A 50,940-nucleotide genomic window follows, 5' to 3' on the forward strand; every position below is an offset into this window, starting at 1 on the left:
GCATGAGTGTCTGACGAAATGGCACGTGTTGGCCCACGTGACCGATACGGTCTCTCCGGTACACAAGCCCCCAGCCTTTGAGGAGCGAAGCGACGCGAAAGGTTAATGAAATAAAAACAGGATTTTTCAGTTGGTGTCTTGAAGAAGAAGCTAAGGGTTACAACTGATGGTGGGATATGAAGGGTTGTAACCGTTGGGCATTTGATGGCGTACGCGAGAAGTTATGGTGGGAAGCGAAGGGATATAACCGTTGGTCATTAATGACGCATGCGAAGAGTTGCGCGCCCTAGACCGTTGGATCTAAATGATCCAACGGTAGGCACGAGGGGGTGTCTCTTCAGTTGCCTATTAAGAACGCCTATAAATAGATGTGTAGGAGGAAGGGTTTCCACATGCAAACTTACTAGCTGCTCCGAGCCGAAGATATTTGAGAGCGTTTTGAGTACTCAACAGCAATTGGTCAAGTTCAATCATCAGGTACGTAATGGCTAACCTGGACATTGTTCATGTTGACTCCTCTGGGGACGAAGAGGAATCTAGGTTAAGGACGACGCCGAACCAGGAGGTAGCGTCGGCTTCAGCTTCGAATGGGGGCGATTCTGCAGAGTCGGCTTCGGGGTCCGATCGGTCACAAAGCGGGAATGATTCGGCATCGGCTGTGGGTTCTGAAGATCAACCGAGTCGGGGTGGGGAATCGTCAAGAATTTTTCCTCCCGTATCGACTCCCGGGTATTCGTGGGTACATGGTGAAGTTGGTAGTGTATACTCTCGGTATACGAGCAAGAAGTCTCTTGTGGACTTCGTATCAACCATAAAGTTTTTAAACTTTCCCGAAGATGAAGAACCTTCTGCTGTCTTTTTCCAACCGTGTCGAGGTGACGGGGCTTCGAATCCAGACTTCGTTTATTTGAATCAAGGATCGTCCAAATACCCATTCTTTTACGTGTATGATTATATGTTCCGGGATCTGAAGATATCCCTCCCTTTTGACGATTATTTCATGAGTATACTTCGGCTTCTTAATGTGGCGCCGAGCCAACTTCACCCGAACACCTGGGCCGCTATGCAAGGGTTTAGGCATTTGTGTCTAGCCCTCGGTCTCCAACCCACTCCACATCTATTCCTGCACTTCTATACGTCTCGGCCGACGAAAAAGGCTAAGTGGCTGTCGTTGATTCGTCACAATGATTGCTTGCTGCAACCTTTTACCACCTCGTACAAAAAATTTAAAGTGGGATTTATGAAGGTGATGATTCGGCCAGAACCAGGAAAAAAGTATTTCTTTGATGCCGAAGGGAATCCCCTATTTCCCTTGTATTGGACCCGGAAGTCGCGCAAGTACGACACGGTTTCCAAATCACGCATGTCCCCGGAGGAGAGAATGAGTCTAAGTTTTTTAGACAAACTACCTCGGCCTCTACCATGTCATCCTCTGATCCGGTTGTTTGAATCGGCCGATGTAGTCGAGGAACTAATTGGTATAGTACCTTTCTTATTTAATTAAATTTGTGTGTTATCATTGATTTTGACTAATAATGTGCAGGTATAATGGCTGCCCATGGAGATGACGATCTAGACATCCGTAACCTGATCCGGAATCAATTGGCGGCGACTACTGGAAACAAGACTTCAGCCCCGATGGGTGGGAATCAAGCTACCGTCCAAGCTGGTGGGGTAGGGTCGTCGGCTCGGAAAAAGAAACCCACTCAGCCCCAACCTGAAAAAAGAAGGCCGGATGCAAGGGCCGAGGAAGAAAGTCACCGGGCCAAACAACGCCGAGTGGCTAGCCCCCCTGTTCCAGAAGGTCTATCTTCGCCAAGTTTTTTGGCTGGGAACGTCAACGCTCAGGATTTCCTGAGTCAAGACTTAACTTCTGAAGTCGGCCAAGGGATGCTGAGTCGCATGAGCTCGGCTCAAAAATGGAGCTTCTTCTGCGAGTTCCAAGTGCGGGCCGTGGCAATGGCCCAAAGCATAGTTATGCAGCCGAACGGCGAGGCTGATGGGCTGCGCCGGCAGCTTGCTGAGCAGGAGAAGTCTCTTCAAGAGACGCTGGCGGCTTTAACAGACGCTTAAACATCCAACAGCAAGTACCAGGCTGAAATGGATCGCAGAGGGCGGGTTGCCGACGACTTGGCCTTGAAGGTTCAGCGTCTCGAACTTGCTTTGAAGACCGAGACCGACAAGGTTACTGCTCTAGGGAAGGGGTTGGATGCTGAGAAGACCGCTTTCGAGGCCTATAAGGAGAAAGCGCGTGCCAAGGTCCTTAGCCAGCATCAGGCCGGCTTTGCCCAAGCGGCTCGGCAAGCCTGTCATTTCGGCGACTTTCCGCCAAACTTCCATCTTGACATGACGAAAGATTTCTTTCAAGGGAAGCTGGTGGACCTCACTTCTATTCCTCCTGATCAACAAGCCGACGAGGAAGCTCCAGCTCGGGCGAACGAGCCAAATGAGGATGTTACAATTCAGGAGGAAGAAGCGCCTGAGGCTGGTCCGATTCCTGGCGAGGCGGAGGTAGTTTCTTAGGTTTTTGCGTTGTAATTCCGGGCCAATAGTGCCCGTTTTTTTTTTTTTGTTGCTAGGTCGATAGTGCCTTTTAATAAATTCGATTTTTCTCTTCGTATACTGCTTTGAATTCTTTTCGCAATGTTTTTCTCATTGGCCGAGAGTCATCTCGGGTTAGAAGATCTAAAACTAAAGCCGCATCCTTGGCCGAGAGGCATCTTGGGAGGGAAGACGTAGGATTAAAAGTCACATCCTTGGCCGAGAGACATCTCGGGAGGGAAGACTTGTAGGATTGAAAGTCACATCCTTGGCCGAGAGACATCTCGGGAGGGAAGACTTGTAGGATTGAAAGTCACATCCTTGGCCGAGAGACATCTTTGGAAGGAAGACTTGTAGGATTGAAAGTCACATCCTTGGCCGAGAGACATCTCGGGAGGGAAGACTTGTAGGATTGAAAGTCACATCCTTAGCCGAGAGACATCTCGGGAGGGAAGACTTGTAGGATTGAAAGTCACATCCTTGGCCGAGAGACGTCTCGGGAGGGAAGACTTGTAGGATTGAAAGTCACATCCTTAGCCGAGAGACGTCTCGGGAGGGAAGACTTGTAGGATTGAAAGTCACATCCTTAGCCGAGAGACATCTCGGGAGGGAAGACTTGTAAAAACTTTAATGTTAAAAATGTATAGTAAGTCAAAGATAATTGAACTGTGTTGTTATTGATTGGATGCCTCATTAAAAACCTTGTCGGGCAAAACCTCTTTTCACGATTTTTTAAGAGGAGAAAAGACCGGTTCAAGGAAAAGAGTGCATCATTATACATAGTTGAAATGTAAATACATGATGTTGATTCAACTGTAATATGTCTTCAAATGAGTAGAATTCCATGTCTGAGGAACGACCTTGCCGGACAGCTCTTCTAACTTGTACGCTCCATTGTTGAGGACATGCCATATCCGGAAAGGGCCGTCCCAGTTGGCTGATAGCTTCCCTTCTGAAGAGTTGCGTCTGGCTGACCCGGTTGCTCTCCATACAAGATTACCTTCGTGAAATGTTCTTGGCTTAACACTTGAATTGAAACGGCGTGTCATGCGTTGTTTACATGCCTCGACCACAATCTTTGCTTTTTCCCGTGCTTCATCGAGGACATCAAGCTCGGCTCGGAGCGAAGCATTGTTAGACTCCTCATGGAAGTGCTGTCTTCGGAATGATGGCTCTCCGACTTCAACCGGGATCATGGCGTCCGCGCCGTAAGTCAGGCGAAAGGGTGTCTCTTTTGTTGCTGATTGTGGTGTACATCGATACGCCCAAAGGACCTCTGGCAACTCTTCGGCCCATGCCCCTTTTGCCGAACCGAGCCGTTTCTTTAATTCGGTGAGGATAACCTTATTGGCCGCTTCGGCCTGGCCGTTCGACTGGGGGTGTTCAACTGATGTAAACCTATGCCGGATGCCAAGGTTTTCAAGGAAAGAGTTGAACTTTTTGTCCGTAAATTGTAGGCCGTTATCCGAGATGATGGCATATGGGATGCCGAAACGGGTAACTATGTTCTTCCAGACAAATTTCTGGACATTAGCGGCGGAGATGCAGGCAAGCGGCTCGGCCTCAATCCACTTTGTGAAGTAATCGACAGCTACGAGGAGAAACTTAACTTGTCCCTTCGCCACCGGAAATGGGCGGAGTACATCAATGCCCCATAAAGTAAACGACCATGGAGAGCTGATGCTATGCAGTTCAGCAGCTGAGGCATGGATGAGGTTCCCGTATTTTTGGCACTGAACATATTTCTTGACAAAGTCGGCGCAGTCCCCCTTCAGAGTTGGCCAATAATAACCGGCCCGCAAGACTTTAGCTGCTAAGGTTCGTCCTCCGGAATGGGAGCCACAAATACCCTCATGGACTTCCCTCATCACGTAATCTGCTTGGTGACTATCTATGCATTTGAGCAGCAGGGTGGAGAACCCCCGTCTGTAGAGGTCCTCGGCTATCATGGAGTACCGAGCCGCCTGTGTTCGCAACTTCTTAGCTTCCAACGGGTCGGCCGGTACTGCGCCGTTAGTGATATAGTTCCGAATGGGTGTGGTCCATGAGGGTGATTCATCTATTGCCATGCACTCGGTTGTTACGCTTGGGGAGGGAACTTCAAGATGAATAGTGGTGCACAGCTGTCCCGGCTTCCGGCTGCTGGCGAGCCGAGCTAACTGATCAGCTCGTTCATTGTTGCTACGCAAAACATGGCGAACCTGAACCTCGCTGAATTCATCCTTCAATTTTTGGAATAGATGATAGTATTGTAATAAGTTCGCATCTTTAACTTGGAAATTATCATTGACCTGCTCGGCCACTATCTTTGAGTCGGTCCAGCATATGACTCGCTTCACATCCATCTCGGTTGCCAACCGCATCCCAGCTAGTAGGGCCTCGTATTCCGCTTGGTTATTCGAGGCACGAAAACTGAACCGAAGGGACTGCTCAATTGTGACGCCTGAGGGACTAGCCAGTATCACTCCTGCTCTGCTGCCTTGGGCGTTAGAAGACCCATCGACATGCAAGGTCCATGATTCGTCTTCAAAACGCCCCGAAGGGGTAAGCTCGTTAACAAAATCAGCCAAGTGCTGCGACTTGATTGGACCTCTTGGCTCAAAGGACAAATCAAACTCTGACAACTCGACCGACCATGCCATCATTCGGCCGACAATCTCTGGTTTTCTTAATACTTTTGCCACTGGACAATCGGTCCGAACAATTATCTTGTGGCTATGAAAGTATTGTCTGAGTCGACGAGCAGTGTAGATGAGTCCTAAGGCTACCTTTTCAATTAACTGGTATCGTCGTTCGGCCTCCTGCAAAGTCCGACTGATGAAATACACTAGTTGTTGCCCTTCTCGGTTTTCTTGTATTAGCGCAGCGCTAATTGAGCTGTCGGAGACCGCTAAGTATATGATCATGTCAATGTTGGCAACTGGTTTGGAAAGGACTGGCGGTGTACTAAGGCGCTCCTTGAAATGTTGGAATGATGTTTCACACTCCTGGGTCCATTGGAATCGCTCGGTCTTCTTGAGCAAAAGGAGGATGGGTCTAGCTATCTCAGCTAGGCAAGGAAGAAAGCGGGAGAGCGAAGTGAGCCAGCCTGCCAACTTCTGAACTTCTTTCAGAGTACTTGGGCTTTTCATGCTTAGAATGGCTTGGCACTTGTCAGGATTTGCTTCAATGCCGCGACTGGACAACATAAACCCTAAAAACTTGCCGCCTGAGACCCCGAATACGCACTTGTCGGGGTTGAGTCTCATTTGGTGGTGCCGAAGCGCGTGAAACACATCAGTCAAGTCCTATGCGTGTACAGATACACTACTTGACTTTACTACCATGTCATCAACGTACACCTCCATACATCGGCCAATGTGGTCACTGAAAATTTTGTTCATCAACCGTTGGTAAGTGGCTCCGGCATTTTTCAGGCCGAAGGGCATAACTCGGTAACAGTAATTGGCTGTTTCGGTGATGAACGCCGTTTTCTCTTCATCCTGAGGGTGCATTCGGATTTGGTTATATCCGAAATATGCGTCCAGGAATGACAGGAATTTGTGGCCAGATGCCCCATCGACGAGCCGATCAATGTTTGGTAGCGGATAGGCATCCTTCGGACAGGCTTTGTTCAAATTAGTGTAGTCAGTACACATGCGCCATTTCCCATTCGGTTTCTTGACCATTACTACATTAGCTAGCCAAGTTGAGTAGTGTACCTCCCGGATGAACTTGGCTTCTAGCAACTTACTCACTTCGGCCTCTATTGCCGCCTTCCTGTCCTCCCCAGCCTTTCGACGTCGTTGAGCGATCGGTCTTGCTTCTTTGCTTATGGACAATTTGTGACAGAGGAAACTAGGATCAATGCCGGGCATGTCAGAGGGATGCCAAGCAAATAGGTCACTATTTTTGAGGATCACTTGGCTGACAGCCAATTGTTCCCGCTCGGACAGGTTGGCTCCTATATAAGTGACTTGTGACTCCAACACCCCTACTTGAATCGGTTGCTTTTCATCAACAGGTTCGACTCTTTCGTCCTGATCGATCCGGGGATCAAGGTCCACAGTCGAATGATGGGACACCGAGTGAACCCCACTCGGCCTCCTAGGTACCTCGTCTTTTATTCTTGGCAGTCGCAAACTAGCGAAGTAACATTCCCGCGCCGTCTTTTGGTCGGCATGAACCGTGACGACTCGTCCTGACTCGGCCGAAAATTTCATGGCCAAATGAGGGGTAGATACGACTGCTCCGAGCCGATTCAGTGATGGTCGTCCAAGGAGAATGTTGTAAGATGTGCTGGCGTGTACCACCACATATTTAACTGAAACATCTCGGTATTCGGCGCCTTCAAATCCGAACCGAGTCGACAACTTGATGTATCCCTTGGTCTTGACCCGTTCGCCGGAGAACCCGACCAAGGGTTCATCATACGGAACTAGCTCGGACTCCGGGATGCCCAACTGCTTGAACGTAATCCAGTAGAGGATGTCGGCCGAACTTCCTTGGTCGACCAGCGTCTTGCGTACAATACAATTGTGAATTTCGACGCTGATTACCATTGGATCATCCTGGTCCGGATCGATGCCTTTAAAATCAGCTTCTGTGAAAGTTATAGTGGGAAGGCGGCGACGAGCGGATTCGATGGCATGAACATGCTGGACAGCCCGCAGGTGTCTTTTTTGTGCAGATGAAGACGAGCCACCTCCAGCGAATCCCCCGGCAATGGTATTGATGACTCGCCGAGGCTGTGCCGAAGGCTCATCCTCTCTTCTATCTCTAGACCGACTACGTTCTCTGCGAGAACGTGTTTCTGTCCTTTGTTCGAGTTGGTCGCGTCTCCGTGACCGGTCTTCGTATCTCGATCGGTTTGGACGCTCAACGAAACCTTGCAGCTGTCCCTGCTTAACTAAGTCTTCAATCTTATCCTTCAGAGCCAAACAATCGTCAGTTGAATGCCCACGGTTGCGATGATATCTGCATGACTTGGTCGTATCGGCCCGGGGAGGGGTTGATGCTTGTTTTGGGATGACCAGTATATCCGAGGCCAGTGCTTGTTCTAATACTGCTGACCGGCTAGTATTGAGGGGCGTGTATTGTGAGTACCTTGGTCCCCGAGGAGGCTTCTCGCGGGGAACCAACTCTTTCGGTCGACTCCGAAAACTCGGCTCGGCCAGCTTGTCAGGTTTTGTTGACACTTCTACTCGGGCTTGGTTCCGGAACTCGGCCAATTCCTCCATCTGCATGTACTTGTCGGCTCGCCGACGCAAATCATCCATGTCTGTAGGGGGTTTCTTACAAATGTTGTTGGCAAAAGGCCCTGGCTTCAAGGCAGTGGTAAGGTGGTGTAGAGCTACAACAGGGTTTAAGTCTCGAATTTCGAGCGCAGCTTTGTTGAATCGGCTCATGAATGTCCAAAGAGATTCCTTCTTCTCCTGACGAATGCTGATTAGTGCCAACGAGGTCAATTGGTGAGGCCGACTGGTAGCAAATTGAATTGTGAACTGGGAAGCCAACGTACTGAACGAATCGATCGAGTTGGCCGGAAGCCGAGTAAACCAACTCAGTGCTCGTCCCTTTAAGGATGTTGGGAAGATTCGGCATAGAGCAGCATCATCGTTTGTGCTTAGAGTAACTTGAGTCAAGAACACATCCACGTGTTCGTCTGGATCGGTAGTGCCATCATACTTGTCTAAGGGCAAAGACTTCCAATGGTTAAGGAGTGCCATCTGCATGATGTTCGGGGTAAAAGGATGTCGATGTGCTCCGGCCGACAAAGGCTGGATCGGTCGGCCGACCGAAGCATGCGCAGCTGGAGCGGCGACGGAGGTGTGGGGAAGAGAAGAGTGAGGGCCCTGCGAGTGGAACGACCCCTGTGTGTGAGTTGTCTCAGATGGTTTCCATGTGGGATCCCGGTATTGATTTTTCAGCGCAGCATTCTCTTCTCTCAATGCAGCCATCTCGGCAGCATCTCTCTCTCGCTGTTGTTTCATGGCGATCATTTCTTCCTTCATCTGGCGCACCATATCGGTCAAGATTGTCTCCTCAACCGTCTCGGCCCCGGACTGATGCTCGTCTTCAGACTGTTGCCCTTCAAAATTAGTATTCCTTGTCTTTACCATGATTCTTTTACTCGTAAACTTTCAGTGCTTCTGTAATGCTATCGGTTCGGCCCCACGGTGGGCGCCAAAATGTACCTGCTTAAGGATACACTCGTAGTCTTCTTGGTAAGAAGGGCCGAACGGATACTTCAAACGGATTCTTCAGAGGGGGGAGGTACCTGCAAAAGGCACTCCAACGCTCAAGTCAGGATAAGCACGATATTCTAGGATAATTAATGAACAGTGACATACCTTGTTATGTGTGACCTATTTATAGCATCTGACATGGGCTTGAGCGTGATGGGCCCTCTCAGATATTTACCAAATTAGGTAATACGGTACTAATTGGTTGTTAGGCTTTAATCATGTACTTACCTTTCTTAATTGTGATTACCGTTATGACTTGTTTAACCCTTCGGCAAGAGGCCGAGCCGACTATTCAATACTAGTCGGAACGGCAAATGACCGAACCGTCTAGTCCGTATACGGCAGCTTGTATACTTCCGGTATGATCTATGTCGGAACGGTACTTGACCGAGCCGACTCGATGAGTGATGATGGTCCATATTGGCATTAACCAGACTGATGTCGGTTCTCGGCCTCATGCCGAGCCGACGTTGATGGTGATGCTTGTACGTGGCTTACTATGCATGAGTGTCTGACGAAATGGCACGTGTTGGCCCACGTGACCGATACGGTCTCTCCGGTACAATAACCAAATTATAGGTTTCATCAGTTCAATTTGGTTCATGCTAAAAGTTCAACCCGAATAAATTTTTCAACCTTAACAAAGAGTAGGGAATTTGTAACGAGCAAATTGTCTAGAGATATACAGAAGATGGGGTATACTGACCTCAACCTCGGTGATTTTTTATTTTTTTTGGTTTCTCTTTGCCCGATGAAATAGTAAAAGCTTACATCTTGCTATTGTTAATGTTGATATATTGAAAATCTCATGAAGCAGTTGATTTGTTCTATCTTTTTTTAACGTTTTTCCCTAGCCAGTTGTAATTTGTAAATTTTAAAAAATACGGATTATCTTCTGGGTTGTTGCAATCCCGAAGATTCCCATTTATTTTGCAGAAATGAGTACTGATTTTGTTTGTTCAGTGCCTTATCTGTTAAAATTCCAGTTCCATTCACCTTAGGAGTTTCATTTATTTTGCAGACAGTGGGAAGAAAGTGTTTTGAGAAGTGTGTCACAAAACCAGGTTCAAGCCTTAGTGGGAGTGAAAGCAGTTGCATCTCTAGGTGCGTAGATCGATATATTGAAGCCATAGGCATAATTAGCGAAGCGTTATTTAGTGGTCCACAATGAAATGGACAACCTCCTCAGGAAATCCTCTAGTTGCTCAACATTTTCAGAACCAATTTATAGACGTTGGAGATTATGTGTTCTCCGGGTTCTTTTCTTGTCCTTTTATTAATAGACAATTTATGCATTTTTATTTTATTATACAACTAGTGTATGTCCTGTGAGATTCACGTTTTTATTCTCAACGCTCTGTTTTATTCTCAGCGTTGTTTCCTTAATTGAATTTATGTTCCGATAAGAAGCCCTAGGACAGGTGAGGAATGACTGTTTAGATTTTTATTTGTCTTCTGAATTATATTTAATCTTTTATAGAAGTATTATTTTCACTCATTAAGAAATGTAGTTTAGTATTACTATAATTCAATGAGTTTGGATTGAATTTTTTCAGTGTTTGAGTCAGATCCAACTCAATCCAATCAAAATTCGGTACTCTACGGGTCGGGTAATTGATTTTGTATTTTCAACTCATTATTGATCCGATCCAACACGGTCATATAATAATAATAATAATAATAATAATAATAATAATAATAATAATAATAATAGTAATATCAATGATTATTTGTTTAAGATAATACTCATTGTTACTCTTACTTAGTAATAAATTTTGTGTTTAAAGTTGATAGTATTGTAATAATATAGTATATTTATTTTAATCTTATTTGTATTAATTAATGTTGGTTTTTTGAGTTGATAATAATGTAAAAAATTAATAAATTTATTTTAGAATTTAATTTGTATCATTATTTGCTTTATAGGTTAATAACATAGAATTTATAATAATGTATCAGATGATTTATATCTATTTTGAAATATTTAAATTTTTATAGTAAAATAAATAAATATAATTATGTTGATCTAATTAATCCAATTCAATTCAATTCGTTTGTAATTGGGTTGGGTTGGATTGAATTTTAAAAAAATTACATAATTTTAATTTAACTCGTTAAATTTTGATCAGTTTGGATAACGGATTTATCTAAATTCTATTCAATCCAATCATTTACACTCCTATATGTCGAAGGAGATATTGGTAGGGATGTTTTGTCAAATCAATTAACTTTTTATTACTTTATTAAAATTGTTAGGAAGATGTTAACAAAAGTTTCACAAGTCGTTTGACAATTTAGTTCATATATATATATATATATTCAATAATAGTGATATTAATAACAAAAATAGTTTTTATTTATTAATTTTGAATAAAATAATTTATAAAAAGTTAAACTTCTAATAATAATAAATACAATAATAATAAAATAATTTTCTTTATTATTTACAAATAAATTTATTAATAAAAAAATAAACTTCTACCCTATTTCTGATATATTTTTCCTTTACTAAACAACCTTAATTTCTATTATTTATTATTTATTTTTTTATATTTTTTCCCCACTTTCTTCTTTTCTTTTCTTTTTTATTTTCCCTTTACTTCTTTCCTCATTACCAAAGAATTTAAGGTTGCAAACTTTCGAAAAGAGTTGGAATATGAGACGACGTTATATGAATTTGTAATGGTTTTGATGAAACTTGAGTGGAATGAGTAATATGTGTCAGGGGTATTGAATGGATATGTTGTAATGGTTGGACGGTGGCATGATAGGAGGTGGTAGAGATAAATGTGGGAGGAATGAAAATATTTGGATGTTGTAGAAGGATTGTCACGGATGGATAAGCGGGGAGGAGAGATGGGTGTGAACTGTGAAGGAAAAGTGGAAACTTGAGGAACAGAGGAACAATAGTAGACGAAAACTTGTAGAGGTAACTAAGATAGAAGGATGAGCAACAGAGATGGAGGAGGGGAGTTGTTTCAACAAGGTAAACATGTCATTCGTAGTATGTTGAGCAATGAGCAATGAGTGGAACATTAAAGTTAAAGGTTTTGGGATGTTAGGTACAGAGTAGAAGTCAAAGAGAAAAGGCCATTTTGGAAAGGAGAAAGGGTAGGGAAGGAATGTTTTGTGCAGAGGGATATGCATTTTTTTTTGTTGCTAAATTATATATATATATTCTCTTCTATTTATTTCTAATTTTTCAATTTGAGAGGGATATGCATTTGTTTTTTGCTAAATTATATATATATATATATTCTCTTCTATTTATTTCTAATTTTTCAATTTGAGAGGGATATGCATTTTTTTTTGCTAAATTATATATATATATTCTCTTCTATTTATTTCTAATTTTTCAATTTGATCCTATTAACTTTAAATGGTTTAATTTAATTTTTTAATTTTTTTAAAAACATTTAATATTATCTTTTTTTTGTCTAAATTGACACCGATGATACTCATAAAATACAATAAAAATAACATTAAACATTACTTGAAAATCCTTAAAAAGTGCTTTATGAACTCAGAATTTAATTGATTTATTCATTCCCTTTTTACATGCAAAGAAGATAATTTCATTTAAAAATAGTGGGATAAATTCAACATTTCCTAAATAAAAAACTAAATTGAATAAAATTTATATCACATTTCTTTTGTCTACATAAATTTTAAAACTATTTTTTTATTTCAAGTACTAATTTGTTTTCATTCATTATCATGTTAAGGTAAGTAAAAGAAAATTAAAATTTATTTAAACAAAAAAATGTTAACTAAATTTTTATTCTATTTAGTGCTATTTTTTTTTAAAATGATCAATTTGGTCTCACTATTTTTAAAATATTTAATTTAGTTATTTATTTTTTTAAAAATATTTAATGTTATCTTTTATCTAATTTGATGAACATCATTAACATCAATTTAGACAGAGACAACATTGAACATCTTAAAAATAAAATGACCAAAATGAACATTTTAAAAATAGTGGGACTAAATAGAATTTTAAAAATAAATAATGGGACTAAGAATATAGTATTGTATTTTTTATATATTACAAAAAGGTCATTTCAAGATAATTTTTAAATATTATTGTGTAAATGATCTAGGATTTAGTCTGAACTTACGTCTTGCATGACATGAGTTTAATACTCCTTACAACTATTAAAATCCTACTTTTGTAGACATATTTACTCAAGAAGATCCTTTGACATCAAAGGTAAAATTCCTCTGATAGACATCTCCTGATCCTTAATTTGGCAAGTAAAGTTTCAAGGCAAATTAGCCACTACTAAACTTCTACTATCTACTAAGTGGACAATAGTATTTGGTCCAAGGATATCCAACATGTCATTGTCTCTCTATTCGATTATCATGGAGTGTCATTCCCTATCTATCATTTTTTTTATAAAAAGGAATATTTTGAAATACATTTTTTTTATATTTCGCATTGTGATCCAAGACACATTTTTTACATTCTCAAATGTGTGTTCCATAACACATTTAATATTATGGAATGGGTGTATCTAAAATAGATTGAAACATTTAACATTCTGGATGCAGAGTTTTGGAACACACTTTTAACTAGGAGTGTTCACCGGTCATGTTGGTTTGAGTTTGAATAAAAATCCAATCCAAAGAAATTAAATATAATTTGTTTAGATTTCATAATTATTTTTTGCTTAACCCAAATTAAACCAACATGATCAACATTGGGTTGGTTTGATTCAAGTCATCCAACTCCCTTTTTTTTCAAAGTAAATAGATTTTTCAACATTAACTAAATTAATATATTACAAAAAAAACTAACTAAACTAATAAATTTACAATATAGTTCCCCTTGGTTTCTTTGATAAATCTACTTAAAGGATTCAAATGCACTATAGTGTATAAAGATGACATTTAATATATTACAATATAGTTCTTCTTGATTTCTTTAAGTATTTGAGAAAATGAATGAAAACAAATCTAAATATTGTAACACAAAATCATCTTCAAAATAATCAAAACGATACATACATATTAATAAATAAAAAATAAGAAATCCCTCCTTACTCTTTGTGATCGAATCACATTATAAGATAACATTTGTACAAATTAACTTAGTTATAAACTAATTTTAACTTACGAAAAATCTCATTTCATTTTTTTCTTCTTATTTCTCTCTCCTATAAGTACTTCTAGGAAGGTTTACTCAAACAGACCTTTAGTAAATCTAGGCTTATCTAGAATTTTTAAACACTAAAGGTATATATTATGAATAAGTTAAAAAATAAAATTTAGAAAAGCTGATAGGTGATACCTGTTACAAATTGATAGGTGATACCTGTTACAAATTAGCTAATGTATAAGTTAATTTTAGCACATGGAAAAGTTTATTACATTTTTTTTTCCTAAGTTTCTCTTCTAAAATTGTTTATAAAAAAGTTTACCTAAACAAACCTTATAACTTCACAGCTGAACATGCCCCGCTCCTCTGCCCTTTGACCTCACAAAGTCTAGTTTGGATATCAACTTCAATCTGTGCCTGTGGCTAAAATTGTCTCTAGGTTCAGTGTGTTGCACTTTTGAATAGTCTTGATGAATAAACGAAATCAACCAAGCTTTTGCTCTTCTTAGTTGTACTATATAGGCCAGTCGGAAGGGGCAAAAACAAATAGTTTTTATGGAATCAAGTCCAATCTATAGTGCATCGTTAAAGAAAAAAATTCGGTGTCATTGAATTCACAGTCACTAAATCCACTACCGCAACAAGCACAAGAAATTCAAAAACAATTCCCTATGTAAGACAAATATCAGGAGCAATCAATAGCTGATGCCCAACTAGGATTACTAACCTCATATCTTCAAGAATAATGCTCATCGATATGTCAAAAACATGGCATGTGAATAATTATGAGTTAAACATCTTTTTTATCCTCCTAAATATGGAAATGTCTGTTTTTCATCCCCCAATTTTAAAATGTCTACTTTTGGTCCTCCATTTTTCAAAATGTGTCAAAATTTACCCCATTCCTAACTCCATTTACTTAATTTAACGATTATCCTAGTCAACAAAATACATGTCTTCACATATGTTTATCTAGGATCTATGTATGCTTAAGTGGTCTAAGGCTCATATATGGTATTTTAAATCTCCAAAACATAATGTTCCATTGCATCCCATGTTAGGGTTTTTATTCCCAGACATTTTTCTTCATCTACCAGTTACTTACTATTACTAGTTCGATTCTTGTAGTATTAGTGTTCAACATTTCTTTTCTTGAAGCGATTAAAGAGAATGAGTTTACATATTCGTAAGATACTCATTAAATTGAGATAACGATGTTAGTTAAGGGAAGCAAATTTTGACACATTTTGTAAAATGGAGGATCAAAAGTAGACAGTATTAGTTAGAGGGATAAATTTTGACACATTTTGTAAAATGTAGGACCAAAAGTAGATGTTTAAAAGTTGGGGGACAAAAAATGAACATTTACATATTTAGGAGGATGAAAAAGATGTTTAACTCAATAATTATTAACCCAAACTAGAACATGGTTAGATGTTTATTTGCGCTAATTTCATAAAGGACAACTATCCTTGTACACTGAGGCGCTCAAGAAAGCAGTTGGACAAGTTCCTATGGATACAAACCTTCCATCTGTTTAGCAAGGTACCACAGAAAGATATAAACCCACAGCATATTAAGCAACCACACAAGGACTCACCAGGGAGCAGCAGTTCATCTGGTTCTTTTGCATTAACAAGAAAAACTTCCAAAGGAAGCTACTTGGGAAGATTCCTCCAATACCCGGAATCAATTTCCATAATTTAACCTTGAGGACAAGGTTGTTTTGGAGGGGAGAGGTATTGTTAGAATCGAGACAGATACAAACTTCAAGGGAAAAGGGCCTACACAGGTATTATATGAAAAGGAAGGGGTCAAAGTTTAACAGACTGGTAGGAGGTTAGGAGGGTTAATTAGTTCAATTTTGTATTCCCTATAATTAAGCCATGCGTCAAGAAGTGAGGGGAACTTTTGAATATTTTGTAAAACTGGACAGATTCCAGTTTAAAGGTGAAAGCTTCTTTTGGGTACATTTGTATACCTTGGTTTGTAATCAGTTTTCTGCAGTAAATAGAGGAAATTCATAATATTTTTCTGTGTGTGCACTTGTTCTTTGTTAGGCTTTATCGTTTCTTGCTCTAAAAAGATCCTACCAGAATGGTACTCGTCGAAATTATAGGGATTTAAATGAAGGAAAGAGTGATATAAAAAAGACTATGACTAATGTCAATTATGCTTATTGGTGTGATACAAAATATAAAGCACTGCCCTCAATTTATCCTCATTCTAGACAAAAACAAGGGCAAGGACAAAACTAATTTCATTTGAGAGAAAGAGAAGAGCCATAAGACAAAGACAGGACAACATAGAAAACCAATAATAATAATACCCGAAGAAAGAGAGCAAAGCTAAAATTTAACACCAATAGAAATGGCCAAGGGAAAGGTGGTCAGAGGACAATTAAACCCTAAATGTGACCAAGCACCTTTCGAAAGGGAAGGAACCAAGAGAAAGAGGCTGTGTGTCATTAGATTGGCCACATCAAGGTAAGCAAAGGAGCCAGCAGGTGAAAAGAGAACTTCATACTCTGGAGGTTAGATTTCCAAAGGAATAGTGATGAGAATATGGTTTGAAAGGCCCAGAAAGATAAAATAGATTGAAAATGAGATTCTTTTACGAACATAACTATGAATAATATTCTATGTTGGTACACGAGGCACTGCCACCAACATAGTTATTTCTTGTATGAGAGCATTGGATTAATATTCCTTCAACACCTGTATTGTGTATGAATATGTTGACAATGCTCAACCAGTATCCAAATAAAACATTGCCAACTCAGACACGCACTAGAAACGACCTATCAATTCAGCAAACACCCAAATAGGGCCTTATACTTAACAGAACATGGCTATTGTAAGAAAATCAATTATTTGCTTTCTTAAAAGAAAAATACATTAGGAAACAACTTAAATATGATAAATGATAAAAAAGAATATTGAAAGGGAAAAAAATGCTAAAGATATTTCTTCAAGAAGGACTCTTCATTTGTGGCTTATCCTTCCTACCTATGCTGGGCATTCTTCCTAACTTACAGCTTATGCTGTAAACTAATGCCTCCTTGTAATTTATTTTTGTGGGACTGATTATCAATGCAAAGCTTAGCAATTTGTTTTAAGATTAATTCATAAATCCTAATCCTCAGTTTAGACTTTTTATTACCTTGCTCGTAATTAATTTCATTTGACTGGTGTATACCATGTGCGTTAGGGAGGGAGGGGGACATGCTCTTGTGTCCTATATTTTGAACATAGTCCATGTCTATGTTATGACAAAGGTTTGTGTTTGTGACAGTCTGCTTCATAAATATGAAACACAACTCTAATTACAAACATCTATTTATACTCGGACTAGATTCCTAATCCAAATCAAATAAGAAATCACTCAAGAAATATAATTAAATATGGAAACTACTTTGCCAGAGATTATCTAAGATATTCTAAAATACTCCAAAGATACAATCAAAATATTATGAGATTTTTTTTAGATATTGTAAACAATACTATTCAAAATGAAACTACAATATCCCTTAATATTCTCACCCACAATGATAATAGATAAAAAGAAAGATTAGACAACCTTCCACTTCAGTAAACAAGACAATCACAATATCAAATATATACTGAAAAGCTGACAAAAACCATAATCTATCTTGCACATACACACGCACCCCACCACTACTAAATTGTAACGTAACAAAGCAAGGCAATCTACCAAATTTGCACATATTGCATAACACTAACTTAAAAATGAGAACAGGCATTATAATGAAATTCTTGGGACTGGCCTTACAACCACTTGCAGCCAACGTAACAAGCAAAGTGACCACAATCACGATCAACCAATGCCATTCAACCTAAGTCACATTCAATAGGCTTTAAATAAAGGAAAACAAAAGAATCCACTCATAGCAAATACCAAGATTCATCACAAGAATTATAAAAGAAGATAAAATTTGGATCAATAATAGTAATCCTGTGAAATTGAGAGGGAATGAAAGTGTTTCCTGATTCTGAGGTTCAGGTGTGACCCTGTCCAATCTCAGAGCTTCTCCCACCATTATAAGTCTCTTTTCTTTGATCTTGCACGTCATTGTCTTCTAAAATAAACAGAATGGCAGTTTGTGACAAATTACTGATGCAACTATGATTGAATCTGAATGTCAGCAGAAACAAATTTGCGACGGATAGGGAAGGGGGGAACTAGTAGAGCAAAACGAGGTAAAAAAAAAAAAAAGAAAGGAAAAATGCCTCTGGTTTCTACTTCTCACATCCTCCAGAGAATTCGATCCTCTGTTTCTGTAACAGACTCACAGGGTCACTGCACTCCTTGTCACATCAGAACAAAGCTTTGGATGGAACAGAGTTTAGGAATAGATAATTGACGTCGGAAACCCCCCCCTGTAACCTAGGAGAACCAGAGATTTCATTCTCTATTGTATTAATAAAATTGCCCAATGAGTACCCGACCCTGATTCTTACATACAAATAGCTAAGGGGTCCAGCTGGCATGACACCTCTATGACAAAAAGAATTCCACCGGTAATAGTAAGATTAATTTTTACAACAAACTTAGAGTTCTAGTACCATTGGCCAAACAAATTCAAATGCAACTTTGCAGCAACAGAAGTTGGAAGCTGGAAGATAAGTACAATAAAAGCAATCATGACAAAAAATATTTGCAAGGTACGACCATCAATATTTAGACGTAATATATGTTCATACTTGATAGCACTACACAAGGGTCTAGGATATTATGACACAAATTAAAAAAACTGTCATGAGTCCAGAAGAGAAAATATAGCACAATGATTTATGAATAATGACTATACCCATAGAAAGCAAGACGAAAATTTCTACTGGTTGTTGAGATTAAACCTGAGCATGGTACCAAGTTGTGGGCAAAAGCTTAATTTTTGTATTTTGGGAGAAATTACAATTCAAATTCATCTTCAAGCTTCAATGCCTCGGCGGCAGCCTCTTCCTCTTCGTCGTCGATGACAAAATAAGGATTATGAGCCTCTGGCTTGAACTTGTATCCAGTAAAGAGATAGAAAGCAAGCGTGGCTAACTCGGCAGCAACAACACTGGTCCAAGAATAGCGATAGGAGGTTATGGTCTCCAAGGCATAAACGACAACCCTGGTGAAGTAAATGTAACAGATAACGACGACATAGTAATGCCTGAAGAGAGTCAACTTCATCAAGTTAACGGCGGCCTTGCCGTCGGTCCTGGCGGCCTCGCGGAGGTTCTTGATGGACCAGACAATGGGGAAGAGCACAGCGCAGCAACAGACGACATCAACAAGGAGGAAGACCTGTTTCCAGGTAACCCAGTCATGGCCGTAGGGACCACTCTCGTCAATGACAACCTGGGCAATGTTGGCGATGACCTGAAGGGGGATGACAATCATGAGAACCTTCTTTTCCTTATCCTGAAGGAAGGGCTTCAGGAAGGACCAGCCAGTGCCAATCAAGACAATGAGAGTAAAGAGAGAGATGCCCTTTAGGAAGCTGAATATGTAAAACAGGATATCCCAACCGTGGGCGCTTCCGGTGCGCTTGATGTACGACTTGTCCTCGGCCTCGCACAGGAGATTCAAAGCCTTCAAGATGATGACGGCGAGCATGAAGTAATGGATGCGGAAAGCGGTCAAGCGCTTCTTGTAGAGGACGCTGATCCAGAGTGCGGCGAGGGCGAAATAGAGCAGCGAGAAGAGGAAGTAAACCCTCGGAAGGATGGTTCTGCCGGCGGAGAGGTAATCGCGGACGCCGCTCTTGCCGTCCAGGTTGTACATGGCAGATTTAACGTCCATGCTCACTTTAAGCTGCTGCGGGTGGCAGTTCGCGAAGACCAGGTTGTACTGGTCGGCGTCGGTTTCATTGTAGAGCGTGTTCAGAGAGTCCTTGCCGTTGAGGGAATTGAAGGTGTAAACGGACTTGACGAGATCGGATTGAAGGGCGCACCGAATCTCGCCATCCTCCAGTTGCTGGAGAACGTGGAGCCAGGAGTCGAGGGTGCACAGGAAGAAGCCAACCTTGGAGAGGTCCAGATTGGAATTGGAGAGTGAGATTTTGGATACGCTCAGCTCCAGCCGACCCTTGTGGGTGAATCCAAACTGATCGAAGGGCACGATGGGGCGATCGTCGTTTCGGATCTCGGAGAAGCGGATCTCCGAGAACGAGATGGGGAAGAGGGCCAGTAAGAATAGGAGGAAGAAGAAAGGTAAAGACCCCATCTTCATCACGGTCGAGATAGATCAGATCTTGCTTGCTATTTGCAAATAAGCCGTAGCGTAAACTAGTCGGCAATGTAATGTAATGTAATGAAAGAAAATTAACAACACACCAAACTAATCAGTCAACATCAAATTCTCAGGACACCAGTAAAGTTATCGTTAGCTTTTACTAATAATAATCCCCCACCTTCATTTCATATCAAATTTCTTATTTTTTAATTTTTAATAAATAAAAAATAATTAATTTTTTAAAAAAATATCTAAGCGGTTAAATTTGACAAATTTATGCCTAAGTTTTACCTTTGGAAACAAAGTTCCAACTCAAACGAAAATCGCTCTGGGATCTATGCACAAATTCTATGAACAATAACACAAAACTCAATACAATTGCTTAGAATTCAATTAGTATATATAAAAATAATTTTATAAATAATTACTTGGTGTGATAAAATCAAGACACAATGACTTTTATTTTTAATAATAATATCATTTTGATAATGTTGTCGAATTACTATAAGTTGATTAAATATAAATTTATCATGTAGTGTTAGAATGAAGATTTTGAAACGACGGAACAAGAATCAATATTAAGAAATGAAAAATAATAAATTCAATCAAAAATTTTAATAAAAAAATTGTTTATATTCAAGATTCAATACTTATAAGGAAATCTTCGTAGTTCAAAATATAATCTGAATTCAATCAACCTTAAATTAACATGAATGTAATTAAAAGGTAGATTTAAATCTAGATCTATTGAATTTCATAACAATATGAAACACAATCGCGATCTCATAATTTTTGTAAAATTCAACAACAGTAAATAATTGATTTAGGTTATTTTAGATCTAGATCTAAATTTAGATCTATATCCAAAATTAAACTTCAATCTCAATTTTAAATCTAATTAAAAAAAAATTAATAATCATGAAAACGAAGAAGAAGATGAAGAGAATTCATATGGTAAAATTAGACCAGGAACTCAAATTTTACCACAATTCATGTAATCTTAAATTGATTGAATAAACTAGCCATATATCTTCATCAAGACATTGTAATTCATTTCATGTGCAGTAGTTGAGAGAAATTTTTTTGAGAGAGAGATAGAATTTAGAGAAACTTGTAGAGAAAATAACTCTAAAATTTGATAAATGAGAGAAAGTGTACATAACAAACCTCACAAAACTTATTAATAGACCAATATAGTGGGCTTAATTAGAATATTTACAAGGCTCAACCCACTAATCAACTAATTAACAAGGTTATATTACTAATATATTAAGTTCCTAAAGTAAACTCAAAATAAAGTGTATAGGTAACATTAAGACTCATTTTTGGACCTTGAGACATTTGAAATGGTTGAAACTCCCAATAGAGAAGTTGTAGAGATCTATCTTAATTTTCCAGGGAAACCAAGAATGCCTGATTTCGAGTTTGGGAGCTTTAGACATGACCTATACAAGTCAACATGTCAAAGTAGACAAAAATTACGAAAATTAACTTGAATTTAGAATTCAAACCAAAATAGTCTACTAAATCAAATGTCAACCAATTCATTAATTTAAGACACTTGAAAATGTTAAATAAGCCCAATCTAATGTTCTAAAATATATATGAATTATGCAGTATCAATAAGCATTGCCCTAATATGGGAAATAAAAGGATAAAAGCCAATATATTTTGTAAGTTACGCTTTACAAGGAGTAGAGATAAGGTTTCTCATAGAAAAAGTGGCATTTTCATTGAAGCTACAACATGGAACTTAAAGCAAAATATTTTATCCCATTAGGTCGTAGTACCCACTAACCAACCCACTCGAAAAATTCTTGATCAACCTTATTTGGCTGAATTTATGGTAACATGGCCAATTGTGTTGTTTAAGTACAACATTGTTTATGAATTAAGGCAACCTCTAAAATCTCATGGTTTATAGATTTCATGATTGAGTTAACATCAAATGTTTTAGTTGGTAACACTAGTGGAAAAAAACTATTAAAATCGGTCATTTTTTACTTTTAAAATCGGTTTTCTAACCGATTTTAAAATAGGCAATTTTAAAAAGTTGAACTTTTAACATCGATCATGCAATGATCGATGTTAAAAGTCTAACTTTTAAGATCGGTTATGGCATAATCGATGTTAAAAGTTGTTAATTTTTTTTAAATAATTAACTTGTTTTAGGAGGATCTCTCAACAAAACCTACAAATTAATAAAATACCAGACAATTCATATGTTTTCAATGGACCAAATTACATACAAATGACAAGAGTTGGTAAATGTCAACCATATATGTAATCAAAATGTTTTTAAAATACATGTAATGCATAAATGTGTACATAATAAGTTAAGTAACTTACAAATTGTTATGCATCCTAAACTACAAAATGAAAAATGTAGTCCATTGCTCCCTAATGGTGTTTATAAAATACAACTATGCCTACCAAGTCCCACATGCTCAGAGGCTCATTCACCGAGTGGATTACATGCAACGAAAGTGATAATCCAATTAGAAGCACCTGCAAATTTAGCACATTTTCATGTTCATGCTTCATGCGTGCGTGTAAAAACCAGGAAATGGTAACTAATAAAGTAACCTGGTGAGGGACGTAGATCGCGACAAAGGAAGCCCACCACCAATGCCTTCCATACCGTTGACTCTAATCAGTGAAAAGCCAATCCTCCCTGGCACCCCACTGCCACTTTTCTCGCCTGAAGAATAAGATAAAGGGTAGATGGATCTATAGACGCACATCTGCAAGCAGTACGGGCCGTTCCAGATTCAAAATTTACCCAGAATAAAGCAACAACAAAACTAGAGAGATGAGAAGAGAATGAGAATGTTACCTTGATATAGTAGACTTGCAAAGAAAATGAGAAGCTGGAGACTTTAGATGAGAGCGCGAGAGAGACTAAAGAAATGAGTGGACCGAAAGTATACAAAAACGATTTTTAAAAAGGAGGGAAGGAATGGAACGAGAGAGACTAATATATTCTCGTTGACTTTTTTAAAATTGGTTATTTAAGAATCGATTTTGAATGTAGGATACAAAATCGGTTCTTAAATAGCCGATTTTAAAAATAGCAATTTTTAAAATCGGCTATTTAAGAACCGATTTTGTATACTACATACAAAATCGGTTCTTAAGTGACCGATTTTAAAAGTAGCGTAGAGACCTTTTAAAATCGGTTAAAAGTTAGCCGATTTAAAAATTAGTGTCATTATTTATAAAATTGCCACCACGCCACTTTTAAAATCGGCTACTTTTTAACCGATTTTAAAACTCCAATTTTAAAAGTGATTTTTGTACTAGTGTAACCTTACCTAGAAATTATTCATTGATGTTTTTTTACATTGTCAAGGAGGCACTTCATAATTGTGTTTCATTTTCTTTCTCGACGTCAAATAGCTAGGCAAAGTATGAAGCTTCCATAAAAGTGTTTGAATTGGCCATTGAATTACTAGCTTGAATAGTCGTGATGAGCAATAGCCTAGCCTTGTTTCTAATAATGACTCTTAATTCATCAAACTTATTTCTAAAAAGCCACTTAGCACCTATTATAGGATGATCATTAGGCATAGAGACTAAATCCCACACATCATTCCTCTAGAATTAATTTAGTTGCTCTTGCATAACAACCATCCAATGTTCATCTATAATAGCTTCTTTTATAGATTTTGGTTCTACTTGTGATACAAAATTCATTATATTGCAAATATTCCTAATGGAATGACTAGTTGTTACACCTTTTCCAATATCTCCAGTAATATTGTTTAATGATAAATCCCGGATAGTTTTCCACTCCTTAGGCAAATCTTCACCAGCCTTCTCTATGATTTTACTAGGTTCACTCTCATGTTTCTTATCTATAGGTTCACAATCAATATAAGTGTTATCTAACAACTGTAGACACCCAATTTTGTCTGAGGGGCATACAAACAAAGAAATGGATGTCTATTATCAAGGAAAGGAACTCCCAAAGCAGGAAAATAACAAGACAGGACATCAGAGGGCCGAAAGCCCAAAACAACTAGTTTTAGTGGCCTAGAACGGGCTGTTCCAAAATCAGAACGGGTCGTTCCCAAATCTGGAACGAGTCATTCCTAAATTAGAACGGGCCGTTTCGAGCCACCTAAAAGGCTTAAAGACTCTTGGTTGGAACGGGCCGTTCCAGACCAGAACGGGCCGTTCCAGACCAGAACGGGCCGTTCCAAACCAATCAAAAGGCCTAAAAAAACTTGGTCTGGAACGGGTCGTTCCTAAACCAAAACGGGCCGTTTCAAACTATTAAAAAGGCCTAAAAATCTAGTTTGGAACAGGCCGTTCTAAGCAAGGAAATATAGTGTTAATCTCAACTCCGTAACGGGCCGTTCTCAGTTCAGAACGGGTCGTTCCCAGGTGCGTGATTAACACACAACGTTCGGATCCAGAATGGGCCATTCCAAATTTGGAACGGGCCGTTCTGGCCACTTTATGATGCCTATAAATAGATAGCTTGGGCACAATCCTCAGGGCCTCAAAAATTTTGTCCTGGACTCCTTAGAGCTTGAAATTTCTCTCTCTCTCTCTCTCCTATTGTATTTCTTGAGTATTGTGAGACAATTGTAGTGTGAAAGGTTGCCACAAAGCACCTAGATTTTCCATATTTGAAGATCTAACAAAGCTTGCCACGAGGTATTTCATTAATCTTCTTCTCTTTCTTTTATTTCTTATTTTTTGGTTATAACAAAAGCAATCATGTAGACGTTTTAGGGTCAACCGTGTAATTTAAATTTCAAACATGTAAATAGTAATTCATAAAGGGGATCTAATATTTAATTTATTATTTCTTATCACATTAACTTCATCATAGGGTACCGATTGAGGGTGCTGTAGGGGTGCTTAATACCTTCTCTACACATAACCGACCCCTGAACCCAATTCTGGTTATCAAGGCCATTATTGAATTTTTAAAAAACTTTTTCTTTTTCCAATGTTTTGAGTAAAACATTGGTGGCGACTCCAAGAACCTATTTTTAAAATCATTAATTAAGGATTAGTCTGGTGTCCGGGCATTCCTTAATTGATGAGATCTTTAAAAGGATGTCTAAACCATTAGTCGCGAGATCGGAAATTTTCGGGTTGCGACAGATGGCGACCCCACTGGGGACGTTTAAAGAGGGTCAAACATATACAAATGATGAAGTTAATAAAATAAAAAATAATAATTTAAATATTTTTTCCCTTTACTTTGTTTGGTTTATTTGTTTGGCTTCAATATCTGTTTGCCTGTTTAAATTCTACACATGTTTGAATAAAAGTTGTACATATAGCTTTGCACACAACAGTTTCCCCTACACCTGGGGGCATGAGGGTATTAAACATAGGGAGTGGTTGACGTACGACCAGCCCAAGTTTGGCCTTGGATCCTGCGAGCCTTGTCGGAAATCACACCCAAGGTGATAACCAGTTATTCTAGCCTGAAATACTGCGACAAACCTTAGAGATTGCCAGGTGACGGTGACAGAGGTACTGGGTCCCTATAATGGGGGCACCTTGGGAGCCTGAAAGACCAGTGAGATTAGAACCGCCTTATACAATGCACTTTTCTTACAGGGACCACAGACCAAGGATTTGGACGTGACTGTCTGCGGGTGTACATTTGTTTGAGCATGTGTGTTGCATTTGTTGTGTTCTCTCTTTGTTCATTTCAAATAGAAAGGAATTATAGACAAACAAACAGATATCAATAAAAAAAACTAACACTCTTCTGTATACCCTAACTCTAAAGCATTATATAGGGTAGTTTATTTAAAAAAAAACAAAAATATATAACAAAAATCATGCATCATAACCTTTAGTAAAAAAAATGATAAAATTTAGGCAAAAAACAAACATCATGCATCTCGTAGGATAATACATTAGCATACATTCATTAGAAATGGAAGGCACATATAATAGTATGCAAAGATGTTCTCTAAACAAAAATCAATGAGAATGATATTCATTGAATTTCTCAAGTGACTTTGTATCCTATTCTAGGTTTCATATAGATAACATACCTTCCTTGTAAATAATAAATAAGAATAAAAAGGGAAACTTAATTTGTCCGTGTTAATCGTATAATGGAAATTATTGTAATCAAGTGCGAACCCGACACATCAAATCGACGAACACCTATCAGTAATTGGGGGCATCACACGCCCAAATCGACAATTCAAACACCCAGACTTTTCCATGCTAAAACGACAATTGTCGGGATAGGATGAATGATCAAGAATAGACGAATTCTTACTTCTAGGGAATTACAAGAAAAAACCCAATTGAAGAATAAAGGCATTGCATGATGAGGACCCGCTAGGAAGAAAACCCGCATGGGGCGTTCTAGGAAAAAATTAGGGCAAAGAAAAAAGAATCAAAATCCCGATAGGATACATCCTATGCAAAAATTAGGGATACATAAAAATAAAAAAAAAGCAACGCCTGCTCGAGTTGAAAATCGAAAGGCAGTTTGAGTATTCCCTTTGAGAAGCAAGAATCTATAAAGGTTTCACTTCAAATTCAAAACACCGACGTTCAAGTAAGTGGGAATGTGTTCCCAAAGTAGTTCGACCAATCATCAACCATGAATCTCTAGGTGGCAACCTCCGTCTATCTCTCCGTGTACGAATCACGAACTCGGGGCATGCCCGGGCCTTCGAGCTTTGCTAAAGGGGCATGTGTAAATTGAAAGTACTATTTTAAATGCCATAACATTCTTTCATTTCTCTTCTACCTTTAAATATTCACTCTAGGCCTCATCCATTAACCCTTAATAAACAAGACGTATTTACGACAAAGATGTTACTCAATAATAGCATGGAAAGGATAACAAAGGAACAATCAGGAATCCAGAAATGACTGGGTTTAATAAAAATAGGGCGTCCCATACAAACGTTGCAAAAATGAAAGCTTGGTAGAAACCCACTAAGGGGGGCTACGTAAAATTAGGGCAAGATCCGCTAGGGGCTCACAATCGAAAAGGGAAACCTAGACAAAAGTAAGGATAAAAAAAAAAATTTCTGCTAGGAAACACATCCAAAGTAACCTAGGCAAAAGTTAGGACGTTAAAGCAGCGACCTGAGTTGAAAACCGAAAGGTGGCTCAGGAGGGATCATTCAATCAGAGCACAAGCCCAAGTCATCACTCCACTTTCCAAAAAGATTAAAACACAACGATAACTTCCTTGTAGTATATACGTTTTGTTTAATTACCCTAAACACCAAAGCCTACCTTGGCGAGCCATTCTTCTAAAAAACCTTTTTGGAAAAAACATCCATTCTAACAACCCTTCTGAAAAAATACAAACATCCCCTTTCTTCTTTTCTCTTGACCCTTATGGCATTAAAATGGTACCGAAAAGATACACGAAAAATGCACAGTAAATACTCGTAGAGGGAAGGCCAAGACGTCCCCGAAGGGAGTTTGAAGACGCTTGACTATACATCGATTAGATAATCAAGGAGCCACTAAAACCTTGAGTTCAAAAGAACATATCCCGGCGATAATCACAAACGGCATGGATAAAAAGGAATCATCAACATTATCCTTAACGCGCACAGGTTAATTTCCCAAAAAAAAAATTGAATTGCATGTTTAGGAACAAACACATGAGCATAAACTGCATCGCATGCATATGAGGTAGGGGCATATGGAAGGGCGTTACAAAAAAAAATGGAATAAATAAAAGAATCATTATTTTCTTGCATTTTCATTTCATCCATGCATCCATGCATTCTACTTGCTATGGGTCAGAAGGACTCATCAAGACAAAGCACTCATAAAATCTCAATAGCCAAGCATGAGTCGAAGCGGTGTCAAATGGCAACCCCAAGTGATTCTATATGCCCACTAAGCAAAGACATATCAATAGTGGAATAGAATAGAATCAACCAAATAAGCAAACCCATAAGCATGAGGAGGCCATCGCGCCCTACTCCTCAACTGAATGAAGGATGAGCCAAGAAAATACCAAGACTAGGAATGACTTCCTAACCAAATCCAGGAGTGGCTTCCAAAATAATACTCACCAATAAAGATTGAGCAAATAACATCATCATGGGATGAAATCCCTCCACCAATGATGACAACACAAGATAAAACAGAAAAAGGCAAACTTCGTAAATGTTGAAAAAGCCGAAGCATTTAGAAAAATAGCAGAAAAAGGCAAGCTTCAAACATGAAAGAGCCGAAGCTAAACAAAAATGAAATTCAGAAGAAAAAAAAAATCTATCAGAGGCAGACGCCTGGAGAGGCATGACAATACTCACATGACAAGGGTAGCACCAAAATCCCTGTCACCCATCTACTCATTTGCCCACCAGCACAAGGGCACCACCTACCAGTAATCCTTATCTTCATCAGATGTCCTCCCCAAAGAAAAGGGGCCATCACATCATCAGCACCAGCAGACGGCCTGGAGAGGCTATGAAAATACTACGGCCTGGAGAGGCTATGAAAATACTACGGCCTGGAGAGGCTACGAAAATACTACAGCCTGGAGAGACTACGAAAATACTACAGCCTGGAGAGGCTAAGAAAATATTACAGCCTAGAGAGGCTACGAAAATACTATAGCCTGGAGACGGCCTGGAGAGGCTACGAAAATACTGTAGCTTGGAGAGGCTACAAAAATACTGCAGCCTGGAGAGACTACGAAAATATTGCGGCCTGGAGAGGTTACGAAAATACTACAACAACAAAGAGGCTTACCTACCTTTAGAAGAGGCCGGCTGAAGCCTAAAAATATTAGTCCAGCTTGGAGAGGCTACGAAAATACTCCCTCTTAAACAAGCTACAAATAAAGGGACACAATATCACAAGAGAAATAATGGAGCTTCTACTCGAAGACTGAAGATCAGGTGTACAGTTTGTCAGCCTTGTTACCCAATAGAGTACACAACCAACACTCAAATGCTCTAAAAGGTAATAATACGAGCAAATACACCTATCCAAGGGAAGCAACATAGAAGCGTCACACAAAGAGACAAAGAGAAGACCCGAACGAAATGTCTACGTCTTTACTTTCCTTTGTGAAAGCAACACACAACTATTCCAAAGGACAAGTAAAGAGGGGCAGCTGTAGACACCCAATTTCGTCCGGGGGGCATACAAACAAAGAAATGGACGTCTATTATAAAGGAAAGGAACTCCCAAAGCAAGAAAATAACAAGATAGGACATCAGAGGGCCGAAAGCCCAAAATAACTATTTTTAGTGGCCCGGAACGGGCTATTCCAAAATCGGAACATGCCGTTCCCAAATCTGGAACAGGTCATTCCTAAATTGGAACGGGCCGTTCCGAGTCACCTAAAAGGCTTAAAGACTCTTGGTTGGAACGGGCCGTTCTAAACCAATCAAAAGGCCTAAAAAAACTTGGTCTGGAACGGGCCGTTCTTAAACCAGAACGGGTCGTTCCAAACTGTTAAAAAGGCCTAATAACCTAGTTTGGAACGGGCCATTCTAAGCAAGGGAATATAGTGTTAATCTCAACTCCGGAACGGACCGTTCTTAGTTCAGAACGGGTTGTTCCCAGGTGCGTGATTAACACACAACGTTCGGATCTAGAACGAGCCGTTCCGGATTTGGAACGGGCCATTCTGGCTACTTTCTAATGCCTATAAATAGACAGCTTGGGTACAGTTCTCAAGGCCTCAAAATTTTTTTCTAGGACTCCTTACAGCTCGAAATTTCTCTCTCTCTCTCCTATTGTATTTCTTGAGTATTATGAGGCAATTGTAGTGTGAAAGGTTGCCACAAAGCACCTAGATTTTCTAAATTTGAAGATCTAACAAAGTTTGCCACGAGGTATTTCATTTAATCTTCTTCTCTTTCTTTTATTTCTTATTTTTTTGTTATAACAAAAGCATTCATATAGACGTTTTAGGGTCAACACTAGTGGAAAATCAGCATATTATGTCACCCCTTTTACGTCGGAAATACGAAAATCTGACGTAAAAAAACGCGGTAGCATTTTTGTAATTTTTGCCAACTTTTTTACGTCAGACCTGGTAGGGTCTGACGTAAAAAGTCAAATCTACGTCGGAGGTACGTTGTGTCCGACGTAGATTTGACATTTTACGTCGGACCCTACCAGGTCCGACGTAAAAAAGGACGCAAATTTGAATAAGAGAGCGCGAGGCATACCGCGCGCATTCACTCTTCATCACTTTTCATTTTTTTCTCTGTAAACCCTCTCCCTCTCCTTTGTTACTGAATCGTTTTTTTGTCTTTTGCAGAAGGATGAACTCTTTGTTACTCATTCGCACATTGTTGCTGTTCTTCAAGTATGAATCAAGGTTTCGTTAGCACTTTTCTATTTCGCATTTCTACTCTGACTATCTATTTTATTCGATTTTTTGGTTGTTTTATTTGTATAGGTAGTGGGCGTTTTTTTTTGGGTAGTTCTCGAAGCAGAATGGCTTGTTCTGCAAGCAGAACGGCCTGTTCTGCAAGCAGAATGGCTTGTTCTGCAAGCAGAACGGCCTGTTCTGCAAGCAGAACGGTCTGTTCTGCTTGCATTCTTATGTTTTTTTTTTGTTTTTTTTTTTACTATTTTTACGTCGAATTTCGTAATGTCCGACGTAAATTTACGTCAGTTTTGTAGGTCTGTCATAAAATTTACGTCTCCCGCTTTTACGTCGGTATGTTTTCTGACGTAAAAAGCTCAAAATACCCGACGTATAGTACACCTCTTTTGTACTAGTGAACCGTGTAATTTAAATTTCAAGCATGTAAATAGTAATTCATAAAGAGGATCTAATATTTAATTTATTATTTCTTATCACATTAACTTCATCATAGGGTACCGATTGAGGGCGCTGTAGGGGTGCTTAATACCTTCCCTACACGTAACCGACCCCCGAACCCAATTCTGATTATTAAGGCCATTATTATATTTTTAAAAAACCTTTTCTTTTTCCAATGTTTTGAGTAAAATATTGGTGGCGACTCCAAGAACCTATTTTCAAAACCATTAATTAAGGATTAGTCTGGTGTCCAGACATTCCTTAATTGATGAGATCTTTAAAAGGATGTCTAAATCATTAGCCGCGAGATCAGAAATTTTCGGGGTCCAAGCTAGCATGACACCTCTATGACAAAAAGAATTCCACCGGTAATAGTAAGATTAATTTTTACAACAAACTTAGAGTTCTAGTACCAATGGCCAAACAAATTCAAATGCAACTTTGCAGCAACAGAAGTTGGAAGCTGGAAGATAAGTACAACAAAAGCAATCATGACAAAAAATATATGCAAGGTACGACCATCAATATTTAGACGTAATATATGTTCATTCTTGATAGCACTACACAAGGGTCTAGGATATTATGACACAAATTAAAAAAACTGTCATGAGTCCAGAAGAGAAAATATAGCACAATGATTTATGAATAATGACTATACCCATAGAAAGCAAGACGAAAATTTCTACTGGTTGTTGAGATTAAACCTGAGCATGGTACCAAGTTGTGGGCAAAAGCTTAATTTTTGTATTTTGGGAGAAATTACAATTCAAATTCATCTTCAAGCTTCAATGCCTCGGCGGCAGCCTCTTCCTCTTCGTCGTCGATGACAAAACAAGGATTATGAGCCTCTGGCTTGAACTTGTATCCAGTAGAGGTATAGAAAGCAAGCGTGGCTAACTCGGCAGCAACAACACTGGTCCAAGAATAGCGATAGGAGGTTATGGTCTCCAAGGCATAAACGACAACCCTGTTGAAGTAAATGTAACAGATAACGACATAGTAATGACCACTAGTTTGGGGCTATATGAGGTTTGTTGTGTGGTTAATAGGTTTAAGGTTATATACAACTCACAGAATAAAAGGATCCTTAAAAGTTCTATAAATCGGATCCTTAAAGTTTTGTGTGAAACAAAACAAAAAGGACAACATACTAACATCTCAAAACATCATGTCACCAAACAACACATGATATGTATAAAAGAAAAAACATAAAGTATTACAATGTGAAGATAGCTTAAGAGAAAATTACTGGAGTGACCTAAGATTAGGAACAAAATATATACTTTAAAACACGGTTGTTAAATTTTTAATTTTTTTAATTCAACTTCCATCGTTGTAAGACAAATGAAATTATGGTGTTAACCATTCATGTTCTGTGACGTACTTGATTAACAATATCGTGTTAATTGTTTATTTAACCAAAATAAATTATTGTGTTAATGTTAGTAGGTAGTCTTTCAAAAAAAAAATATTAAAAAACTGAATTTTGGAGTTTTAAGATTACAAAAATTGACAAGTCTAAGCTTCCCTGGTTTAAAGAAAAACTGAATTGAATTGAGTAAAAAAATATAGAAAAAGATAATTCAAATTAAATATGTTAACATATAATTAAAAAACACAAAATTAAATGTTCTAAATGGATCAATGTATAGTTCAATGAGAATTTTCAAAATTATATTAAATGAATAATATACTATATTATAAAAGTACTAGCATTTTAACATGTAATGCACATACCCAATTTTATTATATAACAATTTATAATATATTATATCTATAAATAAATATTATATTTGAATATATAAATTATATTTAAAATTTTTATAAGTAGATATTTTATAATATATAAATTATATTTTAATTTTATGATAAATAATTTATATTGTAACACAAAATTATTTTTAGGTTTGAATATGTTTTTTAGTCAATCAAATTTAGGGTAAATTTTGTTTTTGATCCCTCAAATTTAAAACGGTTGTTTTTAGTCCTATAATTTTTAAAACTTTTGTTTTACTCTCTCATGTCACCGATAACATATTTGAAAGTGACAGATTCAGACGATTATGCATCACCAACTAGGTTTAATGTGATATTTTCACTAACAAGGACATCAATAAGTAAATTTTATGTGATAGTATTTGAGTATGGGAACTAATATTTTTTTTAAATTACAGGGATTAAAAAGATCAATTTTAAATTTGAAGGACTAAAAATATATTTAAACCTTATTTTTATTTATTGATAATTTATTTTAAAATACTAAAATAAAATTTATAAATAATTATGATAAATAAAAATGAAATTAAATAAGAAATTAAAAGATCCCAATGAAGCCTCTCATCAAAGAAAAACTACTAAAAACACTCTCACTTAACAAAGTTGTATTTAATATATAAGGGTTGATATAAAAAATTTGAAACTCTATTATTACAAATATAAAGTAAAATATATATTTTATAATATAAATTAAATTTAATCTCAAACGATAATAATGATAGCAAAAAATTACAATTTAAGAAATATTAATATTTTAAGTTGTGTATTACACAATCATGTTTTTTATTATATAATTAAAATTTATAATAAATTTATGTATATAAATATTATATATGAATATATAAATTATAAACTAAATAGTTGGATAAAAGTGGTTAATATACTAAATTCAAGTTCGAATTATTCAAATAATTTCAGAGTTCAATCCTTAGTTACCAATTACTTATAATATATGTGTACTGACCGCATTTCGCATCCGGGCTCTGAGCCCGGATTAGCGAAACAAAGGTCATACCGGGCACGCACCGAACAATAACAGCCCGGAGCCCGGGCTAATCACACCGGAACCCGGGAATCTCAGGCCCAAGGCCCAAAGCAACCCTAAATCACCTCAAGGTACGTACATTATATATATGAGACTATTATTCGTGCAAACCCTAACTTTAGCATCGGAGTCTCTTTTGCAGGTACCACCCCCATCTTGGAGCACCAGCGTACCAGTGAAGGAGGCTCGCCGATCTTACCCGGCGGATCAGCTCTACAGCAGATTTTCGGTAAGAACATTTGGCGCCCACCGTGGGGCCGATCAGACCAAGCTCTCATCGGCTACCCGCACGGTCCGTACCAGGAACCGTATCAGACGAGCACCTAAGAAAAATGAGCAATGAACATACAGCTTCGGGAGACTCGACCCGCGTCACCAACCTGACAATCCTAAAGAGCGCAACTGCCCGCGCTCAAACCCAATGGCGATACCCTGATCTTCCCTACGACTCACCACTCGACCCCGGCGAGACAGTCCAGGACCTGGAAGGCCGGGGAGCAAGGCCTAACCCCCCAAACCAATTAGTAAGCACAATTGCGGGCGGCTTCGCAGGGGGCGGTGCCAGCAGCTCGTCCCGGAAAAAACACCTACGTAAAATCAACCGCCTGCACCGCCCCACGCATACGGTACACCGAGACTCGCCCACCATATCTTTCACCAACGACGACTATGTCGGAATCAATCCAAATCAGGACGACCCCATGGTCGTGACAGTAACTTTAGCCAATTGGGAAGTTCACAGGACCCTGGTCGACCAGGGAAGCTCGACCGATGTCCTATACTGGCCAACATTCCTCAGGTTAGACATCCCCCACTCTCTCGTACAACCTCACACCGAACCTTTGGTCGGTTTTGCAGGAGCAACCATCCACCCCGGAGGACGAGTGGACCTGTTAACGACCTTCGGGACACCGCCGACCTCCCGGCAAATCCTGGTTCGGTACCTACTGGTGGAGGCCAACTCCACCTATAACGCCATCATCGGTAGGTCAACCCTAAACCAACTCGGGGCGGTCGTGTCCACCCCGCATCTCACCATGAAATTTCCGGGGCGCGACGGAAAAATCATCTCCATCAGAGCGAACCAGCAGGACGCGACAATGCTACATAGACAACTTAGAAACTGCCCCCCCAATCCGACAACTCAAAAGCGACTTCACTGTTCTAACCCGTGCTGAACACGAGGAAACCGCCGACCTCGATCCGAGATCCGACGCTCACGATGAGCGGCCCAGTCCCGTCGATGAGCTCGACGATCTCCAAATTGGAAAGCTCCCCAGCCAAACAACAAAGATCAGCAAACAATTAGACCCCAAACTACGACAACAACTCCAGGAAGAAATCCTCAGGAATGCCGATCTCTTCGCTTGGTCCAGCGCTGACATGCCCGGCATAGATGCCAACTTCATCTGCCACAGGTTAGCGATACACAAAGAGGCCAAGCCGGTCGCACAGAGAAAAAGGAAGGTCGGCGGTGAAAGACGGGATGCCGTCATCATAGAGACGCAGAAACTGCTCGACGCCGGTTTCATCCGGGAAGTCAGGTACACTACCTGGCTGGCAAACATAGTCCTAGTAAAGAAGAGCTCGGGAAAGTGGCGCATGTGCGTCGATTACACCGACCTCAACAGAGCATGCCCTAAGGACTCGTACCCCTTGCCGAGCATCGATAGGCTAGTCGACGGAGCATCCGGGCATGCCCTCCTCAGCTTCCTCGACGCCTATTCCGGGTACAACCAGATAATGATGTATCCACCGGATGAAGAGCACACGTCCTTCATCACTGATCGCGCCAACTATTGTTACCGGGTGATGCCCTTCGGCCTCAAGAACGCAGGGGCAACCTACCAGCGGCTGATGGACAAAGTTTTCCACCACCAAATCGGGCGGAACATGGAGGTCTACATGGACGACATGGTGGTAAAAACCATCTCGGCACCAGACCATGCCTCCGATCTTGCCGAGATGTTCGCCCAGATCAGAAAACACAACATGCGTCTCAACCCGGAAAAATGCGTCTTCGGTGTCCGGGGAGGAAGGTTTCTTGGCTTCATGATCACCAGTAGAGGAATCGAAGCCAATCCCGAGAAGTGCGAGGCCATCATACACATGCAAAGCCCACAAACGGTAAAGGAGGTGCAACGCCTGGCCGGGCGACTGGTCTCACTGTCCCGGTTTATCCCCGAACTTGCGGAGAAGGCGAGACCAATTTTCACCCTGCTAAAGAAACCAAAAGACTTCTCGTGGACTGACCAGTGTGAAGCAGCTTTCCAAAGCTTCAAAAATTTCCTCACAACCCCGCCAATCTTGCAAAGGCCGGATCACAACACCGACCTCCTTCTTTACCTGGCAGTAGTAGAAGGCGCCATCAGCGCCGTCATTGTACAAGAGCATCAGAAGGCGCAAACCCCAATCTACTTCATCAGTCGGGTCCTCCAAGACGCAGAAAGAAGGTACCAAATGGTCGAAAAGCTGGTATTGGCACTGGTCACCGCAGCCCGGCGACTCCGACCGTACTTCCAAAGCCACCAGGTGGTAGTCAAAACCGACTACCCCATCAAACAAATCCTGCGAAAGCCTGAGCTTGCCGGATGCATGATTGCCTGGTCAATAGAACTGTCAGAGTTCGGAATCCGGTACGAAAGCCGCGGACCTCTAAAAGCCCAATGTTTAGCCGACTTCGTAGCCGAGCTCACACCGGCCACCACAGAAGAACCCCAAGCATGGACCCTCCATGTAGACGGATCCTCCAACTCTAAAGGAGGAGGTGCAGACGTCATCCTAGAAGGACCAAACCAAATCACTGTGGAACAATCCCTCCAGTTCGGGTTTAAAGCAACTAATAACCAGGCAGAGTACGAAGCTCTCCTCGCCGGACTACGATTAGCCCGGGACCTCGGGGCTCGAAGAGTAAGCTGCAACAGCGATTCCAAACTCATGGTAGAACAGCTCAGTGGAACCTACCAAGCAAAGGACGTCCTCCTACAGAGATACTTTCATACCGCAGCCCAACAGATCTCGTCTTTCGATGAGTTCTCCATAAAACATGTACCGCGAGAGCAGAACACTAGAGCAGACCTACTGTCAAAACTCGCCAGTACCAAAAAGCCTGGGCAACACCGAACCATTATCCAGGAAACCTTGCACTCACCTAGCCTGGATGATAAAACTGTCAATGTCAACGACAGCGAGGAGCTAGGATGGATGACAGACATATGGAACTACCTAAAAGATGGAGCCCTGCCTATAAATAAGGATGAGGCAAGGAAGGTGAGAATGCGATCAGCAAAGTTCACCATCATCGACGGTGAGCTATTCAAACGCGGGATTTCCACCCCACTGCTCAAATGTTTGACCATGTCTCAAGCAGCCTATGTTGTCAAGGAAATTCATCACGGAGTATGCGGAATGCACTCCGGAGCTCGCTCGATGGAAGCCAGGGTACTCCGAGCTGGATACTAATGGCCCACCTTGAAGTCAGATTGCCAGGACTACATCCAAAAATGCAAAGAGTGCCAGCAGTTTGGCAACGCGCATCGGCAGCCCCCCGAGGCTCTTCACCACATGTTGGCAGCATGGCCTTTCTCCCAGTGGGGAATGGACATCCTTGGGCCTTTCCCCCCCGCGAAGGGTCAGTTAAAGTTCCTCCTGGTGGCAATCGACTACTTCACCAAGTGGATCGAGGCGTGCCCACTTGCCAAGATCACCACGGAAAACGTGCGAAAGTTCACATGGAGAAACATTGTTTGCAGATTCGAAATTCCCCACACCATTGTCACTGACAACGGGCGGCAGTTCATCGTAGAAGAATTCGAAGTCTTCCTCCAAGAACTCGGAATCAAGCACTTGCCGACCTCGGTGGAGCACCCCCAAACCAACGGCCAGGCCGAAGCAACCAATAAGGTCATCCTCCGAGAACTCAAGAAACAGCTAGGGAACGCAAAAAGGGAGTGGCTGTAACAGCCCAATTTTCAATGGGCCGTAGGCCCAATTCGTTGCCCAGAACGGGCCGTTTCAAAAGTGAAACGGGCCGTTCTGGAATAAGTTAAAGGCCCAAAATTTGAGAATCAGAACAGGCCGTTCTGGAGAGAGAACGGGCCGTTCTGGTTTGGAGAACGGGCCGTTCCAGAGGGAGAACGGGCCGTTCTGGTTTGGAGAATGGGTCGTTCCGGAGGGAGAACGGGCCGTTCTGCTGGGATTGGGAACGGGCCGTTCTGGTTTTGGAACGGGCTGTTCCAGTTCAAAAATTTGCATAGGTTTGAAGGGCCCAGAACGGGCCGTTCCGAGTTTGGAACGGGCCGTAGTGGTAGGTGGGTGAAAAATCCTATAAATAGGCCTCAAATCCTCTCATTTCTACACACCTCTCATTCTCACTCTCTCTTCTCTTCTGTTCTCTCTTTCGTTCCTCTTCTTCTCTCTAAAGACCAAGAGGAACTCAGAGGATGAGGTTCTGTCCCAGATTTAGTTCCGATCCTTGTTTAAGTAAAAAGAGGAGGAGGTTCTGCCCGAGTTCCTATTTATCCAGGTACGGGGGAAAAGGGAATTATTTATATATAGAGTTACATGAGGGAATTGGGTAGATGAAGAACCCCTTAGAATTATGAGCAATTTTAGAAATATTTCTGTTTGAAGAATTATTGGCATTATTTGATTCTGTATATATTTAGGACAATAAATATATAATTTGTTTAACTTGTAAAAATGATGCTCTGGGAGAGAGAACGAAATTATAGAAAAGTGCCTGTAAGTTAGGTTGTGAAAAATTGGATGATTTCTGTTTGAGAAATTGAGGATCCCAATAGATTCTGTATGTGTTGAGGATTATAAATATGCTAATAATTTGTAAGAATGATGATCTAAGAGGGAGAACGAAATTGTAGAAAAGTGCCTGTGAGTTAGGTTTTGGAACAATTGGGGATTTTACTGTTTACGTTAAAATTATATTAAATTGATAATTCTGTTGTTTGTTATATTAGTTTATGAATGTTATTGTTATATTATTTGATGATCTAGATGATGAATTACTTGAGGAGTATGTGAATCACCATTTTGTGTGGATTGTGTATATATTGTGGAATTGAGATGTGGATGTGGATGTGGATGTGGATGTGGATGTGGATGTGAATGTGGATGTGAATGAGATGTGATTGTGGTTCTTCACACCTATGACCAGGGGTGAGCACGGCCCGAGATTGTTACATGAGTATCGTGACCTTGGTTAACATGTCAGGGGTGAGCACGGCCCTAGGTTAGGGATAACGTGACCTTGGCACAGTGTTATATCAGGGGTGGGCACGGCTCTGGATTGTTACATGAGTATCGTGACCTTGGTTAACATGTCAGGGGTGAGCACGGCCCTAGAATAGGGATAACGTGACCTTGGCACAGTGTTATATCAGGGGTGAGCACGACTCTGGATTGTTACGTGGGTATCGTGACCTTGGTTAACATGTCAAGGGTGAGCACGGCCCTGGGATAGGGATAACGTGACCTTGGCACAGTGTTATATCAGGGGTGAGCACGGCCTGAGATTGTTAAATGGGTAGCGTGACCTTGGCATAGTGTGAAGTGCAAGATTTGTGATGATTGGTGTGATTGAGAATTATGACGTGATGACGATGTATGATTGATTGAAATACGATATATTGAAATATTTATGAATATTTAGTTATAATGAGATAATATATTGTGTTTTCTTATGTGCTATATATAGATGTTTTCTTTTCTCACCGTGCGATTTGTGGATATTTTAGGTGAGGAAGATCCGGCTACGAGTGACATCTAGAATGCTAACGGTTGAGTTGTGGTTATGCTCTGATATTGTGACATCGGGGCAGAGGATTTTCTTTAGGACATAGATTGTTATATGAAATTAGAATTGTAAATATTATTTTTGAAAATCATTTGTAAACTCTCACGTTTCATTTTTTTATCGTTGTGGTTATTGAAGAACAATTTTGAAGATTCTCATGTGAACCCTTTTACCGAAATTGAAAATTGTTTTTGTTAAGTTTTCATTATTACAATATATGTGTTGGGGTAGTAAGGGTGTCACAGTGGCCCGACATGCTTCCCAGCATCCTCTGGGCATACCACTGCACCCCACAGTCAACCACGCAAGAAACACCTTACAGACTAACTTATGGAGCCGACGCAATGATCCCGATAGAGGTCGGACAAACATCCCACCGACGCCAAGTCTTCCATAATGAACAAAATAACCACGAGCTAGCAACGGACCTCGACCTGCTAGACGAACTCCGAGACGAAGCCCAAATCCACGCAGAAGCCTGCAAACTCCGGGAAGGACACGTCAGACGGGAAGCTCGCACCCACTTGGGGCGGCCCATTCCGAGTCACAGAAAACCTGGAAAACGGAGCCTACCGCCTAGAGGAGCTCAGCGGAAAGCCCATTCCACGAACTTGGAACGCTACCCACCTCAAATTTTACTTCAGTTAAACTTTGTACAAATAGACGGTGCACTCTTTTCCCACCTCAGACACACTAACTGAGAAGGGTTTTTAACGAGGCACACGGCTTTCATCAAATAAAATGATTCGTTTCTTTTATATACTTGAAATCCCTTACGATGCTATTACCCGGTTACTCAAATAGAGGTCGAGAACGAACCTCACTTCATTCAAATAGAGGTCGAGAACGAACCTCACTTCATTCAAATAGAGGTCGAGAACGAACCTCGCTTCACTCAAATAGAGGTCGAGAACGAACTTCACTTCATTCAAATAGAAGTCGAGAACGAACCTCACTTCATTCAAATAGAGGTCGAGAACAAACCTCGCTTCATTCAAATAGAGGTCGAGAACGAACCTCACTTCATTCAAATAGAGGTCGAGAACGAACCTCAGGTCGAGAACGGATCTCACTTCATTCAAATAGAGGTCGAGAACGAACCTCAGGTCGAGAACGAACCTCACTTCACTCAAATAGAGGTCAAAAACGAACCTCACGTCACCCAAATGGAGGCCAAAAACGAACCCCACTTTACTCAAACAAAGGTCGAAAACGAACCCCATCTTACCCCGTCACAAGACAAAAAGAAACCTCAGTATTAACGGTTGCATATAAACCTCGCCACCAAAAACACAGGGCAAAAAGCCGATCGGAACTTCGTTATAGCAAAAATCAGGGTGGAAATAACAACACCTAAAACAAAACTTGCATAACTGAGAAGTACAATTCATAAGACAGTCAGAAACAGGAAATACAAAAAGTATCCTATACAGAGGCATTGTCACTAGAACTCTCCTCGATGTCATCCTCCCGGACTAACCGCCCGAAGCGGACAACCTTCTCCAAATGCATCTCGGAAAAGTCGAACCCCGGCGCAAGGAGCCGGGCCTGCCGGGCCGCCTTGAGGAAGCCTCTCTTATGTTCCACCACGATTGAGCGCTCGACTTCCTCGAGCCTCTTCCTCAACGCTGCATTCTCGGCCTCTAGAGCCGAAAGACTCTCCCTCTGATGGACCACCTCCGCCTCCTTCGTACCGAGGACCACCTCGTCGCAAAGACGTTCCTCAGATACGGACTCCAGTTCACCCTTCCAAAAGGATACCTCCTCCTCCAGAGAGTGAACCTGGCTAACATAAGCCTCGTTAGAACGGACAGCCGCCTCTAATGACCCCCGGGCTTCGGCAAGATCCCTCTGCGCCGCCTGAAGCTCGACCCCCTGCAGCTTCGCCTTAGACAGAGTGGCGGCCAGAACCTTATTCTCCTCCATCAAGGGCTGCACCTGGCCCTTCAACCTTGATAACTCCTCCTGCTGCCGGGACCATTTGCGCTTCCAATAATCCACAATGGCCGTGCCCCTCTGCAAAAAGATCTGGGCAGCGTCGAAACTTGCCACGGGCCCGGCAGATTCAAACATCGCCTGATCGGCCGCACTCAAGGAGCCCTGCGGAAAAAACTTCTCAGGCGTCAGCGAGGCGCTCCACCAAGAGTCGATACCCTCCGACGCACTCAGGTGCTCCAACCGTGTTGGCGCACCCTCCTGCGCATAACGATACGCAAGGTAGGGACGCTTGGGCGGCCCCCCTCGTCGGAGACACAGGAGCCGGATCCCCAGAACCAGAGCCCTCACCACGATGACCGGTTGAGGAGGAGGAGGCCGCTGGCCCGGTCGCCGGGACGCTAACCCCCACCACCGGTGACCTTCGACCATCAGAAACCCCTGCGGTCCTTCCCGCCTACAAAAAATATAAAAATTTCACCAACTAAACAAGAGGAACAACAAAGTAGCATATCACAGCCACACGCTGCCCACCTCAACAACAGAAGCGAGCCGCCCAACGGTTGGAATCTCCGCTTCAAGAACCACACCGGCCTGGCCTACGGCCCGGGAAGTCGACCCAAAGACAGCCTCCACCTGCGAGGAACGATCCCAACTCAAAAACATGAAGCAAAACCATGTAAAGGAAAAGCTAACAAGGTGACAGATAATCCCTACCCCTCGTCCGGTAGCTTGCATAGGCACTCCAGTAGAAGGGCAGAGAGGCTCGACATCTGGTTCCGCCACCCGAGCTCCCCCCTCCGTTAGAGAGGTACCAACTGAGCCCGCTGCCTCGGCACCGGTGGCCCCTGCATCAACCCCCTCCGCCCCGTGAGGGGCAGCGACTCCCACAGTCTCTACCGGGACCCTTTTCCTCTTCCGGTTCATCTTCAGGGGGGAAACCCCCTCCTCCCCCTTAGCTTCAAGATCCTCAAGCCCGGCCACACGGTAGCCATAGCGCCGTTTCCAGCCACGCCACAGGTCCCTTCCCACAATACCTAAGTACAGAAATCAGAACACATCAGCGGGCATAAAACCCCAACAGCTAAACAAAAACAACAAAATACGCACCCTCCAAGTCTCTCTCCCTGTGCACCGAACGCTCGAGCGACAAGATGAGCTTGCAGTCCAGCGGACGAGGAAGCGCCTTCAAAGCTTCAACAGCAGCCGTCTCCGACGGCGTTAACTTCGATGGATCCACCCCATGAAACCCAACAGGTTCATGGCACCAGTAGAAGGGAAACCTTGGCAACCCGCCAAAGTAGAATCCCCCGTCCTCCGAAGGGTTGACACCCACAAGAGTAACCCGGAAAAATTCCTGCCTGTAATTTTTATATGAAGGGGAGTAGGGGGTAAATAGACCCCCCTCCTTACCTCCATTTAGAGACAGGGTCCCGTATGTAGGACCACCCGCCTTCAACTGGTAAAAAGAAAGGAAGACCGGCAGGGATACCTCCATCCCTAGAACTCCGCTCAGGATCTCGAACGCCCTCAAAAAGCCCCAGCTGTTGGGATGCAGCTGACTGGGGGCCGCATTAATATAGTTCAAAAAATAACATTCGAACTGCGTAAAGGGAAGGCAAACACCCAAATCTCTGAAAAAGCTCTCATATACATAAAATGAGGGGAAATCAGCAGACCTCTTCATGTACACACCCTCGCCAGCCGAACAAGGCTCCAATCGGATCTTCTGAGAGACGGAGGGGTCACAAATCCTGTGCGTCTCCCACAACGCATCGACTTCCAGGCTCGAGTCGAAGACGGTCGCAAACCTGGCAATTTCGCGTTTTACCCACTCATAACCAGGAATGCCCAGCTCTGAGTCTCTGGACGGAGGTGCCCCTTTTGCCTCAGCGGCGACCACCGCCTTGCCACGTACCCTACCCCTAGCGGGGGCAGAAGACTTGCCGCCATAACCACCAGCCATCAAGAAAACACAAAGAAAATGACAGAAAACGGAAACGAGGGGCAAGCAGAGACGAGACGTGAGCAAGAAGCTGAAAGACAGAAAAAGAGTAAAGTGAAAAGGGCAAAGGCGCGAGAAAAGGAAAAGTCTCTCCCCGAAATTCAAAACTGCCAGGCCACGTGTCGACCAAGGGACACGCCTGACAAAACATTAAATACAAGCCATCAATCGCATAACCGCCACCTCCTCTAGTGCGCCGCCCGCACGTTTCAGAAGTGAACAGCCACGCCACGTGGCGAAGCTCCAGTTAATGCACGCACTAAGTCACTCCCTCTCTAGCAAGCCCGGTCTTAACTCCTCAACCTACGGCTTTCGGAGCTCGGGGGGCTAGTGTACTGACCGCATTCCGCATCCGGGCTCTGAGCCCGGATTAGCGAAACAAAGGTCATACCGGGCACGCACCGAACAATAACAGCCCGGAGCTCGGGCTAATCACACCGGAACCCGGGAATCTCAGGCCCAAGGCCCAAAGCAACCCTAAATCACCTCAAGGTACGTACATTATATATATGAGACTATTATTCGTGCAAACCCTAACTTTAGCATCGAAGTCTCTTTTGCAGGTACCACCCCCATCTTGGAGTACCAGCGTACCAGTGAAGGAGGCTCGCCGATCTTACCCGGCGGATCAGCTCTACAGCAGATTTCCGGTAAGAACAATATGCATTTTAAATAATAAAAATAAAGTTAATTTTTTTTATTGAAGTTAAATAATAAATTATTTTAAAATGTTAATGATTATATGAAATATATGAGATGTGACTGGTTTGTGTGGTGATCAATTTTTAAATTATAATTTTATGATTGAAAAGTACATAAAATTTAAATATTTTTTATTTATAATAAATATTATTGAAGAATATTAGTTACTAAAAATATATTATTTTTTGGTGAATGAGAAAACCAAAGCAAAAAACAAAAAAAAAAACAGCAAGTAAATCTTTTCTGCATGCAACTAAGCCATCATTTGAAGGATTTGATTTTTTTTTTTTTTTTTTTTATCTCAATCCAACGAGTGCGAGCCCCATTCGACCAAAATATGTGCTACTGTATTCACTCCTTTGAAACATGCACAAGTTTGCAATCTCAGACCTGTGATAGCATTTCCTTGATTTGAACCACTGGGTACACGAGGGATAGATGTATTAAGAATCCTCTTGTACACAACATCCATCCTAACTATAAAACTATTATTCAAGTTCCAATTACCCTTCATCCAAAGGTCCCTAATAATCAGTTGGGTGTTAGATAGAGATGTGAACAAAGGGTGTCCTAGTAAACCCCAATCCAACCAATTTGAAAAGAAAACTGAGGAGTTCCCCTCCTTCAACTTCAGTTTAAATCCTTTTCGTAGGAGTCTGTTTGGATAAAACTTTTTCATAAATACTTTTAACAAAGAAAAATACCAAGAAAAAGATTAAATAAATTTTTTCATAAATTAAAATTAGCTTGTACATAAATTAATGTATAAAAATTCTATCTTACTAGCATCTTTAAAATTTAATTTTTAATTCTTGTATAAACTAGTTTTAATTTATAGATAAATTTATTTATTTTTTTTTATATTTTTTTTTCTTAAAAAGTACTTTAAAAAATATTTATCTAAATAAGTCCTTATAAAAAGCTCCTGGGAAGGGAGTAGTCGAGAGGACAAACTCGGACCCAAATATTTATGCTGGAGAATACATACCCATGGCTTGTCGACAATTATATTCTAAAAATGCGTGAAAACAGGTCTCGCTCTATCTAGAAAAATAAGTTTATTCCTAACAGAATCACCATAATTATTGTTGTGGAGCATTGATAAGCGAGTTTGCACAGTAGATCTCCAAGATAGAGCTCTAACACGATTAGAGAAAAGAGGTTCCATTGAATTAAATTGAAGGTTTGCACATCAGGTGCTATATATAACAACCCAGGGACTCAAGAATGAAGGTTACTGTCATAACAGATACCAACTGAAATGATAAAAAGAAATTAAAATCCTGTAAGTTAAAAGCACTTTCGAGAATTATTCTACTCAATATATAGTACTTTTTAATAGAAAAATTATCATAAACACTTTTAAACTTGTTTCCAGACAAACTCTAACTGGTATATGAACTAATTACAAGATTTAGACAATCAGTATTTCATTATTGTGGTTATCCAAAGGCGTGAATGTGGAATTCCCTCTGCATGGCCAAAAATTCTGTACAATTTTGCAATACTGATAATTGGTACTATAATTACAAATTTACATGCAGTATTTTGTAGACAGTGTCCTCTCATTCGGTGAATGTAATAACTATGTGAAAGAAGAAAAGGAAAAGCCTAATAAGACTGGTATTATTACACGGGTTGTAAATGGAATTTTCTGAAGCTAGACTTGTAACAGCACAGCACCTCGGGTCGAAATAGAACCGTAATAGACACTAATTTTGCAATGGAAAATTAAATCCGAAAGATATGCCTTCTCATGCCTTTAGTTTAGGGCACACACTGGTGCTTGAATTTGCCATAGAACCTGCCATTGTCATTACCAAGTTAGAATACGAAAATCTTTTGATTCATTGAACAACAGGAGATCATACTTACATATATCCGCATAGCAAGGTTGAATGGAAACAGGGTCCTCTTCAAATGTAGGTGGGGCTTGGCCATACACCATATCACAGCTCATGTCTTCAAAATCTGATACATGTGAACAAAAGTTTAAAATGACCTTGCTTAATTTTTAAATTAAAAAAATAATCCAATAATTTTTTTGTGTAAGTCATATATACGTAGCCAAGAATGTGGGCCTTAATTTTTGGCCAGTAATCAAAGGCAAGAAGAACGTACTAGGAATCATTGTTAACGGAAGTCCAAATTCATTAGTGAAAAAATCTTGGGTAGGAATCTTGCACATATTGACACACATTCCAACACAGCCACTATTCTCCAGGTACCTTCACAAGAATAAATTTCAAGGAAACAATGGAAAAATGATGAAATTGTTACAAGGGTCTGAACTTATGCCATTTTTAGTAAATTTCAAAATAAATAGCTATTAGTCGTTCGTTTTCAGGCCTCTCAACCCCAGTTTATCGCTGCCATTACAAAGATGAATCTAATATCTACACGCTTTAATGGAAATACAGATTGAATTGCCAATCTCAGAGACATGAAATCTACCTGCACTTCTTTATATGCACGCCACTTTTTTGCTTCACTCCATTTACCTCTACTTCCACAACCTAGTGCATCTCAAGAATCTAAATATCAACGATAGCACTAAGTAATATTAGCAGAAAATATAATACGATAACATAAGGGGTAAGCCGCTTAATATTTCAGCCATTTGGCATTTTCGATTATGATACATAAAGTTTACAATTTTACAACATATCTTAATGTTTGAGCAAGAATGAAAAACGTTTAATTTTATTAATTGACGTCCCATACTAACTTGAAAAGCTTGTAGGTTTAGAAAAGTATGTTAAGTTACTAGCAAGCTGTCTTTATTTACTTCTAATTGTAGGTGTAAGATGCTTAAGTTAATGGAAAATTTTACACGTTTCATTTTAACCAAACATCAAGGGCTGTTACAAAATAACTTCATAGATGAGAGTTGAAAATGGCTTAAAACATCAAGGAGGTTAGTTGTAATTTACTCTAATATCTAGTAATCCAATTCTACAAATCTACAAACTAGCACAACACAACATTACATATCATGGAGAAGTTTAGGTATGCATGATAGAATCATTAGATGATCTGAAAATTGAGATGCGGCGTGGTTTCTTTAACAGCAGTATGTCAATGAAAAGTTCGACAAACATGTTCCTGGATGTCTTTGTACAATCAACATTTAGCACATAAACTTACGCAGTTTTATTTTATTCTTGGCAAACATTACCTGTTGCTCCCCGGAGAATGTAATGTAATGAAAAATTTGTGAATCAAAACAAGCAAAGCAAATATAGTTAATCCCAAAGCTTGAACTGGAGAGCGTGTATGCGTTTCTTGGTAAACCAAAGGCATTGTGGGTTAGAGAAAAAAAAATTATAATTGGAGGCATAGCAATATAAATTGAGGAAACATACTTTGATTCTTGAATTTGGAAAACACTATCACCTTAATCTTAGAAACAAAGAAATTGCAAAATTAGTCCTTAAATATTTTTTTATCAATACAAGTCCTTGAATGTAGGTCACTTTAGTTCCAAAATATGTATCATCAACAGTACCATTTTAGTCACAAGATAATTTTGAGGTTTACAATAACATGATTGTCAATTTACACTTTTAAATATTAAATTTATAATTTTTTTATTTCAAAAAACTAATATGATAGCAGTTTATAAATTCAGGAATCAAAATGAATGGAAATTACATCCCCAAATATAAGATTACCTCAGATGGGCCAACCAACCATTCGAAGAAAGGCACTGTCAATGCTGCATTAAACTCTGCAGCCCATTTTGTTGGCGGAAATAATTTCTTGAACTGCAATAACATACAAAATAGATAAACAAAGCAATGGTAAAGGACTGAAATTTATTCCGGACAAATACAGGCTTTAAATTTTTTCTAAGAAATTATTGATTATTTTTTTATTAATAAAAAAAATTCTGGATAACACTTTTAATTTATAATTTGTTTAACCCCAAGCGTGTGGTTCAACAGTAAGGGTTGATCCACGCTTAAGCAAGGTCAGGGATTCAAATCCTGTCTTGTACATGCGCCGCGTTAAATCTTAAAAAAAAATATTTATAATCTGTTTAAATACAAATTACAAATATTTTTAAAAAATTCTTTACTAAATATAAATAATATTTTTTAATAAAAAACACTTCGCAACGTATATCCAGAAAGACTTTTAAAATGGAAGAGAGTGAAGTATATATATATATATATCCACCTGAGCTGGCGCACCTGGAGGAAGCATAGAAAGAAGAACCTCTCGAACCACTTGCTGCTGCTGGATACGAGACCTACGCTGCATTACCCTCTTAGAAACATCGACGAAACTCTCATAGTCATACAACCAACCTTTCTTCTCTCTACCGTTTGGATCCGCAAATTTCTCCATCTTACGCGCGAAGAGAGTCATGAAGGCCTTAGCGAAAATGCCGTCATTGTAGCGCGTCTTTTGTCCTAAAGGAGCAGGTTCACCTGATGGCTCAGCTATCCCACACCGAATCCTCAACACTCCGCGCGCATTTCCGCCACGCAACGATGGGCGTTGGGGTTTCGGAGGACTTGGCCGCACACCTTGCAAGCTCAGCGCCACCATCAATACCCACTGTTGAGTTTCTCAATTGACACACGTGGAAAATCCCACTCCCTTCCTCTCGATGAATAAAAAGGATCACGTACTTTGCCTGATCGGAATTAAAATTAATTATGCCACAAAATATACATATGGGTATCAAGATGAACGCGTATATTGCTTCATTTCAGCTTATTTATTACAGACCACACGTTCCTTTTCATTATCGTATAATATCTGCTTAAATATTTAGTCCTTCCCCGGTATCATAACTTGTGATTTATTAAAATAGTTATATAATATAAATTAAATTTAATGCGATATTTTTCTTATATGAAAGATGAAAAAGGTAGATTTTATTCGCAGTAATTAATAAGTTCACTAAATATATTTTTGTTTTGTTACTAACGCACATATATTTAAATAGAGGATTTAAAATAAAATTTTTATTTTCAAATTACAAAAATTAAAATTTCAGTCTTAAATATAACAAACTAAAGCTAACTCTTCACCAAGGACTAAAATCATATTTAAAGTTTTATAATATTTTATTTTAATTTGTAAAATATATATGAACCAACCAAATAGAAAAATACAGTATGCGCCGCAAGCTCGGTACAAAATGAATTCTAATATGTAAAAGAAACCAGTATTTTAGTATATATTTATTATATATAATTAAAATTTATAATAAATTATATATATATAATAAATATTATATGCATGAAAATATAAATTATATTTAAAATTTGTATAAATATATATATATTTAAATATATAAATTATATTTTAGATTTAGAATAAATAATTTATATTACAACACTAGATTATTTTTATTTGTCGATAATTTATTTTAAGAATATTAAAATTTAATTCATAAATAATTATGATAACTAAAAATTAAATTTTATAAAAAGTTAAAAAATTCTTAAAAACCTTATCGTCAAAGAAAATGTCTTAAAAAGATTCTTGTGCAAAAAAAATATTTGTATTTAATATATAGAAATTGATTTAGATTCATGATCGTTTAAACATATGTATTTTCAGAATGAAATACATACATGTGTGTGTAATAAAGTTAAAAGCGTGATTATTGATTACTCATTGTAATCCTTGAACTCGTAAGGAACTATCATATTAGAGTATTTACAATGGGAGTTGCTTATAAGCAACTTCCAACCACTTTAAATGGGTCCCACTGTGCCACGTCACTCATAAGCAACTCATACTATATTTTTACAATTTTTGCTCTAGTGGAAATTGCTTATAAACACCCATATTTTTTATAACTCATACTACACTTTTTGACACCTCACGCTATACTTTATGATAAAGTTTTATAAAATTAATTATTATAAATAATATATAAATATAAATATCTAACAAAACAAAAATGACAATAATATTTAATTTCAATAATAAAAAAATATTACATAATAAAAAAATACCAAAAATTTCAATAATAAAAAGAAATCACAAAATAAAAAGAAATATCAAAAATTACAATAATAAAAAGAAATTACATAATAAAGAAAATACAAAAAAGAAATACCAACATCTCTCAATGTCTTTTTTATTATTATTTACGTCTATCAACGTCTCTCACTCTCTATTCACGTCTATCTCTCTATTCACTCTTTGTTCACTCTCTCTTTCTCTTCACATTTCTTTCTTTTTCCCTTCACTCTCTCTTTCTCTTCACTCAAGCTTTCACCAGGCGAGGTCTGTCGTGCTATGAGGAGAGGGTTCTGTTGTGCGAAGAGGCGCGCACGCAAAGCGGTCTCTCGTGCGGAGCCGCACGCCAGAAGGTTCTGTAGTTCAGAGGTCACACGCGGGCTGGTGGGTTCTGTCTTCGGAGGTCGCGCGCGGGCTGGTGGGTTATGTCGTCGGAGGTCGCGCACGCGGAGGGGGTTAGTCGAGCGGAGGCGCGCGCGAACCGAGGGTCTGGTCGGGCTGGTCGGGCGGTTCCGCATCAGTGAGGTCTGGTTCAACCGTGTTGCGCGCGCGTAGAAGTACTCATAATGGTGGAGTCGCGCGTGCGGGTTAGGGGGTGTGCTCCGTGGTCCGGACGGCTAAGCGCAGTCGATGACGCGCGACCGACGACCGGTGGCCGGCGTCGACAACCCTTCCTCCAACGTCCAGCGGCCTTCGCACATGCCCAACGGAGGAAGAACCTGAAGATGGAGGTTTTATCTATTTTTTTTTTATTTTCAAAACCCCTTTCATATTCCACCTGGATTCCTATCAGCCAATCACAT

At 39.9% G+C, this 50,940-nt stretch overlaps 4 protein-coding genes across 4 annotated transcripts; 1 reads left to right on the forward strand and 3 right to left on the reverse strand.

Moving 5' to 3' along the window:
• Nucleotides 1–5,828: 5,828 nt before the first annotated feature.
• Nucleotides 5,829–8,642, reverse strand: LOC145959011 (uncharacterized). The gene has a single exon (XM_083076902.1). The coding sequence runs from the start codon at nt 8,640–8,642 to the stop codon at nt 5,829–5,831; it is 2,814 nt and encodes a 937-aa protein (XP_082933028.1).
• A 9,907-nt stretch (nt 8,643–18,549) lies between these two features.
• Nucleotides 18,550–20,228, reverse strand: LOC109790677 (Lung seven transmembrane receptor family protein). Its single transcript, XM_020349873.3, has one exon. It carries the CDS (start codon nt 20,113–20,115, stop codon nt 18,805–18,807), a length of 1,311 nt encoding a protein of 436 aa, XP_020205462.1. The 5' UTR covers nt 20,116–20,228; the 3' UTR covers nt 18,550–18,804.
• Nucleotides 20,229–34,027: 13,799 nt separating this feature from the next.
• LOC145959014 (uncharacterized) lies at nt 34,028–37,157 on the forward strand. The gene is made up of 2 exons (XM_083076908.1): nt 34,028–34,679; nt 34,774–37,157. Exons 1-2 carry the CDS (start codon nt 34,028–34,030, stop codon nt 37,155–37,157), a joined length of 3,036 nt encoding a protein of 1,011 aa, XP_082933034.1.
• An 8,405-nt stretch (nt 37,158–45,562) lies between these two features.
• Nucleotides 45,563–48,847, reverse strand: LOC109790678 (beta-carotene isomerase D27). Its single transcript, XM_020349874.3, has 6 exons — nt 48,332–48,847; nt 47,824–47,916; nt 46,604–46,665; nt 46,271–46,377; nt 46,025–46,120; nt 45,563–45,953 (listed from the first exon to the last, which is right to left on the reverse strand). Exons 1-6 carry the CDS (start codon nt 48,704–48,706, stop codon nt 45,904–45,906), a joined length of 783 nt encoding a protein of 260 aa, XP_020205463.1. The 5' UTR covers nt 48,707–48,847; the 3' UTR covers nt 45,563–45,903.
• Between the last annotated feature and the right edge of the window lie 2,093 nt (nt 48,848–50,940).

The sequence above is a fragment of the Cajanus cajan genome, chromosome 6 (assembly GCF_000230855.2).
Source record: "Cajanus cajan strain Asha chromosome 6, NIPB_CcT2T_4, whole genome shotgun sequence".
Classification (NCBI taxonomy): Eukaryota; Viridiplantae; Streptophyta; class Magnoliopsida; order Fabales; family Fabaceae; genus Cajanus; species Cajanus cajan.

Excerpts from the sequence above, each read along its gene's own strand:
- LOC109790677 (XM_020349873.3), bottom strand. The coding sequence starts at position 20,115 with ATGAAGATGGGGTCTTTACCTTTCTTCTTCCTCCTATTCTTACTGGCC.
- LOC109790678 (XM_020349874.3), bottom strand. The coding sequence starts at position 48,706 with ATGGTGGCGCTGAGCTTGCAAGGTGTGCGGCCAAGTCCTCCGAAACCC. Across the intron at positions 47,917-48,331 it reads CTCCAGGTGCGCCAGCTCAG|TTCAAGAAATTATTTCCGCC; the intron begins GTGGATATATAT and ends ATGTTATTGCAG. Across the intron at positions 46,378-46,603 it reads GTGCATATAAAGAAGTGCAG|GTACCTGGAGAATAGTGGCT; the intron begins GTAGATTTCATG and ends ATTCTTGTGAAG.
- LOC145959011 (XM_083076902.1), bottom strand. The coding sequence starts at position 8,642 with ATGGTAAAGACAAGGAATACTAATTTTGAAGGGCAACAGTCTGAAGAC.
- LOC145959014 (XM_083076908.1), top strand. The coding sequence starts at position 34,028 with ATGAGCAATGAACATACAGCTTCGGGAGACTCGACCCGCGTCACCAAC. Across the intron at positions 34,680-34,773 it reads CACCTATAACGCCATCATCG|AGCGAACCAGCAGGACGCGA; the intron begins GTAGGTCAACCC and ends CATCTCCATCAG.